General features: G+C 50.1%; 1 protein-coding gene across 1 annotated transcript; it reads right to left on the bottom strand.

Moving 5' to 3' along the window:
* Window positions 1–31,511: 31,511 nt before the first annotated feature.
* On the bottom strand, window positions 31,512–35,954 carry EN1 (engrailed homeobox 1). The gene is made up of 2 exons (XM_037848544.1): window positions 35,066–35,954; window positions 31,512–31,914 (listed from the first exon to the last, which is right to left on the bottom strand). Exons 1-2 carry the CDS (start codon window positions 35,952–35,954, stop codon window positions 31,598–31,600), a joined length of 1,206 nt encoding a protein of 401 aa, XP_037704472.1. The 3' UTR covers window positions 31,512–31,597.
* Window positions 35,955–71,320: the final 35,366 nt, after the last annotated feature.

The following is a 71,320-nucleotide window of genomic DNA, read 5'->3' as shown; positions in this document are numbered from 1 at the left end:
TTGATCATTGTCTATAAGGTGAAAAATATTATCTCATATTTTAAATGTGTATTTCTGTTATTATGAATTAACTTGAGCAACTTTGCAAGTATTTGAGTCATTTGAATATCCTATCCCATGAATGATACATATGCTTTGCCAATTTTTCTTTTGACTTGATGGTCTTTTTCTTATTAATTTCTAGTGACTTTTTATATATTAAAGAAATTAACTCCTTCCTGGTATGATGATTTGCAAATATTTTTCCCTGTGTGTCATTTCATTTTTTTAATGATGTTTTCATGTTTCTTATCCTCTGGGTGGCCTTTTTTATAGCCTGGATTCTAATTTAAAGCCTGTCCCCAAATGTCAGTTACTTAACAAACATGATGGAGCTTGGGAATGCTGAAACTATTCTAAAGAGCCAGAGGTGTTCAAAAGAAATGTTGAAATTCAAACTGCCAGTGACTCAGATAGCTCTGGATCTCGGTTTCTGGCCTGAGATGAGGGGGTTAGGCTAGATGCCATTGGAAGTCCAGGTAAGCTCTGCTGTCCTCTACTTCAGCTACTGGACACTGCTGCCAGCTACAGATAGGAGAGGCTCCCCTGAGCTCCAGATGCTTGTCCCCCAAACACACACACACACACACACACACACACACACACACACACTCACACACACACATACCGGGGCAAGCCATTGCCACTATCTCCATTGGGAGTTGTACTGAGTTCATACCCAACACTCCCTGCCATCAGATCCCAGAGCTTCACACAGGAAGCAATCAGGAATCTGGGTCACTGATTCAACCCCAGCCTTCCCAACCCCAATCTCCAAAATTTCCCTTCACACAGGGGTCATCACTGAAGCCCCCAACTCTGCCTTTGCAGCCGAGGTTTAGACCTCCACTGCATGTTTTGAAAGTCGAATCAGACAAAATACCGCAATCTTGCAAGAAGACACCCACTTTTGTTTTCAATGATCTGGATGGTACAAGCAAAATATTTATGGGGGTTTAGAGGTGTGGGGTCAGACGGTGGGTTCCACAGGCCTTGGACAGTGGCAACTGAGCTGGCCCTCGGGGCCACCATCCTGGTGCTCTGGACGAATGCTGATTTCCTTCAGCTGGTCTGGATCCTCCCCTGGGAAATTTATGTTTCTTCCTGGCATCCGTCCCACATCTTCTCAGGCTGCCACGGAGACAAAGAACTTGCTCTGTGGCTTTCAGAATGGCTTGCTTTGGTCAAAGAATTCCCCATTCCCCTCCAGCCTCCTAAAGCAGCCCCTGGCCGGGATTAGAGCAGCCCCTTCTCCCTCCTGCCACAACCCCATGGCCTCAAATGACGGTACTTGCTGCCCCAGCCCCTGTCTCCAACAAAACAGCAAAGCCCCTCCTCTGGCTTTACTGCAAAGGCCTGTCGCTTAGACATTTACATAATTTAAAGGGCAACGTGACCTTCTCCGCACCCCTTCTGAGCTGGCCTGGCATTTCTACCTTCAGAATCAGCTCTTCGGATTAGAGATAGGTAAGATTATGCTTTCCAAATGCTCCATTAGTACTGTGCCTGGGCTGGGGAGGGGTGCTGGGGACAGAGCTGTGCAGGCTTGCATGCCCACCACGGAGATGCCCACGGCTCGGGCAACAGTCTAGTGGTGGCCCTGCCTGAGAGGAGAGGCAGACTTGCTGACTGTCACCTGGGAAGACCCCAAGGTGTCTGACCTTGAGATGATGAGCGATGAGGCAGGGGACTTTGGTGGCAGTGGCAGTTCCATTTGCCTATGAACAAGCCAGGTTGGCTCCAGAAATGAAGCCTGGGCCCCTTCTTGAAGCAACGTGCACACCAGAGCCAGCCGATCCCAAACACAGGGCCCTACAGAGCCAGGCTGAAAACAACTGCAATTGCCACACGTATGCAGTGGGCTGGAAATCTAGCTCAGGTTCCTCCTGCAGGCAATGCTTTACTTAAACCCCCAGCACCCCTAAGAGGGAGAGGAAACAGGCGTAGATAAATGGAGCGATTTACCTGACTCAACCAGATAGGCAGTGAAGAGATGAGATTAAAAGCCAGTTCTGTCTACCCAAAGCCAACATGTTTGACCTCCTGAACTTGCTGCTTGGGACAAAGGACAAAGGGACTCACAAACCTTCTTCCTTCCACTTAGCCTCCAGCTTCCCCTATTACCCAAACCATATGGGGCCTGTAAGTCTCAGTGGGCCTGGACCCCGAGAGATTGTCTCATCATGTGTTGCAGCTTTTCTAAAATGCAAGTACTCCTCCAACGTGCTCCACATTGCACAGGATTGGGGCTGGAGAAGACCTCCTCCAAAAGCACTTTGTTTTATGGGGGCTTCAAACATGCTCCAAGGAACCCTCCGGCATGCGATCAGTCTATACCAGATCAGCACCCTGCTTACTGGGCTTTTGAGTAAAATGTGGACTAACCAAAGGGATCTGTGGCCTGAAAGGTTTAAAAGCCGCTGACGAAGTCTAAGCTCCTTGCAGGGCTGGTGAGAGGATGTTGGATGGTTGGGTCACTCCAGAGGCTGAGACCTGAGCAGTGCTGGCTGCAGACACCGGGTCACTCCCCTGCAGCATGGTTCTCACACGAATAAAAAGCTTTCATTTGTGTAGTGCACTTAGAACAGGGTCTTGCCCAAACTAAATGCTCACAAATCATCATCATCATCATCATCAATCACCATCATTATTATTATCATATTGCTTATTTTAAATGTGTGGCTGCACATTTGCATATGTTCTAGTTCTCTGGAGGTGAGGACCTTATCTTCTGTGTTCCTTGGCACCCCCATGGCACCTTGCTATAGATGGAACTGTGTCCCCCCAAAAACTGTATGTTCCAGCCCAAGCCCCCAATACCTGTGCATGTGACCTTATGTGGAAATAGGGCCTTTGCAAATGTAGTCAGATCAGGATGAGGTCATCCTGGAGTAGGCTGGGCCCTAAATCCAGTACGACTACTGTTCTTAGGAAAAGAGAGGAGACACGGACAGCAGATGCAAGGAGAAAACCGTGGGAAGACACACAAAGGGAAGACAGCCCCAGGGGAAAGGAGGAGGCCCAGATTGCCGTGCTGCAGCCACAAGCCAAGGAACACCAAGGATCGGCGGCAACCACCAGAAGCTGGGAAGAGGCAAGGAGGGGCCCTCACCCAGCGCCTTCAGGAAGCCCAGCCCCGCTGGGACCTGGGTTCAGACCTCTGGCCTCCAGAACTGTGAGGCAACAATTTCCTGTGGTTTTAAACTCCCCCAGCTTGTGCCCTTGGTGACGACAGCCTGAACAGACTAAGACACCCGGAATGTTGTTCCGCCTGCAGCAGATGTGCAGTGACTTCAGCCGCTCTTTCATTTCTCCAGTATTCATTTACTGAGCAACTACTATGTCAGCAAATGATTGGGACACACAGGTCCCCCCGCCACCTGGCAGGAAACCATCGCGGCTGTGAACAGACTGAGTGAAGACAGTGTGGCCACACAGCCCGGCTAATTCAGGCCAAATTTAGAAGCCTTCTGCCTTTCACAACAGGCCAAAAATGACACATTTTGGATAACTAGCCAGATTCTCCACCTGGATCGACTGACAAGGGAGAAGCAGGGGGTCTGTTTTCTTTTGTTTCTCCCCCCGGAATCGAGGAGGCCCTGTCAGAAGGCGCTGCCCAAGCCAGCTGGGCCTGCGGCCGCCATCCAGCCCGAGCAGGCCCAGAGGTGCAGAGGCTCCCGGCCGCAGGCCCCAGACCTGAGCTCGGAACCCTGCTCAGCTGCATGGATGTTGTTCCTTCTGGCCCTTGTTCTCCCAGCTTTCACCTCCTGCAGGTTTCCACAGCTCCCATAACGGGAGCCCACATGATGGCAACCCACCCCCAGCCCAGCACACATCCCCACCTGCCTCAGCCAGGTTCATTTTCATAGCCGTCCCCTGGGCCTGGGCTGCCTGGATGGCCTCGGCCTGGTCCCCCAGCCATGCCCTGGCCGCCTCTGCAGGCCCCAGCACCCTGCCACGGTGCCTGCCTCTGCACACAGGCCCTTTAGAAATCCCGTCAAAGGGGCTTCACAGCTGAGCACTCGTGGAGAATTCACCACTTCCTGAGCTTTATCTCACTCTCCTGCGGGGTGCTAGGGCAGGTAGCGCTGGGCCAGTGCCCACCCCACAATAACTGGTTTTGAGTTTTGAGCCACAGTTTTCCCCAAGGCCTTATAAGCCAGCCCCGGGCCTCTGGGCGGGGACCTTCCACCATCCCAGACGAGGCAGGGGAGGCCACTGCCATCCCACACCTGCCTCTGCCACCCTGCTGAGCAAACTGGGCACTCAGGAAGGCCAAAGGGAGAAGCCCCTTGCCTCTGGGTTAAGTCATCCCAAGACATCAGCTGTGGTTCCAGAAGCTGAGACTCCAAATCCATCCCAGAATTTCACAGTTGGGTGGTCAGCCTTCCCACTGTCAGAGCTAAGTCTCCCGGACTTGTTACATGCACAGAACACGGAGGGGAAAATTCTCACCAGCACCGCTCACCTCCGAGGTAGCCTCCACCAGCCTCTCCTCTTTAAGGAGGGGACACTGAGGCACAGAGACACTAAGGAATTTACCCAAGATCCCCCCCTCCCCTGCCGTCTGTAAGGAACAGGGATGCAACTCGTAGCTCCCAGGCTCTTAGCCACTGCACAGTTGAGCCTGGGAAGGCTTGACCCAAGTCCTAGCTCTGCCACTTACTGCTGACCTCTCCAAGTTGCTGAATGAAAAGGAGGGAAACACCTCCTTTGCAGCAGTTGGCAACAATGCACAGAACGGATCATTATTAACCCATTCATTCTTTGCGGGTCCTCAGTGAAATCTGAGAAAAGCCCAGCCCCACTCCAAACAGTTAAACCGGGTTGCCCCCATTGTTGACCTAAACCTGTAATTAACCAGAACTTGTTTTCAGCTAACACATCCCAGTTCTGGGCCAAGTTCTCATGAAAAAAGAGGTGGAGGGGAGGGGGGGACAGGAGGACTTCCTCAGCCTCATGGGTGGATTTGCACATGGCTGTGCACTTGTGGGTGGTCACTTTTAAGGGAGCACGTGCCCATTCATTTAAAGTCTCTGTGGCTTTGCACATGCTGCTCCCACTTCCCTCGGCGTTCAAATCTCAGTGCGGGCAGCATCTCCTCCAGGAAGCCTTCTCTGACTGCACCCCTGTCCACCTACTCCACTCCGGGTCTTTGGGAGCACCTGCTCTGGGTTTCCTTACTCTCCGTCCCAGCACTTATCATCCCACTTTCTTAGAGCACTTACCCACTCCATCCACTGTCTTCCTGCTCAGTGGTTCTCAGCTTTCCATGTTCAACAAAATCCCCGATGTTGCTTTTTAAGCATACACACGCCAGGACAGCGTCTTTGAAGATTTCACATCAGTAGGTCTAGCAAAGGACCATGGAATCTGGGTTTTGAAAGCTCTGGGGTGTTCTGCTGTGCACCAGGCCCCTCAGGGCTGGTCCTGCATCCTGGTCTCCATGGCAACCCCAGCATCTAACAGAGGACCTGCACCCAGTCTGTGCTCAGTGATTATTCACTCACTTAATGAGTTTCTGCCTCTCTGTTCCTCCTTTCCCCCAGTTTTTACCCACCCCTATCCACAATTTTGACAACAGTGTGGGCAAGGGTAGAGAAGTTGGGGGAAGGAGAGGGTAGTCCCAAAAAGGAAGTGCTGATTCAGCAGTTACCTGGTGAACTCAGGCCCCAAGAGCTCTTTAGAATCTGTTTGTTAACAACTGTAACCCCAATACACTTGCTTTGGGTGTTTCTAGGGGGTTCTGAGAGGAGTTTCTCCTGGGAAGGGCACAGGGTTAGTTTGATTACCCCCATTCCACGATGGCCTCAAAGAATTTTAGAACAGGCTGAGGACTGACAGATTATTCCAGTGACATCCGTCCATTTTTTGATAAGGAAATGAGGCTCACAGAGGGTGTGGGGAGCCCCTGGCTACACCAGCAATAAAACTCAGGTCTCCAGATGTCTGGGGTCTCTTGGCCACAGGAGGGGATTGTGTCAACGAGCAGTCGGGGAAAGGAGGATGGAGGGCAGAGGGCTGGGCTGCCAGTGTACCATGTAGTTCCACCCCCAAACACACTCCCAGCCTTGCCTTGTCCCTCTGCCTTTCTGGTTCTTGATGGTTTCAGAGACCCCTCAAGGACAGTTTATCCCCTCCCCCAGAGCCTGCAGGGTTTGGATTTGGGACTTCATTTCTCAGCTGCCTTCCACTGCCCACACCCCCCAGCCTCAGCTCAGTTCAGAAGCCACTTCCACTTACTTGCTTAAGGCAGCCACTGAGCTAGGTGGCTTGCATGTATGAACACAATCTTCATAACAATCTCATTATTATTCTCCTCCTGCTTTACAGTTGAAGACACTAAAGAACACAGAGAGGTTAAACCACTTGCCAAGATCACAGCATTAAGGAGTGAGGCTGGGATTCAAACCCAACCCCACAGTATACAGCCTCTAGCTTCTTCAGGAAAGCCAGCACGTTTGCAAATCGCTGGGAGGGTCAGGACCCTTTCTTCTCTCATCCTGACAATCTTTGGCCTTAGGGAGTGGAGACTCCATCCCCATTTCACAGATTAGGAAAGCAGCCAAATCGCTGTTCCCACCAGACTGTCATCCTCACGTCCAGGATCCCACCAACCACCATGCCCACCCCCCACCGCTGCGGCATGCTCATTGCCGTCCCTTCCCTTTCCTGAAGCCCCCTCCTCACTCCGAGCAGATTGTTTAACTCCTCCCCAGCCTTCAGCCTAACTGCAGACCCATCTCCTTGAAGACCCTCAGATCGGCCCACCAGTTCTCTGGTCTCGGAGGCTCCTGGGCGCTCTGAGTCGGCTCCGTGAAGTTCAGCCACCAGCTGTTCTCTAGTAGGTTCAATTCTGGTGTTTTTTCCTCCCCGGCTAGATCCCTGGCTCAGTGGCGTAAATGACACTGCAAGCCAAGCCTTGTCCTCACCCCACCCCCAGCTTCCAGGACGGTCTCCATGTGCACCACCTACTCTCCCCCTCTCTGCATCTCACTTCTCTGCCTCTGGCTGGACCTTGCATGCCCGTGGTTCTTGGGGCTCTCTCCTGGGGCTCTCCTCTCCTTTCCCCCCACTCCACACCTTCCCTGAGCCCTCCCTCACTCCCATCCCACACCTCTGGTGCAAACTCCCTCCTGAACTCTACCCAGGACCGCTGCTTACCCAGCCCTCAAACTCAATAGGGTACAACAATCTCAGTATCAGCCTACGCAAAGACCAGCCTGCTTTCCCAGCCTCGGTCACCCAGACCCAGACATGGAAAGAGCCTCAGCCTTGGGTGCAGCTACCCTCCACTCGGAGCTGCCAATTCGCATCTATAATCTCTTGACTCCTTCCTTGGCCAGCACTCCTTCTGATGACCAGAACCCTAGACAGGGCCCAGGCCCAGCCCTGCATCCCCACTCCTGCCAGGGCACCCCCAGGCCCATTACACGGCTCTGCTTCGGTCCAGTCTCCTCAGCAGGGGGGCGCTTCCCTGAGGGCAGGGAAAGTTCTCAATTACCGTTGTACGCCTCATCACAGGGCTCAATTAGTCAATCATCTTTTGCAGTTTTCCTATTTTTTTAAACCATGAGCCACGGTGAAAAAAATAATAACACAGTTTACAGTGCAATCCACTAAACATGCACATGCATATATTTGGGAAGAAGTGTTCTCCAAAACTACACTTACCGTGACTACCTGGGACACACTCAGATATTTGTTATCTTGCAATTTTATCTATGCAATTTTATTCTATTTCATTTTATTTTTTAAGTTGATTGAGATCCAGCAAATTGATTTCATGAGCCATTAGTGGGTAATCCTCTGCACTTTCAAAAACACGGGTCTACTGGATTGGAATGTAATTATGGAGTTTACGTTTTGAATCTGAGTCTCCATGTGCTGCATCCAGACCTGGGCCTCGGAAGGCTCCGCCAACGGAGCAGCTCCTGTGTGAATCCAGCAGAGGAACCTGTGGGTGTGTGTTTCCTGTGATGCTCCACAAATGTGTGCTGACGTCTGTGGAAAAGAAGGGCCACGGAGAGGCAGAGGGGAGAGGGGGCACCCCCAACCCCAGGTGGCCTCCAGCCCACTGCCGGCACCCCTCTTCCCACACCTCAGCCAATCCCTCCCACTTCTGCCCTTTCCATCAGGGTCACAAAAATGTCACGACTGGGATGTCCCTTCTTAACAGTAGCTCCAATTCTCTCACCAGCCGTAACGTGGTGGTCTATGTCTACCAGTTCAATGCCTCCTATTTCCCCAAGTAAAACTCAGCTCACAGAACACTCCCAGAGGGGGAAGGGGAAGTGTTTCTGTGCAAAAATAAAATAGTTAAAAATTTTAAAAAATTTTTAAAGAATATAAAATGAAATGAAAACATCTCCCGATAGGCCTGGCAGCTCATATTGATGACTTAATCTAAAATATCGTCCCCACCCCCATCCCATTTTAATACAACAGATCTCTTCCCATCGGTTCTAGTTACAATGTGCATGTTTTGAAACCAAACCACAAATCAGTTCTCGACACCCCACCCCTGACCAACGCGCTCCAGCGGCTGCACTGAAAATGAAATCCTGACGCCACTGTCTGACCTGCAGAACCCCTCCGCTCTGCTCCCAGCATCTCCTGCGCTGCACCCCAAACTACTTGGGGCTCCAGGTCCCACACTCAGGCCCTTGGCTAAAACCGTCTTCCCGCAGAACTTCATATGCCCGATGCCTTCTCATCTTGCAGAATTTGGCTCACAGGGGATGGGCTTTGGGGGAATGCATGTTAGCTTCTGCCCTCCATAAAATCCGAAATAGCTCACTTCCAAAGCTACCACCAAAGAAACTCAACTTTAGCAAAAATAGCTTTGAGACAAAGCCTCTGCCCACCCTCCACCCCATTTTCCATCCAAATGCCCCTCTAGACCCTTACATATAAAACTCAACTGCCACCACTGAGCTCCCAGCTGCTATCCCTTTATAGCACTCATCCGTAAGGGAAATTCTTCTCTCTGTCATTACCTGTTTATTGGTTGTCTCCCAGACTAGACTTGCCTGTCTCATCTACGCTGACATTTCAGAATATAGTAGGAGCTCCATAGAGATCTGTCGAGTGAATGTGTTGCCATCCTGTAGCCGGGCCCAGAGCCCAGGCCTCTGCACATAGAGATGATTCTATTTGGCATCAGCCTTTCCAAGGAGCTCAAGAGCATCTGTAAGGAGAAGGAGGGAGAGGAAGGAAGGGAGCTAAGGTTTATTGACACCAGGCACGTTGCAAACATTATCTCATTGAATCCTCATGATAGTTTCAAGAAATATATATCATTATCCCCATTTTACAGAAGAGGAATCCAATGCCTCAGAGAGGTCAAGTGACTCGGCTAGGGTGCACGTGGGATCTAAGTCGCACACCCCAGGCAGTCCCACTCCACCGGCCGGACATGTGCTCAGAGGCAACCTGTCCATCAGCTTATCAACTGCTCTGACCCCTACCCAGGCAGCCCAATCCCCTCTACATTCTGTCCCCACAGTTTCTCTGGCATCCTGGTGGACAGCAGCGCTTAGTGGTCACCTGCTGAGACCCCACCCACATCACCTGTCCTTTCATGACAATGTCAGCTCTAATGGAGCCCCTTAGAGAAGCAAGTAAAAAGGCAGCCCTGGGGGGAGGCTTCTATCCTTTAGGACACCCCCAGTCAGGTGCACGTGGGCAGCTCTTTATGGTTTTGTGATCACAAAGAAAACACAGGAAAAAAAATGTTCTGATTTCAAGGTCTGGTAAAACAAAAGACCTAAAACTGTATCTACCCCATGTTTACAACTTTGTGAACATGATGTGTGCAAACGCACAGGGGCTGGAAGGGGGCATGGAGAGGGAGAAATGATGGTTCAATCGCAGAGTGGTAGAACTACAAGATGAGTGAGTTTTAAGTTAAATTTAATTGTTATTGTTTAAATACTTCTTTTAAAAAGCAAATTTAGGAAGCAAGGAATGGAGGGAAGAAAAATGGAAGGGAGGAAGGGGGAGAAAAGGAAGGGGAGGGAGGGAGGGAGTGTACAGGCATGGGGGGAAGGAGGGAAATCCCTTTTCCAGTTTTTCCTGGGGTCTGATGACTATCTACGGAGCTGTGTGACAGGCACTTGGGTCAGCAGAAGTGCCATTCCAGAGCAGCCCCTGCCACCCGTGGGCCCCTGCCACCCATTGTCAAAGAGAGGGGCAGAGCCAAAACCCAGAGCCCAAGGAGTGGAAGAGACAGGTGCCCCACACCTGTCACCTGTCCCCTTTCCCCAGAGCAGCAGCCACGGTCACATCACTCTGGGCTTGATGGCCCCATGGGGGTCGGCTCTGCCAGCACCCAGAGTCACCACTCTAGCCTTCCTCTCTGGACTCTGCACACACCTGTCCAGCTCAGTCCCATCCTCTCCCTCCATTCCCTGCTCCCTGTCCCCTTTCTCCTTCAAAAGCCAGCTCAAAACACTTTTCCCAGAAAGCACTTCTGGATTACCTTTTAACTCTACGACTCTTTAGCAGTTTGCTAATGTTTGCCTTCTTCATACTGTAGGGCATTTCATCACACAGAAGCAATTTGTTAATATTTGGAAAAAGCTTTAAATTCTAGCTCCACCACTTTCTAGCTGTGTAATCTGGGCTAGTTACTTAACTCCTCTGAGCATCAGTGTCTGAAATTATAAAATGGAAATACTGATACATCATAAACAGCTATTTTCAGGAGTCATTGAGATAATACATACATGTAACTAACCCAGGAAAGTGCTGGGCAAGTAGGAAGCAGACAACCAAGGGTAATTCTTATCAGGATGTGTGGCATAAAACTCTAGGAAAGCAATTGTGTGGTTGTGTTCCAGACCACATCACCGCCACATAAAGTAGATGTGAAATCACCGAGGAAGAAAACCATCTCTTCTAACTCTTGTGTCTCTCCCTGACCCCATCTCTGTCCTCTCTGTGTCTCTCCCTGTCCCTTACAGAGACTGCAGCCCATTGGTGAAGAGCAGGCAACCACACACTAAAGCTCTCAGGTGCCACAGAGCAGGACAGCTGGGCCAGCGCGGGGCCAAGAAGAAGCCAGGGAGAGAGGCCAGCTCTTGGTGAGATTCAGGCTCACCAAGTCAGATTCAGATCCTTCTAGCAATTGCCCTTAAAGATTGAGACCAGCTCAGAAGCCCTTCTGCCCTTGACTCTGGTCAAGAACCCCAAGTAGGGAATTGCTGAGCTTATCCAATGACCTAATTGGGCAAATGATAGGGTCACACCCAGAGATTGCAAGAATCCTAACCGGGTCACGGAACCGGGGGCAGGACCCCTGGGCAATGCCTTGTGCTGGGAAGAGCAGCCTGGTCTGCCAGGGCACGGGGGGGGGGGGGGCAGGCTGCCAGGAGAGGGAGCCCCCATCCTACACTCCTGGCTGAGTGAGTCCTGCAGCCTCCCTCAGCTGTCCCAGTCCACCAACGCCCCTCGTCACCCGCCCTGCCCCACTCGGCTCTCTTCGACTCTGGGGTACTTCCCCCCACTCGCACTGAGCGTCCAGGCAGGCCCTTCCCCGCAGCCCTGCCTCCTCCGTCCACCAAAGCATCCACCGCCAGCAGGGCCTGGATTAGCACGAAAAAGATCATGATGCCCACAAATATGATTCAAGACAAAACAAGGCCAAATGGCACGTTATGTTCAAGGAAATACTAGCGTGCCCCGATTTCTCACTTGGATGCTATCTTCCAAATACCAAACCCTCTCCCACAAAATTGTCCAGGGAGCCCCTGCTTTACCGATGTCACATGTTCAGGCCTATCAGGTGTAGTCTACTCTTCCTCACACACACACATATGCACACACACAATAAGCAAACGGACACAGAGAGAAACATGCCGGGTGCTGATCAGGTCTTCTTTCTGTCCCCAGAAATGTATTCTCAGAGCTTGGTGCACGGCTGATGAATTTTTGTATATTATCATCGTCCACACATCTATATTATGGGGGAAACTCGTCACGATGCAAGTATTCCTTCCAAGAGTTCAGTGAAAGATGCACCATCCCTGAACAACGTTGTGGCTGGTTTTGAGGGGCCGGTGGGGTACCACAGGCCCCGGGCTGTCGCTTCACGGCCGGGATTTTCACCAGCCCAGAACTTCTCACATCCAAGTGTACTCTGTCCCCTTCAGAAGAGACACCCTCGGAACTTATATGTTTATTGCAATTACACTGCCGCTGTGTTTAAAACCCCCTAAGAATTCCCCTTCTGGAAGCGCCCTCAGAGCCTCCGACACATTCTTTTGAAAACCCTCTGAGGTTGGTGGAGAATTTTCCTCCTTAAGGGGGGCTCTGAGTTTGGGAAAGAGTTGAAAGTCGTTCTCCTCCAAGTCTGATGAATTAGGGGAGCGATCAAACCGGGGAATGCTATTCTGAGCAAGAACGAGGGCCGAGTGTAAAATAACCCGGCTCCTTTTATGTATCTCTTGACGGGACATGTGTGCCGAAGACGTGATTTGTAAACTGACTCTCAAAGGTAATTCTGAAAGAGAAGCTCTTAAAATATTTTGAGCTGTTGCAGTCTTACTGGAATACAGGCCATATCCATTCAAAGCCTTGCTTCAAAGAGGTCTGCTGCTATTTGGAAATGCTCACTGCACTGTGGGAGCCCCTGGTATGAAATCAGGACTTTGGGGTCCCAGTCGGGAAAGGAGAGCAGCGGGGCTCCCCCGGAGCATGGAGTTGATCGAGTCGGCGGCCAGGCCCTGGACTGTACACAGGTTTAAGGAGTTCCTTCTGGTGGGAAGCTGGGCGGGGGCCTGGGGGTGCTGGGCAGCCTCCCACCCCCCTTCCCCGCCCGCTGCATCTTCGACTCTGTTCTGGATGACACAGCTAATTAAGGTAAGTGCTAGTGCAGCCCTGGGCTGGAGCTGCTGAAACGGGGCTCGCTTTCCTTGCGTCACAGCTTCCAGATGAATCCATATTTCAAGGGTTAACAGCTCGTCTGTAAATAAAATAAAACGTCCACTGGGCTGCAGCCAGGTAGCCCGTCCCTGCCTTTTGCCTGAATGTGATTAGCACGTTGGGGTGGAGGCAGGGAGGGGGGAGAGGGGGAAACAGGACTGGGGAGTCAACTCCATCTTCTCAAGCCCCCTGAGAAGTGATTTTGGTGATTGATTTCCAAGAGGGTCTCCCCCACCCCACTCTACTTCCCTAGCCCCAACTCTTGAAATTAAGCCCATTTTGAAACAACACCTAACGTAGCGAATTAGCTACTCAAGGCTTCAGAACAGATATTACTAAGAAACTGGCACCGGACAGGCCTTGGACAGGAGCAAATCTGCCAGGGACTCGGAGAGGAATAGTAGGGGGAGGAGGCCGGGTTCCAGGTTTTGCCCAGTTTTTGTCAGAATTTCAAAGGTGGCACTAGGAAAGTTGCAGCAAGAAAACATTGGCTGTGTCCTGTGTAAGCTAACAGGCTGGGAGGAAGAAAAGGTGACAAAATCCAGGCACGGCTGGTCACTTGAATAAACCTGGTTATTTCTTTGCAAACAACCTGTTATTTTAATATGCTTAATTGCTGTTTTGTTTTTTATTTTCGCCCCGATAAAGTTACACAAACTGCATCTTTTGCACGCCTCCGAAGGTGTCTCTTGAGAATGAGTGAGGGGTAAATTTGTCAATTATCTCCCTCCCCCACCCTGCATTGGTAATAATAAAAGTAAGGTGAAAATTTTTGTCCCTTTTCTGTAAATCTAAAAGTATTCTACAATTAAAAGTTTATTTAAAGAAAGAAAAATAGCAAAGCAATATCATTTAGGTATAGCGTCTGCTTACAGAGCAAAGGTCCATCAGGAACACTGGATTAAGTTTTGTTTTACTTTCTAAAATAACTTAGGTGTGCATCCAAGTTGTATTTTATATGTCAGTCTTATATGTCCATCTGTTTCATCTCTTTAATAATCTTGGAATGATGAGGCACACGGGTGACGTGTGCGGCTTGAAAAATTTTCTTGCATCCAGCAAAACGAGAAATCCCTCCCAGTATATCTAACTTTTCTGCTGCATCTCTCACGTGTCTGGCAAGTCTTTCCTTTCTTCACCCCAATTTTCAGCATGTGGTGAAGGCATTAGCAGGGCCGCAACACGTTATTTCCTGGTTCCAGTAGGCGAGGAGGAGCTGTTGACTCGCACTTAAAAGCGCAGTCGCTTTGGAGAGTGTGGTCTTTTTTACAAACAGCCTGGCTGGAAGCAGCCTGTCATTTCTTAGCCTGTCGAAGGATTCCCGAAAGCCAAACCTCTTTACCAGTTGTTTTCTTAACGCGCTGGCCAAAAAGAAAACAACCCCAAAACAAAACTCAGCTTCGACATTGCTGATAACATCCTTCAAAATATTTTTAACAAATTATTGCATTGAAAGTGCCACAAGAAAAGTTGCCTAGAGCCAGGCGGCTTTCTAAAATCTACATCTGCACGGGGGTTTTCTATTTCCATGAAAAGGTTTCTAAGCAGTGCCCAGAATATGAACTTCCAATAATTGTCTCCACAGTATTAATGTGTATCTTCTGTTGGGAGAAAAATCTGTAACCTCATCAAGGAATAGCATTCAAATAAATTTTCATTGTCCCGCTGCACAAAGCTGAGCTTAGGCGAATCCTAATTTGTTATTCATTCTTCTTGTTTAATTCATAATTTGATGCTAACCACGGTGAAACAGCAGTGCTGCACAAATTCGATTGCATCTGTCCTCAGATGTATTTCCTGAAGCTACACAGATTTGTGTTTTATTCTAAAAATGTTTTTAAGCTTACAGGTGGGCAACATAAATGGCAAACGAGTGGTTAGTTTTTCTATGTATATCGAGCTAACATTAATCTCTCTCAAAAGCCAGGGACTCTCTTTTTTTTTTTTTTTTAACTATGTCCATTCTGGCTTACTGCACTTCTCAGTATTTTCTGAACCCTTTTTTGAAGCAAAAACTTTTCCTGAAAAAAAAACTGCTTTTGGTTTAAAACTAATGTTTGCCCCCAACTGGAAAAGTGCCATAGAATTTTGGGTTTTTTGTTGTTGTTGTTGTTTTTTAAAAAAAAAATGCTTTTGCAAAATATTCCACAACCTGATTTTTAATTTACTGCCTTATCAGCTACCTTTATGATAATGTTTAATCTACTGAAACAAAAAAAGTCTTAGGGAAAAAAAGAAATAAACACCAACAACAACAAAGAGAAAGATTATTTTTAGCAGCTCCATTTCATGTAAGGTAGCTAGTGAAAAATGAAAATGGCTTCTTTAGGGCACTGATCTCTGTCTTCCTTCTACTTACTCTCTCCTTCTCTCTCTCTCTCTCTCCTTCTTTCTTTCTTAACCTTCTTTTTTAAGTTAAGGGTTATATTTCACTAGATAGAGTTAACAAACTCAATAAGAAGGAGGCACAAGGAAAGAAACTATCCCCCTCAAAAAAAAAAATTTATAGCGTGATGATATGTGTGACTATTCAATCATGACCCGGATGTGCAGAGCCTTAAGTGAAAAGAACTTTAGTAAATGTGCCGCTTCATGAGGCCAAGTTTGGAAAATTTGGTTCAGATGACCCAAGTGCCAGGCCAGGTTGGCGAAAATGCCATTATTTATACGTTGTGGAAAAGAGACACCAGTGATAATAAACTGCCTCAAACTTCAGTGGACTCCTTCAACTCAGCAGCTTTGAACTTTTCGCTCCAAGAGTTCGTTATTTTTAGAGATGACACAGATGGTAGTAATGGCAAACCAAACTAAATATGGTGGTGGCTTTTTGGTCTCTGCATCCTAGGTCTATTGAAACAGGCACCAAGTGCTTTCTGAGAGGCAGGACAGCCTACCGCAGTGCAGAAGAAAACACTCCAGGAGAGCTATGTACTAAAGATGCAAACGGTAATGGAAGCTTAGCCAGGCCAAGGGACCCCTCCCTTAAACGGGCCCCTTCCAATCAAAAGGGGAGCCCCACCAGGTGCTTCCATGTTTTTAAACGCTGGCCTGAATTGGGCAGCCAATGCCATTAGCATGGACCCTTCCTGAGTCCTTCCCCAGGAGTGCTGCTGGTAGTTCCATGTTCAATAAAGTAGAAAATGTCACTCGAGCATGATCTGTGACAACAACAGGTACATGTCCACGCATACCCTCTCTTCTGCAGAGCAGCTGCTGCAGCTGCAAATCACAATGCAAGCTAGAGAATGACAGAGGCCAACAAATCCAAACCTCCAGTGGCTATGGCCATGGAAGGCTATGAAAGAAAGTTCAGGTTTAGCGTGTGCCTTATGTTAGGATGCTTCCCCTGGAAATGAAGAAGTTTCCTATAACCTCTGCAATTAGCTTGTTTGAAAGCTCTCTGATTCACCTCCCCATCCCGATTCCTACTTTCATGAATTTTGCATTATTCTATGCACACTAATGCACATAAAATTAAATAAATAATTTAATTAATTTAATTAAAATTAAATATTAAACATATTGTGTATAAGGAACCTGTGCCTTTGATTTAATTGGGCAGGAGTACCCAAAGCAGTTTGGGTAACAGCAGAAAATAATTAAAAACAACAAGTATGTTAGCCTCTGGGTACAAGAAATAGTTGGGAGCCTCCTCTTGAGAAAGGTTTATTTAATTAAAATTAAACTACTCTTTGGAAAACATTTGATAAGCATTTCATAATACAAATCATAATCCAAAAAATGATGCTCAGCCTGTCTTTCCACAATGCAGGAAAATCGTGCTAAATAATTTATCTCTGGCAGTAGCTACTTTCTCCTTTACACACATGCACACACACAGAATAATTCAATAGACAACATGTTTGCTAGGTTTGAAGTCTAGGTAACACTCGATTCATCTGGAATCTAGATAAATATTAGCGAAGTGCAATAACATAATATGTCGGTAGTGAGAATGTAGGAGATTTGGTGCTTGAGTTTGAATTGGTTGTGGATTTTCAGAGCCAGCAAGCCCCTATTAAAAGAACATTCCCGTGAATTTGTTTAATAGGAAAACACAAATGTTTTGGCAAGTCAATATTTTGCCCAAAATGCAGAAAAAGCTGGTCATCCCAGGTCATCCTCAGAGACACATTTAGTTCACAATGTATAAATTAACTATCATTAGTGTTTCATACCAATTCATACCCAAGTGTTTCCTCCAGTTTGTGTGGCTGGATCTATTATTCAATTGCAGAGTGTTGGAGAAGTTTAGACACAGACCACAAAGAAAGAGATGGTGACCTGGTCTGTACACACATTTTCCTCCTCAACTCTTCCCGGAGCTTGCCCTGCTAGAACCTGAGGATAGCCATGGTCTTTTGCCAAAATTGAGCCATTTTTGACTCCTACAGATGGAGCAAGAATATCAACAAAACCAGCTGCTTTGTGGTCCAGTTCCAAAGTTACTGAATGCATGCATTTTGACTGACAAGTGCCCACGGACATAACTCTGAGCTACAATCACGTAAATTCCAATTGCCCACCTTTTAGACATCCCATCCCCCTAAATAAGAATCAAAGTTAGACTGTGCATTAACTTGAATAATTCTCTTCACTTCTATTTTAGCACAGACACTTTAGAACTTAGTCCATCCTATGGTTAAAATATTTCATTGCATTCAAATGATTCATAATGGATAAAGTAACTATATTCAGCCCAAAGATTTGCTGGAAGCATATAATAAAGCATTTTGTTCTGTCTTCAAAACAAAAGACTTTCTACATATAGCCTGACATGAAAATTCTATTTTTTACAGTGGTAATAGGCAGCTTAAAAATCACTGTGGTGGGATATACATACCCATAGGTGTCACATGTATACGAAAAAAAAAACTGAATCCAAGCTTAGGCCTGCCTATTCAAAGCTTATTTTGTAGTCTTTCCTCTGTAAAGAAAGCCACAACAATATACAGCATGCTACCTGATAAGCAGTAATTCATAATGACAACTGATAATTATTCCTGCAATATCAAGCATTCCTCCAAAAATTCAGCTAAGCTTTTAACCATTTCTCTGGTTGGTTCAACTTTTCTTTGATCAGAAGAACAAAGTACCTTTGGAGACTTCCAGTTGTGCCAAGACATGGTGATCCAAAAGGTGGCCTGCCTATTGCCAGACTTAAATTTAAAAAACAAAACAAAGCAAAACAACCAACAAAAGAAACAAACAAACAAAAAAAAAACAAAAACAAACCTAGAGACTTGGCAGAGTTAAGAAGCACGCAAGTAAGAGATCCGAAAGCCATCTCCATTCCAATTAACTCTTTCACAGAGTCACTGGTTTAGTGTTTAGCCATCTCGAAAACACCCAACCAAGAGGCTGGTGTGGCCCAGGCTTTCTCCAGCCAGAACCACAGCTGCAGCAGGGTCTCCCTCACCATCCAGGGCTTGTCAGTGGTGCCCTTCATTTGCATGTCAATCCTTTTACATGATTAATATGTATTTATTGACCAGGAGGCCTTCCCAACCTAGGACAAAGAAGACAGGCAGTCCCCTTTTATAGGGCAGCCATATCTTTCCAGGCAAGACTGACAATCGTGCAGGGAAATAATTCTCTTCTAGATAAAAAGTTCCCACTGTTTTGATACACGAGGTGACGGAAGGAAAACAGTCTAAACTCAGCACCAGCTCTCAAGTGCCACTCTCTTCTCCTTTCCCCACAGAGTCATCAGTCTCCACTTCCTGCCACCTCAAAACCCAGCGGGATGGACAGGCCCTTCAAAAACCAGACAAAAACGCTGCCCAGGCTGGGTGTTTGCCTCTCTCCTCCTGCTGGGGAAGGCCGCTGGGGCTAAAGCTAGGCCAAGCACAAACCCTGAATCACCTGATGGGAGAGATCTGCCCTTTTCCAAATGTGAGTCTAGAAATAGTAGACATCTGTACCCAACACATCCCATGCTTTAACTTTTCATTAACCTTTAATCTACTCCAACCTATGTCACAGTTCTCAGATTGACATCTGGAGTTTTATTTATTAAAAAGCAAAATCCATTTTTAAAAAGAGATCAGTCCTATGTCTACCATTAAAATTTCCCAGAAATTCTCTCTTTTACATCCTTCACTCCTCCCACATGTGAAAAGAGATAAGTGGCAGCCTAGATGGTGCAACAAGGGCGTACACTTCCATTTTCACTCTGCCTTCTGCCTCTCGGAATGTCAGAGATGAGACACTAGATAAGTTTAGAAAAACGGTGTGCGGGATTAAGGTGACTCTTGTTCATCTCGCTGCCAGTGATACTGAGTCAGATAATCCAAGAAGGTTTACTTTCCTCTCTCTCTTTATCGTGGGTGGTTCTGGAACCTGCTCAGTTTGATCCTTGGTTCCTATTAAATTCTTGGCCCCACAGAGAGGCTGGCGGCTCACTGTCTAGGGTTCCCACAGAAAAGTACAAGGAGCTGTCTCTTTTATAAGGTCTTTAACTACAAAAAAAAAAAAAAAAAGAAAAAAAAAGAAAAGGGACTTTCCCTTAGGTGGTAGTAGTTCAAGATCAGCCTCCATTTAAGGACTATAACCTCTTAAAGGAAACATACACACACACAAACACACACACACACACACATTCATCAGGGGTCTAGGGTCTGAGTTCCTAAACTGAACACCGATGAGAAACGAGTCACTTTTCAGCTCAGAGGCCAGCTCTGAATTCCTCCCCAGTGTTCAGCCTCCTTGAATTTTACGAAAGGTGTCCGTTAGAGGTAGTTAGGCAAAGCCAATTTACTTTAAAAGGGAATCCTGCTGGTGTGAATCTCACCCACAGCTTATCAAAATCCAGAACATCAGGGTTACTTAGTACATGTTATGGGAGGACCAACAACCCACTGGCTAAACCCCCATGGTGAGGGACAAGAAAGGTGAAGGGAAACTGTTTAAAATCCCATTGCTGTATGTTTGACTTCAACCAATTGCTATTTCGCTGGGTCGTTTTTGCCAAACTGGTTTACAGGTATGGACTGTGCCTAAAAGAATCCCAGAAAGAATCCTAGAATTCCAGGAATGTAAACTTCAGGGACAAGGCCTGCAAAGGTAGATTTACCACAAGCAATTAAACATAAAGTGGCCCCTGTAGGATGTTTCAAATTTCTGCCCAAGTTTTGCCCACAAATGAAATGTGATGCAGATAATGAAGAGCTATTTTCCTTAGTAATAACTGGAGAATGGTACCCAAAAATAGAGCCCGGAGTCAATGCAGAATGCTCCTCTAGCGTCATCCAGGTATTAAATGCACACCCCTTCCCATTCCAAACCCCAAACCACACTTCTGCAGGCTATCTGGTACTGCTCCCTACAATCATATTTCTCTGGAAAAAAAATCCATTAAAATTCAGGCACATATTTCAATAGCACATGAGAACATACACAAGGATGAAGAGGAAAAGTATCAAGGAAAAGTGAATATAATCTCTACATACTGTGGTTTCACTCTTCAACCTAAACAGATTCTATGTGATGAAAAGAAGGATGGTTTTTTTTTGTTTCCTGAAGCTTCCAACATCATAAACTAAGGTAGATATGCCTAAAACTGACTTTGTTTTCTATTTCACAGACCATAAGCTCAACTAAGTTAACCACCCAAAAATGATCCCACAGGAATTGCCTCTGACATTCCCTAATTTAAGAGATGGTCTCCAAGTGTGTTTACAACATGCTGAACAGCCAGGCAAAGACTTCAGGAATCAATTCAGCAAATCTGAATATCAGGGCCACACCATACCACCACATACAGGCACCTGGGACAGCAGGTCTCCATCCCACTGGCCTTGAGCATAGCACAGGTACTCAGTATTAGCAGGTTGATTGACTGAATAATTGATCAGGACTCAACTGAAGGTATTTGTTCAGGTATCTGTCATCATCAGAAGTCAACCTCTGTTCACCAAGGAACCACTTTTGGTTCTTTTAAATTTTCAACTCACTGACTACTACTTCGGGCATTTGGACTTTTGGGGAGCAGGGCAGGGTGGAGGGAGGAACCAAAACAAAGACAAGGCAACAACAACAAAAATAAAACCCTCCAGATTTGAAAGAAGGGTTGACACTCCTGAATACATCACCCCTCTCTTTGGCCCCATCTCAACTAATTTTGCAGGCCATTAATCCAGAATGGGCATGGAGCATTTTGGTATTTGCATTCACATTAAAATGACCGAGTAATTAATGAAAGTTGACACCTGTTCATGCAAGGAGCAAGCCCTCTTTCCTCTCTTCCTGAATTAGTGTTGTGTGTTCCCATACACCGCAAGCTGTGTGCCCCTCACCTGGCTAGCCTTGCTTTCCCTTATAGCCCCAGGGGAAGTGCTCCAGGTTCTGTGGGGTAACCTTGCTCTCATTGAACCTTTTAGATTTTCCCTCCCGGCCTTTAGTAAGGGCAGAAGGGGCAACTAAATGGGCTCCCTGGCAAGCTGTAGATAAGTCACCAGCTATTTAATAAAGGAAATGGCATCCTTTTCAACTTGGTCTGGGAAGACCCCAAGGGCACGCTCCCACTCACTTCCTTAAGATGTCTTCTCAAGAAAAACAAGACCCTCCAAAACAAAAGCGACACTCCCACCCCACCCGCCCTTCCCCACCACCCAGTCTGTGAGCTAGGTAAGATGGGAGAAGGGGGGATTGTGGCTCCCCTGGCCAAATCTCCCCCCCCCCCAACAATAGCTTTTGTGCCATGAGGGGCTCCCAGGGTGGGATGGCTGGAATGCCGACAAGCCACTGTGCTGGAGGTAATAACACAGTGTCACAAAGGAATTTAAGCCTGAACTCTGGAAATTCTTCTCAGTTGCTTATACTTTCCCTCTTCAAACTCCTCTGCTTGGTCTTGAAAAATAAAAAGCCTCTGTCATTTTTCTCCTGGAGGCATTTCACTTCCTTCCTTGTGAAATGACCACCTGCACCTTAGGAAATGACCAAAGCATCCCTGATTAGGAAAGAGACACATAGGATCACTAGGTGAGTTGGTAGAACAGAGGTTATCCATTTCCGGAATCCATTTCCATGATCCATTTCCAAGATGGCTCACCCTTTCCAGAGAGAACTGCCTGCCCTTGGAGCGGTGAACGTGTTGCCCAGTTTTATTTTGGAAAGATCCAAAATAGAACAGCCACACCAGCCATCCATGGCTACAAGAAGCTACTTAGTTGGGTACAGAGGAAATCTGGACTGGTGGAGGGTTGGAATGGAAAGGTCAATGAGGTCAGGAGGTGGTATGTGGGTCTCCACTGCAAGCCCCCCCAAGTTCCTCTGGACTCCAGTAAAAAGCAGGAGCAAAGGGCAGGTGCCCAGCGAGATGCCCAGGATCCCACCACCCACGGATCCTCAGGGCTAACACCGGACCCCCCCACTTTCCCCGGTCGCAGCCAGAACGAATGAGGACCCCTTCTCCACGGAAGCCCATGGCAGGGGCTTTCCCCGACGGCGTCTCATAGCCAAGTGAGCTTGTGAACATGGAGACGGCTGAGAATCCGAGACAAGGAGTTTGCTCGCTCAGTTTTTCCCAGGGCCGTGTTTGCTATTTGCGGGAATAAATGAAGCACCCGTAATCTCCATAAAAGAGCTTTCACGCTTCATTCTCTGAAACTAAGTTGGGGGCTTAGACGGAATGGGAAAAAAAGCGGGAATTTATAATTTAAAGTAATGACTGTCAACACTGGCGCTGGAGGGTCTCAAGGGGTGAGGGGGTCTCCACCTTATCCGCGGAAGCGGGAGGGACGGCCGCCGCGCCTCGCCAGGCGGGTCTAGACTCGCTTGGATTGGGGGGCCAAATTCAGCAGTCCCGCAGGGGAGGGCAGTGATACAAACATCTCCACTTGGACCGCCATTTGGAATGGAGGAAGGGGGGACAACGGAAAGCCGTAGTCTCCACGAAAGGAAAGTGCGCAGACCCAATTGTGGCCCGGCCACGCCAAGGCCTCGACTGGGGACAGGAGTCGCCCACTTCGAGAGGAATGTCAGGCATGAGGGCGCCTCCCCCGGCCTCTGCGCATCTCTGATCATTTTCACCTGGGGACCGACTCTGTTTGGGGTCAAAGTTTCCGGGCAGGGCGCAGCAAAGACTTCAGTCTCCTCTGCCCAGTCGTGGGACCCGAGAACAATTTCAGCCCCTCAAGGGCACTTGGTCCACTTCTGTGTGAGCAGGGCGCAAGGGCGGCTATTTCTTTCCACCCACTGACTCCCCTGCCAAATACGCAGCTGACACCCGGGTTCCCTCACTTCCAGGCCGGTCCCCAGACCAACAAACACACGACTTCTCATTTTGCACCACGCCACTGAGGTCAGCCCTGTAAGAACATTTTGGAAAACAGAAAAGAAACCCCGGGCCCGAAGCCAGTGGGACTGGGTTTGGCCTGGGAGCTCTCAGCCTCCGGCTGCCAAGGGGTGGGCACTTCGACGGACCCCGAAATCGGGAGGCCGGGGTGAAGGGCAGATCTCAACCCGCAGCAGGAAAGCGCGCCAAGTTAGGAAGCAGGCGCCCCAGCCTGGCCCCGGCCTTACTCTCGCTGCCGCCCGCCCGCCCGCCCGTCGCGTCCTTCTGGAAGCTCGGCCCCGGCGGCGGAGGCCGCCCAGAAAAGGCGCAGAGCGAGGGCACCTTGGCGCCGCTACTTTTAAAGAAATTCCGAGTAAACACAGAGCCGGAGAGGGAAGTCTGAGCTGTGCCTGAGAAGCGAACTGGCCAAATATCTCCAGAAAAGAATGAGAGGAGGAGGTGGGCGCATTTCTGAGCCCGGAAGGTGGTCGCTTTACCGGCACATTACCGGCACAAAGAGGCAGCCGGAGTCTGGACTGCTACTGCAACTTTTTCTCTCGCCCCAAAAGGGATCCCGCAGCGAGGATTTCGGAAGTCGCTCACCTAGTCCGGGAAAGTTCAGTTGGCGGCCCTTCGAGGGCCGGCTCCGCCCCAGCCATTCATCAAGGAGGGAGGCGCCTGAACCCTCTGACCAGGGGCTCCCGGGCGGCCAAGGCCGCAGGAGTGTGCGGCCAAGCCAGCTACAGTTTGGGCGCCCTGTGGTGTGTGTGCCAGAGAGCGCGCCTCGGCGAGCCATTCAGGACAAGTTGAAGCAACACAAATAAAGCCGGGTGTCCGCAGTCCTGAGGTGTACCCCTCCCCCTACCTCTTCCCAGGGAGGTTTGACCCCGCGCGGAGCCACAGTTTGTGCAGCCAAGGTTGCAAACCGATGCGCGTTACCGCCAGGAGAAGGGCGCTCCCACACCGTGCCCCAGTGGTCCCGATTTGGGAGCCCCCGAGTCAAGCGGGGGGTTACTGGGGAGTGCCCGGACAGTGTACAGCGGCTTGGCCACTCCCAAGGTCACCGCTGGTCCCCACGAGCCTGCCGGGGCAGAGGAGCCGACGCTCGAAGCAGCGGGGACAAGGCAGCTGGGAGAGTAAACTTGGGAGCTGAGCCGGGAAGCGAAAGGAGAGGGCGGGCGGGCAGGGGAGTCGAAAGGACGCCAGTGCGGTGCACATCCCGCGGCAGAGGGCGAGTCGGAGCGACCGGAGGGGGCTGCCGCAGGGCGGAGGCCTCCGGAGCGAAAACGGAAACCTCGGATGAGAAGAGGAGATGGAGTGCAGAGGCCAGGGAGCCTACAGGAAGAAAATGGATTGGAAAAGAGAGGAAAGCGAACCCGGCCTTGACACAAATCGAAACATATACAAAGGACAGCCACGGAGGGGTGGGGGGGTGGCTGGAGCCTGTGGCCCGGAGCGCAGGGACGGACCCTAAGAGGTGGCGGGGGCGGCCTTTCCCGGCGCGTCCCCAGCGAGCGGATGGGCAGGGCCCGCGCCCGGCGCCGGGCAAGCAGAAAAGGGTTTTTTTTAGCGGTTCCTGAGAGAGATCGAGGAGCGCTCAGAGGCCTCGGCAGAGCCCCAGCTGAGCGCTCCATCTCCAGCCCCGACTCGAGGGAGGGGGCACGGGGGGCTCCGGCCTGCGGTCTCTGCTGCGGGCACCGAGCGGCCGGGCGCGCTGACCGGAAGTGAGCTGCGAAGCGCCCTCCGCGGACGCGCGCTGGGCGCAGGCAGCTCCGGGCCTGCTGGAACGAGGCCAAAGTAGAAGATGCCCGGATGGGGCGGGCTGCTGCTGCGGTCCCGCCTGCGCTCCGGGGGGAGGGCGCGGCGGGGAGGACACTGCCGACTGCGGTGGTGGGGGAAGAGGGTCGTCTTAATTTGGCAAAAGATCTCCTGGGAACCTAATCTAAGACCGGGGTGGGAAGCGTGGAACGAGCTGCCCGAGTAGGGACTCGAGACCTGGGTTACTAATTTGAGGTAAGAGAGGGACGGGGAGACTGAGGACTATTACTCCTTCAGATTCAAACCTAGTCAGCGCTGCTCTAAACCATGCGCCGAAGGTTAGAACATAAGGCGGAGACTGCGCTGTACCTTATGATACAAAATTGCAGGGTAAACTTTAATGGGGCTCGGTGTGGACTTGGGAAGATGACTTCGGACCTCACTTTCCTTATCTGTAAAATGGGAATGATAGCATCCAACTCCAAAGATTTTTGAGAGGTTGAATGTAGCAAGTTGTATAAAATGGCTTGCGATGTGCCTGGCACATGGTTGGCCCTCAATAAATAATAATGATATTAATATTAAGCTTCTGCAAGTGTCAACTTTTGAATTGCCTCCACTCTGTCAGGCGGACAAATCCTGTACTTGGGAAGGTAAAGGCGGAAGGGCAGGGAGAAATCTGTGGTAGTGCTGGGGTTTACTTTTGTTTTCTTCCGCATCTACACTGTCTTCAGCGCCAGTGAAATTCGGATCATTAACGACTGCTGCTTCCCTACTGGACCAGCTTCCGAGAGCTTTATCGGTCAACTTCTGCGTTGTCTTCGCTTTATCAGGTGACAGGACTGCGGGTCTTTCTGCCGGAATTCGTGGCTCTTCTGTCAGGGCCCTAGCCCACTCTTGGAAATTCTGGTCGAATCTGGAATACTCCTGGGTCCCTCCAGTCCTGAGAGTCCCTCAGTCTCGCCCACAGGGGGGCAGCCGCGGGAGGGCGAGGGAACCCCAGACCCGGCGTCCCAGCGCCAGAGCCCTGTTCAACTGGGGAGAAGGGGCGGGGGCGGAATCTGCGGGTGACTGTTAGTTCCTAAATGCGTGCGGGCACGTTTAGGCCCAATTCTCCTGCCGAGTTGGGGAAGCGAGAGGCTTGTGCCCGTGGCCTTCCATGCACTACCGTCCAAACCCTGCCGCCAAAAGCCGAGTCAGGAGCGTGGATCCCAATCGTCTCTTTAGGATAAGATGTGTGGGCCCGGGGGCCCACAGTAAATCTCTGAGTTTTGCAGACCCACTCATGCTCAGAGTCTTCCATTACTACGACCTGAAATCTTCCCAAATGACCTCAAAGCCACCCACCTTCATATGTATGGGGAGAATTCCAGAGTGGAGGAGTCCACTCCACCTCCAAAGTGATAACCTTGGATTTATAGGCGAACTTGAGGAACAGGTTGTAATGACCCACAACTTACCAAGCCGTCTGAGCAATCTGGGTGGGAAAAATTGGCCTCTCCTGCCCCGGGGCACTCCCAGGAGGCGCTTCTGGATAGGCGCGGGGCGCACGTGCTGGACTCGCGCCTGCGCTTCGATGACGGGTGTAGCTGCGGGTCTGTGTCTGAGCCCACCGCCCGGGAGAGGAGAGAGAAGGGATGGCCTCTCCCCCCACCCTGGCGGCCCCGATTCCAGTTTTCCTGGTCCCCACACAACCAGCCCACCTGCGCAGGCCCAGTGTCCTTGGCGCATAGGTCTGTCCAGGGTCATGGAAACAATGTCTTGCATCCTACACTGGCTAGGAATAAAGCCCTGCAGCTGTAACTATGTTTCTGGTGTATTTTACAAATGTGTGCCAGAAACTTCCACACAATGTCCATGTGCTTGCTGTGAACACATCTATGTGTATCAATCTGTATGTCTGTTTATGTGCACGTGTTTTCCAAGTGTGTGCATGATTGTGCATTTGTCTGTGTGTAAGCGTGTGCACTGACCCTGGGAATAGCACTGGGACGGACAGGAAATCCTGTGTTTTTGCCTCTCACTTGCTGCGTGCCCTTGAGTGAGGCGCTTCCTCCTCTCAGGATCAGTACCCCCTCCCCCCACAAGGAAAACCTTTTGTTCAAAAATCCCTAGGGCCCCCTCCAACAGCACTGCATTCAAAGAGTGGCCTAAAGTAATAGGGGCTGGCAGAGATCCTCCCCACCCTGGCCCTTCCACTTTCCCCCTTTCCACAAGTTGTCAGGGAAGACGACCCACCCCTGGCACCTGAGCTCAAAGTGGGAGAGGAAAGCTGAGATCTGGGGTTGGGGTTGGGGTTGGGGTGGGGAAGGATGGAGCAATACTCTGCCACCCACATACCCCCATACAAGGGTGAACACATCTCCAGTTTGAACCCATTGTGATGTCCAGATTAAAGTGGCTCCAGCTGTGAGGGAAAGCTAGGGGAGGAGTGCTGGGTGGCCTCCGTGTCTCTCTCTGCCTCCTCCCATGTATGTGCTGGAGGAGGCCTATGAATGGCTTTTCGTGGACTGGCAAAGGAAAAATTAGACTGGGCCACTGGAGGAAGTGATGGCACGCCGAGCAGCACAGCAGACACCTTCTTCCAGGGCCGCTCTTTCTTGGCCCTAGCCTTGGCCTTGGCCTCCACCTAGGAGTCAGCCAAGGCTCACCTCTGTCCCTGAAGCCTTTTCTACTGAGGGCAGGAGGGAGGCGGAGGCTGGGGCTGGACAGCCTCGCTGGTGACATCATCCACAGGGCTACTGAGACCAGGTAGGGGGCAGGCCTGAGGCCACCCTCCTCAACCCTGGGCAGCCCGGCCTAGGGGGCTTGAGTGGAGAACTGGACACACACACACACACACACACACACACACACACACACACACACACCCCGATCAATCTCTATGGCGCCCGTTAACCCAAAGCATGCACCTCCACCTCCCAAGTCTAAAACCTATACACTCAAGACCACCCCTTTCAAATACCCACACCCACATGTGCATACATTTACATATATGTGCAATCCACAAACATGTATGTACAAAGAAAGATAACACAGACTTCCCCACACACCCAAATACCAAAATACCCCTCTTCCCCTTTACTTCCTCCTTCCTCCGACACCATGTCCAGACCCCTCCCCATGACACTACTGAAGGAAAAGGAGTTTCCAGTAAGAAAGCAGAGCCCTTTGCCTTCAGAAAGGGCCAGAGATCAATACTGTTTAGACTCAGCTAGCATGTATTTCCTCCTGGGCTGAGCAAGATTTAAGTTTACGGTTCAAGCCAATCTTTAAGAAAAAAAAAAAAAAAAAAAAAAAAAAGCAAACCGGGGGGGGGCAGAAAATGAGGAACTCGGGATGATGCTCTTCAGTATTTATTTCGATGCAGCCCCAGACTTCAGTACAGGCAGCTCCCTAAGCTAGCCCCATAAATCAGAGAAATCAATGCCCATTTATGATTATTATTACTTTCTTTTTTTAAAGGGAGTGCCAGAAAGAGGTCTGAACAGAGTCCTCCTCTGCCCCAATCAGGAAGAAGGAAAATGGGGCAGGGGGACTTAGGAGAGTCACTCTGGACGCTGCCCCAGAGCCTTGGCCAAATTCCTGCAGTGAAGGTAGCTGTAAAGATCAGACGTAGAAAAGGACTCACAGTTATGCTGGAGCTGGGGACTAAATGAGTAAGTTCTCAGAGGCTCGGTTTCCTCTACTGAACAATGGGGAGAGTTCTATTTGCCCAGAGTGATTGGAAGATAAAGAGCAAAAAATCAAATTGCGTTCTAATGACATCCGGATCTATACACTTTATTAATCCAATCGTAGGGAAGGGTTACCACTCCCTCCCTCTTGGGGGAGGTGAGCAGGGGCCCTCCTGGGGTTGCTGCGTGTAGACTCATTCCCCAGCCACTTATGAAGATCCCTCCCTCCGCCTCTGGACCTGGGGTTCTTGAGTGGCTTGGGGGCTCTGAGAGGCCACAGTGGGGAAGGAGGAAGGGAGGGCGCCCACATCCCAGACACTCAAAATGGAAGTTTCTCTGTAGAGCTGAGCACCCCCCAATACTGCATTTGGGTGTGCTTGGAGGAGAAGGGGCTGGGGCACTTTAAGTGCTGAGCAGTTTGGATTAGGGGAGAGGTATCCCAGGCACGGGGTCTCAGACCCCCTCACCTGGAGGCCATGAGAGCTTGAAGATTCCAGGACCCAATCCTCCAGGGAAGCAAAGTGTGTGCTTCCAGCCACCACCAAACAACTCACCTGGAAAGGATCATCCCACTGAGTCCAACTCTGCACACCCATGACTGGTTGAACACCTAATTATGTGCAGGGACATGCCATACACCCCAAGAAAGGATGGGGGTGGAAAGAAGGGGGTTACTGCAATGAAGTTGGGGGTCCATGGCGATGTGAAATGGGCCTTCCAACTCCACTCTAGGCCACGGAACCCCAAGCCTCCAAACCTTGAGCAGGGGTATGGAGGGCCTTGGTTTCCTGGGCCTCCCTGGCTAGGAGGGAACGGGACATCGCCTCAGATCAGGGGGAATTTTTCAAGAAAAAAGGCTGAATCTCACTCCTGTGACAAGAAAGAGACCCAAGGAGAACAGGGTTCCCAGACATGCACAAATCCCACAAACACACTTTCAAACGTTCAGGGGTGCAAACACTAATAAGCACATGTACACACACTATGGGCTCACAGACACTAAAATCCAAGTGTGCATCTAATTCACAGTATCCAAGTGCGCATCTAATTACCCAGGCGCACAAAACTCACGCATGCATGAATTCACAAAAACGGGAACTTAAGTGCACTAAAATCAGAATGTGAACACAAATGCACACAAGCAAGTGTGGACACCTACAAATCTAGCCACACACATACAATACACACTTACATAGGGTAGAAGAAAGAAAAGGGGAGGAATAGGAATTTTCATTCCCCTCCCTCCAGAAAAAAATCCGCGACAAAAGGAAAACGGTTCCTCCCGGTGAGGGGAAGTCCCCTTGCTCGCCCTGGTCCTTGAGTGTCCAGCCGGGAAGGGCAGGCCCCAGGGACTGAGACAAGAGGGAGACATTTCCTCTGGGAAGTCCAGGAACCGGGAGTGCCCTGAGGACTTCTGTCTGAGCCACCCTCCTCGATCCTTTGTTGGATTCCTGGAGGGACCCCACTTGGAGCTGGACCGAGTAGCAGTCGCTCCGCACAACTTCCCAGCATCCGGGCCTCCTCTCCTCCATCGGATCCGTGCCCCGCGAGGCTCTGGGTGCTGCCGGGACACACCGCTAGCCAACGGAATCATATCCCCCGGCTGAGCTGCGAGGCCCAGGGCCCCTCGCGCCAGCAGGGAGCTCTTGGAAGGGAGTCCCCCCACCCCCACCTCGCCTCTGCCGCACCCTGGGAAGGCCTTCTGCCTCTGGAGGAGAAAACTGCAAGCAAAACCTGCACCAGGAAAAAGAAGAAAATGCAAGTGTGCAGGGCGGAGCGAGGAGCAGGTTGAGGAGGAGGAGGCCGCAGCCGGGCTGGGCCTGGCGCAACGCGGGGAGCGGCGGGCTGTGTTTGCTAAGCCAGGACTGGGGTTTCCGGCCTGTGGTGTCCTTTGAAGGCGAGGGGAAACCAGGCGGGTCCCACCAGACCCTCAAGACCCCTGCCAAACCCGAGTCTGGGCCGCCTCTGCCGCGGAGCTCTCCCCGTCCTCCGCATTCGTTGTGCGGGAACCCTAAGGCCCGGCCCGGCGTCCCGGCTCGCGGGCTCCCCGCCCGGTCTGTGATCTGTGCGCGCTGGGCGCGGGGGTGCCCCGGCGCGCGCCCTCCCCGAGCCCGCAAAGAGGAGGGCCGTCAGGGGCTCGTGAGCACAGTGTACACTTTATTTCAGACTACAGGTTTCTGAACATAATAAAATCTTTGGCTTGTAGCGGCGGTTCAGTCTCGCAGTCCGTGGGGGTGGTATTTCTCAACAAGTCTCCGGAAAACGAAAGGGGAAGCAGGACAGACAGACAGACAGAAGGGGCTGGGGGGGGGGGGTGGTGAGGAAGAGGCGACGGGCAGACACGCGAGGCAACACTCTCACGCACACAAAGAAAAGTCCCAGAGAAACGAGGGGCAGCGATGCGGGGCGGGAGGCACCGAAAAAGCGGTAACATTCAAAGAAAGAGGCAACGAAAACGAAACTGGGCTGGGGGCAGCGGGGTGGAGGTGGGGGATAAAATAATTATAATAATTATAACAATAATAATAAAGGAGATTAATAAAAATGTCCAGCAAATAGAGATCGCTACACATATTTCTTTTCCTTACCTGAAATTAAATATATACAAGGTCGTAAGCGGTTTGGCTAGATAGAGCTTTAAGGAGTTCGCAGTTTCTTCCCTTATTCTGTGAATGGAGAAGCGATCTTATTTTTCGATAGCACCTGTCCGAGTCTCTCCCTTTTTAGAAATGTTTTCGTTGAAACGTGGCTCTCCATTCCGAAGATTTCTCTCTCTCCATCTGTCTTCCTTTCCTGGTGCCCCCTCCCTCCTTCGCGCCGATTCTCTCTCCCCAGGAGCGGGGCCGGCAAGGCGACAGCGGCGATGCCGGAAGGGGGCGCGGGCGCGGCGGCCGGAGCGCGCAGCACCGGCCGGCGGCGGCTACTCGCTCTCGTCTTTGTCCTGCACCGTGGTGGTGGAGTGGTTGTACAGTCCCTGCGCCATGAGGTGCAGCGCCAGGCCGTTTTTGATGCCCGTGGCTTTCTTGATCTTGGCGCGCTTGTTCTGGAACCAGATCTTGATCTGGGACTCGTTGAGGCTGAGCTCCTGGGCCAGGGTCTGCCGCCGCTGCTCGGTGATGTAGCGGTTCGCCTGGAACTCCGCCTTGAGTCTCTGCAGCTGCTCGGCCGTGAACGCCGTTCGCGGCCGCTTGTCCTCCTTCTCGTTCTTCTTCTTCTTCAGCTTCCTGGTGCGCGGACCTGCAGCGACGGCGGAGAGGGCCGGGTGGGGGAGTGGGGACCGAGGGCAGAGGGAGAGAGGAGAGGGCAGAGGAAGCCGTGAGAACAGCAGAGCCGAGCGGGGGATCGTGCCCTGTGCCCCGCGCTTCTGGGGAGTTCGCACAGGCCCTGCTGCGCCCCTAACTACCCCCCGCCGGCCGGCCAGCCCCTCGGATCCAAGCGCCCCTCTCCTGGCCTCTGGGGTCGCCGGGCTCCCTTCTGGAGAACCAGAAGAGCGGCGGAGAAAAACCAGTGGAGGTGGTAGGTGCATCCCACACCCCAGTTCAGAACAGGGCAGCCGGGGACAGGACTTAAGCCACAGCCCTTCCTGGCCAAGAAGGCAGGGATCCAAGATGGTGAGATACTTGGAGCCCCATCCGGCCCAGCCCCGATCTGGGGGTCACGGGGCCTGCTCTCCTCACAGGCCTGAAATAAAAAGAGGCTCAGGAGTGGAGCAGTGAGGGCAGGACCTTAGGGAGTGCCCTACCGTCCAGCCTGCAAACTAATCCTCCCCTCCCGGAAGAAGACTCCCCCACACCTACAACCAGGCCCCAGTGGCTTGTAGCTACTGACCCAGGAAAACAAGGGGATAGTGAAGGAGCTGTGAGAGGTGGCCTGGCTCCAATGGAGTGGGTGTCTGTTCACTCTACCTTCTCTTCTTTCTCCTTGCCGTGAACCCAGCCCTTTCTAAGGTCCCAAGGAGATACTGACCAACCGCCCAGTTCTCTGTAAGGAGAACAAGGCCCTTGCCCAGCTGCACGCCTTACTCCCAGGACCCTGGCCTCGCTGGATTTCTGCTTTGTCTCTTGCAAGGCACTAGTGGAAACAGAAGACCCTGCCTTTCCTCTAGCCACCTGCCCAGGCAGGGTCTCCCTTATGTCAACGTTGAATATTGTGTATGCCGCGATTTCAGGATTGAAAACTCCTGAACAACGAAAACAAGGCAGACAGCCTTTCCCCGGCATTAACAAACTACATCCCCACCCCTCCCCACCCGTGAACAAAACAGGGACAGAAGGTCTGAGACAGAGGGACAATCCCAACAAAATATCTGTGCTTCATGGGAAGAGGCCACGGGAAACCTCCCCAGCGAGATGAAGTCTCTCTCAAATACCAGCCTGGGAGGAGGGCTGCTATGGGGAGGGACCGAGGGAGACAGAGAAGGTAGACCCGGAGGATGCGATTAATCCTCTGTGCCTGAAAAGCCTGCATCTCTGCCCATCGGCCTCTACACCCAAGTCTTCCGGCATTTACTTGCTGGGCCCTGCCATGGTTAGGAAGCTTCCTGGGTCCAGCTAAGCCCTTGCCAGGTCTATTAAACCCTACAACTGTCTGCAAAGAACGGTCTTCACCCACATTGCAAACCTAGCCACAGAGGACAAGCTAGGCAACTTCTGGCTCATGGGACAGGCTGGGGTCTGGGGTCACCAATTGTCCTGTGACAAAGAGCCCAGGCCTAGCAGACCACAGCAGCTCAGGCCTGGGATGAGACTCAGTCCCTGAACTGCCCATGCAAGGAGAAAGTCCCCTTGTATCCCAGACCCATAGGAAGGAAAGCCGCCAAGAACAAAGAAGGGGCCCACTCCTGAGCAGGGCGCAGAGAGGACTGGGAGGCAGCGTGGCAGGGGACAAGGCCTTGATTTTGACTAGTAATTCGGGCAGCTGGTAGAGATGACCCGGGAGATGAACACATCCCCAGGAAGGCCCCGCTGCCCATTGTGCGCTCGGGACATGTCGTGGTGGTGGTGTGTGTGCGCGCAGAAGGCACGGACACTTGTAATAAAATCGTAGCCCCCTGGCCAGCCCGAGCCGCGCGGCCTGACAGCTCAATCACTCTATCCATCAGGCGAGTCAATCAAAGCAGCTTTTCGGAGGTTCAGGGAGCCGGACGTGTCAATAACGGGGCTCGAGATGGCGGGGGCTGATAGCGCGCATCGATCCGCGCTCCGCCGGCAGCGGCGGGGAGGCGAGAGACCTGCGGCAGAAGAGCGACGCGTGGCTACGCTGTGCCCGGCCTCCTCCCGATCCTGGGCGCCCGGAGCCCGGATCTTGGACCAGAACCTCTGCCACCCTCCTGGCAGCCCCCCAACGGCCTCCGGGCGCCGCCAGCCGGGGCGGCGGGCAGGCCTCGGCCTCCTCTCTCGCGGCCCAGCGGCTGTCTCACGGCAGGCCTCGGCCTTGGGTCTGCCGAGCGCGAGAGACAGACGGCAAGACGGCCGAAGGAAAGCCGAGAAAAATGGGCCTGCGGCTGGCGGAAATCTGCTAAATGGCAGATGTGCGTAAGGAAAGAATGCCAGGAGGAAGGACCCGGGCAGGGCCGGGAGAATGTGGGTGCCGCGTCGCGGAGAAGCTGCGGAAGAGGCTGACCCTCCATGCCCTCGGCTCTGCTTTCTGGCCCGAGCCTGACCTGCCTTCTCTCTTCTCCGACTGTCAGCCCCAGAGAACCAGGAGCCAAGGGCTCCCGGCACCCACCGCTTCAGGATCGCCTGTCCCTGGGATTCTACCCACCAGGGTCAGAATCGCTCTGTTACCCGGCCAGGGGGGCGCGAGAGAGGGACGTTCAGGACGTATTTCTCTCCCTGTATGTCTCCAGATCTAACTCGATGTAAATAAATTCTCTGCAGAAAATAACGAGATGATGTTTGGATCTGTAAGAACACGCTGCGAAGATCATTTCTCTGGTCAAAGGCCTGCTGGATTTCAGCCTCCACAGGAAGCTAGATTTCAGACTCAAATCACTAGGCCTACCTTCCTGCTGGCTCTAAACCCCCTTCCCTGGAAGAAAAATCAGTGATCCTAATGTTTGTAGCTTTCCAAAGAATAATAAAGGTAAAAAAAAAAAAGGCGGCCCCAGGGTTTCAGACTTCCAAACCGAAGGCTGGATTCTTGAGCCTTCCGCGCCCTGAACCGCAGCCCTCTGGGTAGTGGCCGCAGAGCCCAGGAGCGCAGAGCTGGGCGCACAATCGGATGGAGCTGGGGCCAGGGGTGAGAAGAAGGAAGCAGGCGTGAGAACCGAGAGCGCCGGAGACTGGGTTTGTTCTGCCCAGCGCAGTGGCTGGGAGTTCTGGGAGGGTGGGAGTGGGGGCATCCGCGGAGACAGCAGGCATGACGCAGCTCAAGGCTAGGTACTCACCGGAGGACGGACGATCCGAGTAGCGCGTGCAGTAGACCCAGGCGGGCCATACGAGAGGCTGCTGCGAGTCACTTTTGACCACGGGCCCGCCGTTGGCTGAGCCCATAAGCAGGATGGCGGGGTTGCCGTGTTCCGGGTACTTGGCGCCCTGCGCTCCGGGGCTCCCGGCGCCGCCTCCACTGCCGCCGCCGCTGTCCGGAGGCTTGGCCGCTGCTGCGGCCGCCGCCGCCGCCGCCGCCGCCACGGCCGCTGCAGCCGCTGCCGCCGCCGCCGCTGCCGCGGTGTTGCCGGCTTTGGAAGCGCCGGCGCTGGCAGCGGCGGCTGGCGGGGAGCCGTCGGGCGGACCACAGTTCGCGTCCGGGGCGCATAAGAGCGAAGCGGCGCCCGGCGCCCTCGTGCCCAGCGAGTGAACAGGGTCTCTACCTGCTCCAGTCTGGCCTCTGTCACGCTCGACCCGGCCTCCTCCTCCCGCGCCCCCTCCGGCCGCCGCCGCCACTAGGAGCTGCGGCGGCGGCTGCTCCTTTTTGCAGCCGAAGTCCGGCCTCAGGATGTTGTCGATGAAAAAGTTGGTGGTGCGGTGCAGCTGGGCCGCGGGCTGAGGCTGACGAGCAGGCGCCGCGAGATGCTGCTGCGGCGGCGGCGGCGGCGGCGGGGGAGGGGGGTGCGGGGGGAGGTGCGGGTGGTGGGCCAGGGGCGGCAAGCAGGGCGCCGCGGGCGGCGAGGGGGGCGCGGGCTGCGGGGACACAGGTCCGCTGTCTCCATCGCTGCCGCTGCTGCCGCTGGCGCCCGGGCTGAGGCTCAGGCTGAGGCCGCCCGGGGCCGCCGCCGCCGCCGCCGCCCCGAGGCCCGAGTCGCGCTGACTTTTAGGTTCCGGCTGCTGCTCTTCCATGCTCGGCCGCCCCGCCGCCCCGGCCGCCGCGCCGGCCCCCGCCCCCCGCGCCTCGCTCTCCACCCCACTTTGCCAGCGGCCCGTGGGGGTGCGCGGAGGAAGGAGGCAGGCGAAGCCCCAGCGAAGGCACGGGGCGGCGCAGGAAAAAAAGCCCAGGCGTCTGGCCTGGATCGCTCGCTCTTATCGAGCAGATAGATCTTGCTGTCTCTGCCTCTCTCTAATTTGTAGACATCCAGATATGGAGGCACTTGGCTATGTCTTTTTTTTTTTTCTTTCTGCAACCAGATTCAATGATTTCTTTTAAATGGGGAGTAAGCCACGGCCAAAAAAGATAAAATGAGCGAGAAAGAAAAGAAAAAAAAAAAAAAAAGGAAAGGAAAAAGAAAGACAGAAAAAAGCTCCGGGATTTTTTTTTTTTTTTTTTCTTAAAGGGAAAAAATAGTCTTTAAAGTCTAGCCATCTTCCTAGGCAAGTAGTGAGGGGTTTGACTTCCCCGAGTGTCACGCTCAGCTGTGCCCAGAGCGCGAGGCTGGCAGCGCCTTTAATCGCCTTTGCTTTTTTTGCAGGGAGAGCGCGTCTCCGCCAGCGCCGGGGCTGCCTTTTTTTTTTTTCAAATCTCTGACAGCTCCGATCTTTGCACAAACTCCCTCGCTTAAAAAAAAAAAAAAAAAAAAAAAAATCACCCAGGCACACTTTTTGCCTTCTAACCGGAAGCACGTGAGTCCGGGCCGCACGTGTGCGGGACCAATGGCGAGCCGGGACTCGCGCTGACACCCGGGCCGCGGCCCAATGGGTGCGCGCGGGACTTTGCGGATAAATAATCCGGGGGCGGCGGCCGCTGGCGGAGAGGGGCGCCGCCGTGCCGGCCCAGTGCGTCTGGCTCGCCCTCCCCCTCCCTAGCCTCAGTCCCTCCCCCTCCTTTACGCCGGGACCAAGGAGGGGCAGAGGAGACGGGGGAGGGGTGGCTTTGGGGTGTAGGCAAATAGAGAAGCAACTCCCAAAACAACTTGCTGGAGAAATGCAGGATTATGGGTGCGTGCGCGCCGGACGCAGGGTCAGGAGGCAGGGGCCTCGGCTCTTTGCACCCTCACGCCGAAGAAACTCAGCCTTTTATTTTCTCGTGTGTCACCCCCCCCCATTGCTTTTAGGAAGGATGAGAGGTTGTTGTCATTGTGTGTGTGTGTGTTGGAAGGGGAGAATTGAGACGAAGAGGTCGCTGCTGTGAAATAGACTTAGATAGACTTGGTTACTTTCAGAGGCACAGTTTATTTTTCAGTAACAGCAAATGCAGGAGGCACGCGGTGCCTGGCCAGCAGCGCCTGTTTGTCGGTTGCACGCCGACCGGTTGCGCTGCCTGTCGTTTTGGGGGGTCCACACTCAACCCTTCCCGGTCGGGACCTTCGACAACACCCGGGAGCTGTCCTGGAACCACTGAGTCAGGCCCAGAGGGCACGGGAGACCCCGAGCGCCCCGCTCGCCAGGCGCGCCGGGAGCCTGTTCCCTTCGCTAGCTGCGGGAGTTGGGGCCGCCCCGGCATCGTGCTTGGGTTAGACGAGGGCGCTTGGGTTAGATGAGTCAGGGCAAGGATGCGGGCAAGGCCCAAGCTTTGGAGTATCAGGGCAACCTTCGTGTTAGATTTCCATGCACTGTAAAATCACATAATAGCATTACACCTCCAGGTGTTTGGCAAGCTGGACAGCGAGTGTTCCCCATTGCGGGACAACTGATTTTTCTGTAATTCCTTCCGACTTCTTCGGGGCCTCTGGCTCTAGCCCTATGCGTTCATCCCAAGCTTTGAGGTATTGCGGAGCTCCAGCCGCTCTCACATTCGCGGAGATCCATCTCCCGTCCGCTGGCCATCTCTTCGCTTGTTTTCTGGTGAAGGCACCCCAAAAGTTCTCCCGCAGCCAGGGATAGCGGAGTGAGGCCTGGGTACCGGCGGGCTCGTCTGCTGAGCGGTTTCCGAGGGCCAGGGTCCGATTGGTTCCTGCAGCGGGCGATGTACCAAAGAGGCGGGCAAGTTTGGGGCAACGGAGGCCTTTGCACGGATGTCATCTTTACAGCTCCGGAGGACCTGCTCGCCCTGACCGCCAACCCCAAATGAGACTGCAGAGAGGATCTCTTTAGGGATATTGTCTAGCTGGGACACGCAAAATACTTCCCCTCCCCAGCTTCCCAGAAATATCACAGGAAGTTAGGAAGAAAATAAAACGAAAATCACAAGGCGAACCATCGCAGTAGCTGAAGTTCCCAAGAGGGGCTGGTGGAGAGCGGGAATTCGTACTGCTCGGGCATCTTCAGGTCAGCAGTCAACCTCTCCACCCCCACCCCCCACCCCGGATTTCCAAGTTCCTGGCTAGACCTGAGCGATGCCCGGGGGACAGCGAGAACCTCTCGCTGCAGTCTCCTCGACCCCTCCCCGGCCGCCCCCAACCCCACCTTGGAGTCTCTCAGGTCGTCTTCAGTCCCACGCCCAAGGGCTCCCCGAAATCTCCCGGCATCCCGTCCCTTAATCCCCGAAACGGGGGTGGGATTTTTATTTATATTTAAGTTCTGGAAAATTGAAATCTTTATCCCGCAAGCGAGCGTGGGTACTTAATTAAATTCTAATTAGGACACTATCAATATCCTATTTAGCCGCGTAGCTTTTGTGCGCCGCGGTCCCTTTCAGCGCCGTAAATAGGGTCTCGACGCCTTATCTCGCCTGCAGGAGACGCTTCGAGAAGGGCTGCGGAAGATAATTTATAGGTTTTAATTACTCTTCATTCCGCCTGATCAGCTTGGCGTTCATCACAGGCCTGTGAATAAAACCCTGGTCAAAAGCTCTGTCACATCGCGCTGGCAAGACGCTTAATCAAAGTGAGCGGCCCCGCGCGCCGCGCGGCCCGGCTCCTCCACGTAATTTCCAGCCAGCTGATAAAGCCAGCTGAATAATGCGGCGGCCCTTTGGAGACACCATTTACAGAAATGACTTTATTGACGGCTTAACGTCGGTAATTCATTTTACCTTTCATGTAGTGGAGCCCGGATTTGTTACAGTAATGGGATGATAAATGCACCCGCGGCCCAGGAGCTGGGGCTGGATTAGGTGGCATTCCGCGCGCTGGCTCGCGCCCCCCATCCCTCCCCAGGCCCAGCCTGCGCCGGATGCGGTGCACACCGCGCCACCCGCGCTCCACGACCCCCACCCGGGCCGGCGCCCTTCTCTCCCTCCTGAAAATGAGCATACTGTTGGGAACTCGGTGTAAGCGGCTTGGCGTTCTGGCAAGCCTAGGAGTGAGGTGTGCGAGGGCTGAGAGGAAACAAATGTTGGCAGAAACGGGTTGTGCGGGGTCCGGAGGATTCCGAGTGAGCCCCGGGCTGGGTGTGTGGATGAGAAAGTATGGGCAGGGTGAGTTGCGAGTGCAAGTATGTGGGTAAAGAGGTTGGCTGTGTGTGGAGGGGTGCGTGGGCACGAGTGAATGTATATGTATGGCCGTTCTTCTGGGGACTTTTTTTTCAGTCTTTGAGAATTAGGGAATGTCCCCCCAACTTATTAGATGCCCAGGCCGGGATGGCAGGGACGTGGGTGGGCAGGAAGCAGGTGGGGGTATTGGGGAACCTGCCGGGAGTAGACTGGAGCCCCTTTCTCCAAAAGCCCTTTGGCTCTGGGGCCGAGGGCGCGCGGGCACAGGGCGGTCCATTTCCACTGCCTTAAAGTTCTGAGCCATGCACTTCTTCCAGCGAGCCCCAAAGAGGGGCACGAACTGGGCCATGTCTCAGAAATATATGTTGATTGCCACAAGTTCCTCTTCAATACCCAGCTCGGAAACGGAGAACGACAAAAAAAATGTTTTCTTTTGTTTTGTTTTAAATGCCCAAGTGTGTGTATTTGGGGGTGGGGGTTAGGGATCGATTTCTCTCCCCTTTAAAAGGCAGAACGGGATCCAAGGAAGCCTTTGGAGTTAAGGGGGACCTCGAGAGAACCCCAGCTTCCTTGTCCCCATTCCTACCAACAAACTCTGCATTCTGTGCTGCAAAGTAGGGGCTTCCACTGAGCAAAAGGCGCCTGACCACAACAATGGGAATAGCATACTATGCGTGTTTGGGGGACTGCTAGAGAAGTTTGGGGATCACATAGTAGGAAGACCGATAAGTGTTTGGGGGCAGTCTCAGGGAGCGGGCTGAGAAATTGTTCCTTTGTTTCTCCCCTTTCTCAATTTTGCAAAAAACACTAAAGGATGCCGGAGTGGAGCATGGCCGTGGGGGCCCGAGCTTACATTTGCGTCTATTTTGTGTATTATGAGAGCCACAGGGAAAGAAAACTGGTCCGTAAGTGTGTGTTTGTGTGTCTGTGTGCACTTGTGCGCTGGCAGGAAGCCTGTGCCTGTGCACAGTAGGGTGTATACGCGAGTGAACTCACCAGCAGGGTATGCAGAAATGTGTTTGTGTGAAGGTTTGGATGTATGCTGTTCAGAAAACGAAAACTCTCTCCCCAGACCGGTCTGAGTTTCCGCAGAAATTTTGGATTTCGTTTCGGCAGAGACAAATGTTGGGGGTCCTCGGTGCTTCCACCTCCCTTTTCAGGATGGGGTTCAGGAGAAGAACTGTGAAAGAAAACCTCGCAGGGGCTTGCGCGAGATGGGCCGGGAGTGCGGGTGTGTTGCATGCAGCCAGTGGTAATCGCATTTCGAGTGTAGATCAGATGGCGGTGGGGCCTCGTGGCGCGGGACATGAATGAGTTGTCGCAACACAATAGCGCGCAGCTTTCCTACGGGGACTGGGTGACCAGCGGTTTTGTTGAGAGTGAATGCGTAGAGATTTCTGCTACAAGTGCCGTGGTATTATTATGAGCCGGAAGGTCAGACTATACATCGCAGGTCCCCAAAGCCTATAGACCTTGGGAAATGTGGAGCCTCAAACCACGTCATTGTACCTGACAGTCCTTTCAATAGACTAATTCAATTAGCGCTCCGGGTTTCGGTCTTCATTTGGAGGCCACAATAATGTGGGGGGTGGGTGCGGGGGGGATTCGTTGGTATTGGTTGAGGAACCTGAGCAATTCTGCCCGAAGCTGGGAGTGGGACTGGGGGGGGAGGGGGGGAGGCGGGCGGAGAGAAAAAACCGAGGTGGGTGGGGGTGCGTGGAAGACAATCCATGGAAAATAAAACGCTCTGTTGACTCCCGAAATTGGGACGGCAGCTTTGTTTGAAGATGGCCCAGAGGACTCCTTTGAGGGGGTGGGGGGGATCGGATTTCTTTTTTCTGTTTATAATGAAATACGCCCATAAATGTCCGGGTTCCTAGAGACCCCAAGAAAAAGCCTGCAGTTGAGGTTGGCACTTTGGGGGCTTTCAGTATTTTGATTTATGCCCCCACACCTGTCTCCCCCTAAGATCATCTTCCTTTTATCAGAACAAGGACGTTTTTGTAATATGTGTCTGTTTTCATCTAAAATCCGGACAGGCAGAGAAAATTAAGCTCTTTCCTCTCTTGTCTTGGAGGCTGCGGGAAATGGGGAAAACATTTTAGCGATTTCCGTAAATCAATGGTCAGGGTTCGGAAAAGGCTCCCCCGGCGGTGGTGTCGTATGGAGCCCCCGCGGACAGCCCGCCCCCGCGCGCGATGTGCCAAGGGACCGGTCGCTGCTCCCGGATTTCCGCGCGGTGTTTCGGCTGCGTAGAGCCCCTTCGCTCGAATTACGGAAATGCGAGACTTCACTAACCCCCTGTATCCCGAAACCGCTACCGGGCTGTAACCACACAGCCAGCCAGGCCCCTGGAGCCAAGGATTTTAGAGCTCGCGGCTCCCGAAGGCAACGCAGCAGCACAAATTTCTTTCTATATTTTTCTCCACTTTATTGGGAATCCCGTTTGTCTCTTTACACCGAATCTCACCCAAACCCGCAAACTGAAATCCTGATGTTCAAACACCTCACCCCCCCCCCAAGGAAAAAAAAAAGCTAGAGTTAATGCGGTGTCTACGCTCGAATTTTCTTCTTTTATTTTGCGTCTCTCTCTCTCCCTCGTTCCCACCCCCTTCGAGAAGTTTCCCCGAGGCCAATGCCCCCAGGCTCAGGGGATCCCTCTGGGCGCCATCCTAGTCCCCACCTGTCCGGTTGGCGACTCCCGCCTGGATCCGGCTCGGCGCGGTTCCGGGTCCACACCGACTGGCCTTGAGCGTGTGAGAGCCGGTAGGTGCGAACGTGGGAGCAAGTGAGATAGGGCCAGGGCTCTTCTCCGGGAGGCCTGGACTGGACCCAACCCCAAAGTTGGGGACAAAAAAAAAAAAGCACAAGGAAAGAAGAAATGCGATATCCAAGTCCTTTTACCGGAACGCTCCCGCGGCTGCAAAATCGTGTTCTCCTCCTCCTTCCCTTAACTCCTATAGGGTTGGAGTTTGTCCTCGGGCTTGTCCCCCACTGACCGAAGAAAAGTCCGCGCGCCCGACTGTCGGCGGCCCTGGTCCCCTCCAGCCCCAAGGCGCGATCCAGGCCGCGTCCCCTTTCCTCCCTTGGGGGCTGCAGCCTCGGGACCCGCTTCTTGGGGAGGGTGCGGGAAAGGCTTGGGGTTTCGGCAGAGCTCGGCGCTGCAAGGGGCTGGCGGGGAGAAGGGGAAGAGAAAAATTTAGCCCGAAGGGAAAGCGGGCGGGAAGGCAAGTCTCCCCGCCTGGGGGTGGATAGGGAAGGAAGGTCGGAAACCAGTCTGTCTCCCCCCACCACGTCCCCACCTTCTATTTCCAGATTGGATCGGGTGGGGGTGGAGGGGGGTGGTCACTGCAATCCCGAGGCCTTCCGGGTCCACCTTCCCGGTCCGCCTGCTACTGCAGAAAGTGAGGTGGGGGCACCGGCGTGCGCCCGCGCGCGTGCGTGGGTTACGTGGCTCTGTGCGTGAGAAGTTCCGTGTGCGTGCGAAGTGAGTACGTGTGTGCCCGGGTGTGCACGGAAGAATTGTGTGCGTTTGTGTGTCCGTCTGATCCTCGTGTTGTTAAGCTGTGTGCAAGGGCTCTGCGCCCGTGTATCCCTGTGCGTGTCCATTTGTATGGCGTCTCCGTGTGTGCGTTTGTGCGCAAGCTGGGAAGGGGGCAGCAGCTCCCTCTGGCCAAGGTTTTGGAAATGAGGTGTATGAAGTCGCAACGACCTAAGGGCTCTGACCCCAAATCAACTGCTCCCTTCCAACCCCCATCACCCCCCCTCCCCCCGCATTGAACTATGCAAAGACAGAGGAAGCAGTCGTTTAAGGCAGCATTAAAACGACCCCTGGTTTAAAGGGTTGCTGTTTCTTTGCCCCCTCAGCATCCCCAAAACCCAGAGCCTTCACTGGGGGGAGGGTGGGCAGCGCGTGGCAATGTCAAAATCAAAGGGACTCTAGGATGCGCATAAACCAAACACCGGCTCTGCGCATGAGGAAACTGAGATCTGGAGAGGAGAAGGGACCGCCACTGGTCTCCCGGCTTGACCAGCCTGCTCGGGAGCCGTGGGCATCCCGGGACCGTCCTGCGGCCCAAGTCCCACGTGAGAGCGCAGGGGATGGTGGTCTCCTCCCCTCAGTCGCCAGCCCACTTCATTCAACCCCAAAGGAAGAGCCACCCCGTTCCCCAGGTGGGGTGGAGAGTGGAGCCGGGGCCTCTTGGGGTCAGGAACGCAGTGGGGGGGAGATCCAAACCCTCCTGTTGTTGGGCTCCCTTGGGCATCTTAGGTTTCCTGCCCACCTTGGAAACAGTCGCCTTGGGAACTTTCCAGACATGAATGGTACAGTTAGGGGTGAGGGTCGGGAGGGGAAAGCTGGCCTAGCTTCCTGCAAGCGTACTGGGGGTGGGGGAAGGAGGGGAGATGGAGTACCAGCCCCAAAGCCATTCCAGGCACGTCTCTCCCCTCACGCGGCCGGGATGCCCGCCCCAAAATTGTTATGCAAAGGAGTCAAGTACGCGGTCTTCTGGCGATCAGAGCGGCAAAGCCAAATGTTAGAGGAGAAGTCAATAATGAATGAGCAAAATTAAGAAACCTGCCTCACGGACGATTATCGCCGCAAGTGAAAAGCGCCCTCTTTTCCTTCATCTCTCCCTCCCCAGCAATATATAAAAGAAAACAACGTGAACGGATGGGGGCTGGGGATGGCGGCCGAAGAAGGCAGCAGAGCAGAGTGGATGAGCGAGGCGAGGCGTGAAGTGTTTGTCGAGGTGTTGAGGGGAGATAACGCCCCCCAGAGGTGACCCCGGTGGGTCCTGGTGTTTCCTTTGGGCAAGCCAAGCGCAGGACGCTCGTTGGCACCTTAAAAATGGAGCATGAGACCTCTCCGAGACTCGATCCCAGGGCTGGAATCGAAGTTTGTTGGGTCTTTCTTTTCAAATCATTGGACACCCAGCCCAGAGCCCCGTGCCGACCCCTTTCTGTCTCCTTTCCTTGGTGGGAGGGACCCTAGGATGGCAGAGAGGGCAGGGAACAGGGTCCGAACGGCGCAGGCTGATTCCCCGCCGGGTTTCCTGTGGGGAACACGCCACCTGTCGGCGCGTTGAGGGAACTGCTCCTGAGTGTTGCTTTCAGCCGCCACCAGGCTGTGGGGAGAGGCTTCTGTCTCAGTCCCTAACCCGTGCGGCCTCTTTCCTGACAGTTGACGCCTGAAGGTAGTCTGCTCTAAACTCTGAGCTGGAAAACAGAAGAGACATGGGGATTCCAGGAAGGGGATCTTTCTCGGGATCCCCTTACTTCATGAAAGCCAAAGCTGGAGAGAAAGGCCCCCAGGGGCTTGGTTGTCCTGTGGCTCCACAGACAGAAAGTAGCTGAGACGCAGTGGAACAGGGAGTCCGGGGACTAAGTCCTCTCGCCCTGACTGCTGAGTGCTGTGTGAGCTTGGGCTGATCCCTGGCCCTCTCTGGGCCTCAGTTCTGTATTGGTAGAAGGAGGGAATTGGATTATATTGACCACCTCCCAACTCTGACAATAAATCTGAGCAGTATACGCAGACACCTGTTTCTCCTCTTGTTTTATTTCTAGCCCTTTAATAGATCCTAGGCCTTTAGATGCCATTCATATCCTATATCTCTTAGGTGTACTTAGTGGTTTGATTTTATTAGTTTTCTGGATTTGTATGAGGATTTCATTTGAGTGAGGTCAAGATGTTTCTTGGCCAGAAATATCCTGAGAAGTGCCCATAATACTTTAAACTTTGTATTAGAATCTGACAAATAAGAAAACCCTGTTTGCTTTGTAGTGTGGCTTGTCCGGGGAGGGGCCCGTGTCGTGACGCCAGTGAGAACACAATGGGTCCTCATGTGAGAGGCGTAGGACCCGGAGGAAGGGCCGAGGCCGGAGGGGACCACAAGGGAGGTTGAGGCGACTGATGGTAAGTCTGAGTCCCGGAGATGAGGAGGGGAGGTGCGACCGGTGGCTCCCTGACGACAGCGTCCCGTGGCGCAGAAAAACAGGCGCCGAGGCCCGTGTGGGATAGCTCAGACCTCGCTACGTGAAATTTTAGAAGCACAGAGACCGAGGGCGAGCGGCGGGTAATATTTTGTTTGATTTGTCTAGAGGACCGCCTGTAACTTCCGCTTTGAGTTTCGAGTTTGCAGAGCTCCCGGGAGGCGCCGGCTCCGTGCGGTAGGGACCTTCCCCGCAAGGCCCGGGGCTCAAGCTGGGGGCCACCCGGGCGCGAGTTGGGCGCGCCCCTCGGGGAGCCCCGGCACGGTCGGAGCGGCCCGGCAGGGCCAAGGACAGGGCCCGCGTCGGGAGCCCGGCCCGCGATCCCCAGGCCTGTCCGCCCGGCTGCGTTCGTCCTCTGCCCGGGGTGGCGGTGCAGGGCCCGACGGCGACTCTTCCAGCAGCTCCGCGAGGGCCTCGCGTTCCTCTCCTGAGGATCAAAACTCCACCTGGGGTATTCAGAGGGACTGCCGCGTTGAACCAGGAACCCTTTCCTTTCTGGACAGAGGACAAGTTTCTGGGAATCGTTTCGCGGCCGCATGCTCCTCGGAGGCGGTGAATTTCAGCGCCTGGAGAATCGGTGACTACAGGGGATTCAAGGCAGGGTTTAGGGTTCCTATTTACAGATGAGAAAATCGAGGGTCGGGTCACTAGTCTCCTGAGCTGCCTCCTGAAAGCGAGTCAAGGCCTCGGAGCCAGTTGGGCCTCGCCCTGACGCGGGGACCGGGTGGACCGCTGCAGACTTTTAGCCCGCAAGCCCGGTCTCCACCGCGGTCCGCAGGGGCTTGGCGCTCCCCTCTCTTTATCGTCCGGACGCAGCGGGACTTACCCAGCTGTGGCACCCTGACTTTCCCGACCCCTGAGACTCGACCCTTGGAATTCAGGGCTTTGCATACCAGGCCTCAGACTCCCCACGAGCCCTCTGACCCCGGGGCCGGACCCGTGGGCATGGGAAATCGGGAGATTCAGGCCTCGGCCTAGCACGGCCAGCGGATTGGGGCGGGCGGCCAGCCCGGGTGGGAGGCCGGGGCTTAGCGAGGTGGCCGCGTGGACGCCTCCGCCGAGTCGGACCAAGGGACAGCCGGCACTCTGTCCACCCCTCTGCCCCCTGGAATCTCTGAGGTGGACCACCAAAACCAGGTTTCGGAAATCCAGATTAAAACGCCAGAGGAGAGTGCGCTGCGGAGAGCAGACCGAAACCCGGAAGCCTGGGGCGCGCAGCCTCCGACCAAATTCCGCGGTGGAATTGATGTGTGAAAACAGAAGCATTTATCCTAAACAACATTTTTCACATTTCACCCAGACATTGACATCTTAGAAAGGGGTCAGTCAGTCTGCAGGGGGCTGGGGAGGGGAAGCGGAGGGAGAGGATTTAGCGGTCCACTCCCTTCCCAAAACAAGTTAACGATGTACATAGCGGTCACTGGCCCTGGGCCAGGCACAGCTCTGAGCCCTTCATTTGGGTTAGCTAATTTCTCTGTCACAGTAACCCCCTGGGTATATCTCATTCTCTCCATGTTACAAAGGGGGAAATTGAGGCACGGAGAGAAAGAGGCTGGCCCTAGTAAATGGGAAATGAAGAACCAAATCTGTCCCCAGTTCCAGGAGAGCTAGATGGGGCCAAGCCCGTTAACGGGACACTTGAAGTCGCCCCCAGGTCCCAGGGAGGACGGGGTTATCATTTCGCCCATCCGGCACGAGGCCTGGGCACTTTCAGGCCCTTAAGGCAGGCCGAGTTCCCTCTCCCCGGGGCCGCCAGGGGATCCCTCTGCCTGCACCTTCCGGGCGAGCTCCGGGTGGGGCGAGCGCCGCCAGGGCGAGGTCTCCAGCCCCCAGCAGGGACAGGAATCCTAAAGCGCAGCCGGTTTCCCAGGCCCAGACGGGACCCGGAGCGAGGGCAGCGCCGAGGCCGCAGCCTCTCCTTGCTGGTATTGTTGGATTTCTTTCTTCTCGCTCGCAAGCTCAGTGACCCGGAAGGGGCCGAGCGTCGGACTTGGGCTTGGTGGGCTGTACCGGCGGCGGGGGACAGAAACGCTCGGCCAGGCAGGCCCCAGGCCCCAGCTCCCGGGGTGGGCAATGGCCGAGGCCCGGGCACCTCCGTGCCCTCGGGGCCTCCAAGCTTGGCGCTTGTCGACTGCGGAGCGATCTCCAAGGCCGGAATGAGACTTCTGCAGATTGTTTCTGGGCTGCCCGCGGGGCCCCGGCTCGCGCGCGCGGGGAGCCCGGGTCCCACCGAGACTTCAAGGCCCCGGGCTTTCCCCAAGCCGCGCGCCGCAGCTGCCGGGGACGGGCGAGGGTCGTGATAAAAACCCGAGGACCCGGCGTTTGCCAAACGGACTGGGGCGGCAGCCCTCCAGGATGGGCCACCGCCAGGTCCCAGCAGCCTGTCTGCGTGTGGGTCACCACCGCGCGTGGCGCAACCGCTGCAACAAAACCTCCAAGTTGGGCCCCGGCTCGCCGCGACGAGGATGGGGGTGGAAGGACGCGAAGCGTACTAGAAGGAAGGAGGGGACCCAGGGCCACTCTCCCCACTCGAGGAGGCACAGTTCCACCCATGCCCCGCTGACCCCAGTTACTCGCAAGGCCTTAGGGAAACCGCGCCGCCACCTCCCAGAACCTGCAGCCGGTGGATCCGCCTCGCCCTGGTGAGAGGACTTCCCAGGCAGAGAGAAAGGAGGGGGTCTCGGCTTGCTTTGGGATGGGATGGGATGGGATGGGGTGGGGGAAGCAGATGTGCAGAGAGCAGGAGCCCGGCGTTGCCCGGGCCTTTGGGTCCCACAGCGAATCGTCCTTCCTCGCTCCTCTCGGTCATTCCGGCCCTTTTCTCCCCCCTTCCACTTCTGTGCGATTTCTCCTTTAGCTAGAGAAGGAGCTGAAGGGGGCTTGCAGCGAGAACGTCTTTCTGTCCCCCAGGTAAGCCCCATGGCTTCTCAAGGACCCTCGGGGCTCTCAGGGTGCAGGGAGAAGTCACCCCTTTAGAACCCAACCCCCGGCGCACCCCCGAGCACCCCCCCTCCGCCCCCCAGCAAGAGACTACGGCTTCATGCACCACTCCTTTATTTTAACGGACCTAATTAGGGTTTGTCAGATGCTAAAACCTTCCTATCAGAAGCTGCCTTAGGTTTGGGAATCACAATCCAGGGATTTTATAGGTACCTTTAATGGAAAGGTTTGGAAAGAGACTGAGGTTGTCAGCAGTTCTGAATGAGTGTGAACTTGACACAGCCTTTTTTCTTTTCCTTTCCTTTCTTTCTTTTTATTCGTTTCTTTCTTTCTTCCTTTTGAAAGGTATTTTGGCCCTTGAGCCAAAAGAAGTCGAGGAAGAGATCCTTCTCCCACGTGCTCCTGGAGGTCACAGGTACAGTGGCTCTGGGAGGAGTTGGGGAATTTGTGAGGAATAGGGGAGGTGGTTTACCTTGGCTGGATCACCGGAGAGATTAGGAACCCAGAGACGGTGCTGCCATCCCCCTTTCCCCCTTGACCTTTAGCATTTATCTCTTGCCCCTGTCATTCTTCCCAGCCATCACGTGTGGACTCGACAGGAATGTTGCAAGGAAAAACCAATTAAATGGCAGTACAATGCTTTGAAAATATTGTCATGTAAATGCATAATGCTCATAACAATCTTGATGGTGGTAATTATGCACCAGGAGGCATATCCCCAGACACCCAGCACTGAGCCCAAGTGTGCTCTGTGTCCAGGGGGATCCCGGTGTACATCCACCCTATTTGCTGTAGAGCCCCATCTCTGAATGGCCACGTGTTAAGAGGGCACTCCAGGGCACACCCCCATTACCTGGCAGGCAGGCCTGATTTAACCTTGGCTGGGGAATCCCGTGCCCTCTGAGATGCGAGGGCATCACCTGTAAAGTGGGAATAATGATATCTGCACCATGGGATGGTGGCAAGGATTAAATGGGATTGTATGTGTTAACCTCAAAGGGAAAGAAGCAGAGAGTGAGTGCTGGGTAAACAGTAGCTGTGGGGCCAGCTGAGCTGACCTGACCCTGGCTGCTTGATGGAGCCAGGGGTTGCCAAGTCCCCTGGCTGTCATGGTGTGCAGCTCTGATCTGTTTTTTGGGATCTTAGCCCCCTTTCTTCTGCACATTTGGCTGGGAGTGGGGCAGTGCGGAGATTTCCCACTTTGGTATCTGTTCTTTGGAACTGCCAAAGGGTTAATGAACAGGGGACGTCAGGTTCAGGACTTGCTTAATTCCAGGGCATAGGGTCTCGCTCCCTGAGAGCCCCTTCCCCCAGGCCTTCTTCCCAATCTCCCCCAGCCCACCAAGATGATATGATTAGGTCAGGGGATTGGGGGGTTGGTGCTCAGAAGAACCTGGGACCTGAAGAGGCTGTGGGGACTCCTTCCCTATGGAGCTTTATGGTCATGAACTCTAGAATATTGATCCTGAGTGGAGGTGAAGAAGTAGACTGTAAATAGTGAGTTCCCCATCACCAGAGGTGTTCAAGCAGAGAGGGTTGAGTTCAGAGTGGGGAGTCAAGGACTGGAAGATGGGTGGGACATGACAGTCTGTTTCTGCCAAGTCCAGCCTCCCAGCACTGGGCAATTCTTAGGGTGCGGCTGCCCCTCAGGTTGGAGGCAGCTTGGGTTTTAGAGCTCTGTGAGTCCCCAGAAGCTGTGACAGGCTCCACAGCGTGTCCAGTGGCTTTGGCCATGTCCACATCATCATCTGACCTTTGTCAGCTGGGTGCCTTCCCTTTTCTATGGCTTGGTTAAGATATCACCGCTTTGCTTTTATGTGGGTCACCCCTTCACAATCGAAGGACAACAAATCTGTTTTAGGGGAAAATATGTCCTTCACTCTTCTCTTTCTCTGAACTCTTGACTGGGAGGAGCAAAGGATTCATGGATCTGCCTTTAACATTTCTTCTAGTGTGGTGAAACCTCCAGGCCTTCCCAAGACTTACAGTTTCCTTATAAGGCAATTTCGCCACCACCCATTCCCCCATTCCCTCCAACAAGAAGCATCGCTGCTACTGCTGGAATCAAGATGGGGCACTCATTTCTGCCAAAACCAGGGGAAGCTTTGAGGCCAGCAATTATAGTGACTCACAATTGAGGCTTTTGGAAGTTTCCACCACAGAAATCTCTGGGCCTTTGAGGGCTTTTATAGAGTCACCTAGATACTTCTATGATATCCCCAGCCTTGAATTTGCCCTCGCTTCACCTCTCAGTGACTTGGAAAATAATGACAAATTTGGGCTCCTCCAGCTGCCTCTTATTTTTTTTTTTTTTTGACTTCTCCAGTCTAGTTCTAGCTTCTGCTTTTACTGCTGTGTGACGATATGCCCTTTCCCCTTTGAGAAGACTTTAGCAGACTATTTTTTTTTCATTCAAAAGAAGCAAATTCTTGTCTCCTGTAAGTTTTAAAAACACAATGCTTTGTTTTGTCTAAGGTAGGCATCGAGATCTCAAAAATAGCTTACTTTTAAAAAGTAAAATTTTCAATATGTTGTACAGAAACAGGTGGTTTCCCAGGTAATTCTTTAAAAAAAATATCACTCACATAGAAATGCTATCAACAGTGACAGTGATAGGTTTTGAGGTTTAGACCATCTGAGATTTCATGGTCAGAATTTACCAGAGATTTATAAAGTCAGAAGCTGACACCACACACATACACACATGCACAAACATACACGCACACACAATTGAAAGGAACTTAGGAGTTTGCCATTTCACTCTTACCTGTCCAAAATATGCTTTGCTGTTTATTTCCCCTTTATTAGGAGAAGCATGGATAACGTCATGTCCAGTGTTGTCCTCTCTTTCCTAGTTGGGAAACCAAGGCAATGTGTGTCACCTGGGTTACTGGCAGGAAGGGACCGATGTCTAGGTTGGTGCCCTCACTGCCATGCCACCCGATCTGCTGCTGATTTTGATAAGGCGGAAAATCCACACCCCCTAGAGTTCCCAAGCGGGGTCTTTGGAGTTGACAGATTGTATGATTCATAAATCCGATCCTTCCTCTGAGAAACCCTCAACCTTGCAGGCAGCCTGGCAGGTGTGTAGGCAGTTTCTCACAGCAGGAAAATGAACAATTGTGGCCCCCTCCCCATCCCTAGCTCATTTTCTGGATTGAGGCTGTAGCCCAGGAATTTCCTTGCGTGAATGGGAACCACTGTTTGGGAGAAAGTTGGAGATTAAAACTTTTAACAAGTTTTTTTTGGTATGTGTGGTTGTTTTACTCAGCACAGCCCTGTATTCTTACAGCCTTATGAAGAATTTGTTTCCAAATCAGGTAAGTCACCCCGTGAGACAGGCTCAATATTGCAGGTAAGTTTTTAGCAACAGCTGCAGTTAGCCTTTTTGTTTCTCATGAAGATATTGTTAATCAGAAAACATTCTCTCATACAGGAACTTCATAGAAAACATTGTTTAAATTGAATTTTTGGCATTTGGGTTTCCACTGCTGGTGGTGGGGGATTGAGGGGTGTAGTCGAGGAGATGGGGAGGGGGTGAAATGAGGAGAAGAGGCTGATGGGAGGAGTGGACTGCTTTGCCGCTGGAGCGATCCAGTGCAGCCCTGAAGACCGTGCCTGGGGCTGGCCTTATTTGCATTATTTTCATCACCCGGGTGCCCGCGGTCTTTATTTGGCATCTGTAGTTCTGCTCTGGCTCTTGTGTGTGCCATGGGCTGTGACCCAAACTCCTTGTTTAATAATTTTGATTAATTACGTCTTTTCCAAACACATCTGCGCAGGCTATTCAGGAACTGGAGCTTATATTCCAGTGTGGTAAGTCCTGCTTCTCCTCCAGAGGTTGTCAGTGCAATGCCAAGCACTAAAAAACAATCTCTCCACAAGGTCAGAGGTTTCCACACTGTCGCCGTTGGCGCTGGAGTCTGGGAAGTGAAAGGCTGGCGATTCCCCTGGATAAAAGCATGTTATCCTGTCCTGCCATAACCTGGGACAACGATTGCACTTCCATGGCGTAGAATGGGTCAGAGGCCTAGAGGAACCCCAACCCCCAATTACCCCCAAGCTTGTAGGGGATGAGTGGAGGCAATTCTGGTTTCTGTCCAGGGACCCTGCTGAAGCGTGTCGAGATGAGACACCCCAGCCCAGTGTGGATGGGCCAAGCTGGGGGTCTAGGGTGCTGGAGCAGAGAGCAGCCCAGAGCTTGGCAAGCCAGACAGGCTGCACATCTCCAGGGGAGGCCAGTTTGATGGGAGGGCTGGCAAATGCAGCTGTCCTGAGCATCCCAGGGTAAAGTCAGGGAAGCAGATTCTGGGATTGGGGGGGGGGCAGGGGTGGCAGTGAAGGGGCCTTCGACTCTCTGACGTGGCAAGGATCAGTTGGACCGAAGAACCAGTCAGTTCCTCTGTCCTCATTGGCTTGTGCCCTTTCCTATGGCGAGAGGACCTCTCATAAGCTCAGATCCCTGATCTCTGGCATGTGACAATGAAAGAGCCAGACATGTGTGTCCCAATTAGGGTTTAAACTGTATGACCCTAAAGAGGGCAGATGGTGGCGTTTCAGACATTGTCCAGCAGGTAGCAGAGAACTGGGGACAGTGTCCAGGCTGTCCCAGGGCTGTCTGAGAATCCATCCTTGGCCTCCAAATAAGTGCTGGTTGGTCCCAAGATCCCTGCACTGTATATAAACGGCGTCTCTCACAATTGGCAGATGTGACTTTGTCTCTGCTCTGTCCAGTCCGGTAGCCACTTGCTTCATGTGACTTTTGAGCACTTGAAATGTGGCTGGTCCTAATCGAGATGTGCTGTAAGTGTCAAAGATACACTAGATTGCGAAGATTAAGTGCAAAAAAAGAATGTAAAATGGCTCATTAATATTTTTATGATGGCATGTTGATGTAATATTTTGGGTATGTTGGCTTATATACAATTTATTATTAAAATTAATTTCACCAGTTTTTTATTTGTTTTACTTTAAAAATGTGACTGCTAGAAATTTTTAAATTACATATGTGAGTCTCATTTGGGTTCACATTGTGTCTCTGTTGGACAGCTCTGGTCATCTCTTCCCTTTTGAAAATATTTTGAGGACCTCCTCATTAGTTCCCTTCTCTTGTTAGTCATGTGTGGGGTGGGATGGCAACTCAGAGCTTCAGTGAAATTTCCTCTCTGCCTGGTGGGCAGAGCGAGCCTGGCTAATTTTCAAATACTGGCTTCTGGCGACATCGTGTGGCCACTCGTGGTACTACACCAGCCACAGGCTGTGGGCAGGTCCCTCTTCACCTACCTGGGCCTGGTGTTGCCCACCTCCAGCCGTTGTCAGTCCATCAGAAATCCTAAACTCGCAGAACGGTGTCTGCAGAGCACCTGTACTGCCTTCCTGCTCCCCCCTCCTTCCCCTTCACCCCTTTTCAGTTCTGCCGCGTCGGAAATTTTAGGTCTGACATCCCATACCGCTTAGCCTGCTTCTCACCCAAGGAAACAGCTCTGGGCTTGGAGTATGGAAACAGGGGTCCAAGCCCAGCAACTTGCAGAAGAGCAGAGTGGTCTTGGGAAAGACATCCACCCTCTCCAGGCCCCAGGTCCCTCACAAGTCAAACAAGGGGTTAGGGCTGATAACCTTCGAGCTCCCTTCTGCGTCTTCCAGTCTGAGTCTACATGGTGGCATTTGAGGCATCGGTGGAGAGGATGCCCAAATCGAGCCTCATTGGTGGAGATCTACAAGAAGGGCCATCCTGGGTCTAACCCAAAGTCCAGGGAGGCAACTCAAACACGGAGCAAGGTGGCCAACCCTGATTCTGAGCAGGTGGTAGTGCCCACGAGCACAAGTGCTATTTGTTGAAACTAATTACTATACAGATACTATCTCATTTAATCTCACAACAATACCACGGGCATTATTTTGCCCACTTAAAATATTTTCATATAATACTTGATGCATCCAAGGTATCTATATGTGTATATATGTATACAGATGTATATGTTTAAAACCATAATAATGTGATGAATACCTATAAATGTTTTCCCAGGGGCTAGAACATTAGCTTTGCCTTACTTTTACCTGTTTTCTCCTTGTCTCATTCACATGCCTCTGCCAGGAATAACCACAACCCTCAATTTTGTGTTTATCATTTCTTTGCCTTTTACAAAATGATTTTATTAAGTAATACACTGTTTATTTCTGCTTGTGTTTGAGCTTTGTAAAAATGATATTATAGAACCTCTGGGACTTTTTCACTTATTACCTTTTCTAGGATTCATCCATGTTGCATATAACTGGGGTTGAGTCATGTTCACAGCTGGATAAGATTTCTTTGTTTTAATGTATCTCAATTGATATATCTATTCTCCCATCAATGGACATTTGGGTTGATTTTAGTTCTTTGCCTGTGTGAGCATTCTTGTTTGTGTCTTTTGGTACATACTTGTAAACATGTCCCTAGAAGAAAATAAACAGGTATCAGTGGTTACCAGGGGCTTTGGGGGAAGTGTTGCCTGGAGGGTTTTGGGGGTAGTGAAACTGTGATGGTGGATACATGTCATGATGCATTTGCCAAAGCTCACAGAACCTTACAGCACAGTGAATCTCGATGTATGCAGATGAAAAAAAAATCATTTAGGAGGCCCAAGAAATCCCAGGAAGGAATGCACATGGTGATGAGACAATCTAACTATGTTACAGATGTCTGAAACAACCTCAGTGTGGTATCATCAGTGCCGACCTAAGTAACTTTGGAAATGAGTAAGACTAAAGTCAAACAGGACTGCACAAAAGCACTGGACTCTAGTTGATAAAGTTGTTTCTCATGGGGGCATGGGTTAACACTTCTGATACTGCTATACAATGAAATGGCATAAAGGATTATATTTGGTGCCTTGTCATTTTTTGCCCAGTCATAAGTTCCCTTTTTGAGTGACCACCCCAGATAGCCCTGCCCTGGGTGTAACTGCAGCTAGCAAGGCCTGCACCTCCATAAGGTTTAGATGATAAGAGCTGCCCTTAGCTTCTCTGAATGGCCCCTGCCACTTCTTTTTTCAACGACCCCTTGCCCTTTTGCACTGCATAATTTACTAGCAAAGCATGTATCTCCATATGGCTTGGGTGATAAGTACCCCCAGCTTCTCCAAAAGGCCTTTGCCCCTTCTGCTTTCCACAGTGTATAGTTGAAATTGCCAGTCCCCAATATCTATGGGAAGACCCTACCCCTCCACTCTGGGTCACAATAAAGGCAAGAACACAGGACCCATGAATGCTCTCTTCCCCACACCTCCACAGCCTCTTGCAGGAACATAAGTTAGGTAAGCCCCAGGCCCCTCCACTGCCCTCATTCTCCCCTCTTCTCCTCCAGGTGTTTGATCTAACAAACCTGTCCTTTCATTCATTCTCGGCTCATTGGCTATCTGTGGTTGCTCCTCATCACCAGAACTTCCGCAGAACATCCAAAACTTACATGCATACCAGAATTAAGCAGTTAATTAAATGGATTGCAGATGATGGGAGCCAGTCTTCTCACTGTTGGAGTGGGAATTTACATATAAGCAAGGGGAAGAGGCTAGAATGAACCATATGGTGATGGACTAGAGTTGGAGACACTGGTATAAACTGATGTTTAGCTTAATACAGATATAGATAGTTACATGTAGAGAAATTTATAGATGTGTGTATATACAGGTGTTAGTATACATGCTGAGAGAGCCTAGAAGCACTGACACCCCATTAGCAATGAGTACACCTTCTGTCCAGATTTTGGTTTCTAACACCATTCTTCAGTAAGAGGAACCAGGCTCCGTGGAGAAATGGCTGATTCTAGGACTAGGGAAAGAAAGATATAAGATAAGCTTGGAATATATTCTAGTGCCAGAAAGTAAGGAAGTGCTCAACAATTTAAAAAATCTATGTTGATGGAATTGCATCAAAGGGACAGAGGAACCAGCTGAAAGAGCTCCCAGTGGCCAAAACTGGAACAATTTGAGCAAGAAAATGCAGTAGTATTGGGTCATGACCCAAAGTATAAAATAAATATCCACCAGTTTGTACTGATATAAATATATGGTTGAATAAGTAAAGAAATGGGGGAGAAGAAACAAATCTTCCTGGCAGAAGAATTCTGAATAACTTAGCAGATACTTTGCCCTCAAGGAGGGGGAGCATAAATCCCTACTTCTTTCACAACCCCAGTGAAATCACGAAAAAAAATCAGACAAATTCCAGCAGAGGGGCGTCCTATTGAACACCTGACCAGTAACTCCTCAAAACTGTCAAGATCATCAAAAGCAAGGAAAGCCTGAGAAATGAACACAGCCAAGAGGAGCCCAAGGAGCCATGACAGGTGAATGCAAGTGCTCCCCAGCTGGGATCCTGGAACAGAAAAGCACATGAGGTAGAAACTAAGGAAATTTGAATAAGCTACAGACTTAAGTTAATAATAATGTGTCAGTATTGATTCATTAATTGGAACAAATGCACCATACTAATGTCAGATGTTAATACTACCTCTCTGTGCCAGCTTCTAAATTTTTCTTTAAATCTAAAGCTGTTCTAAAAATAAAGTGTGTGTTGTAGGTTAAAAGAAGTTATAGGTAAAAAGAAAATGATGTTAAAAAGAAGTCTTAAAGCAGAATGGGCAAACTTTGCAAAGGGACAGGTAGTAAATATTTTTGGCTTTGTGGGCTTTATAGTCTCTATTGCAACTGCTCAACTCTGCTGTTGCAATACAAAAGCAGCCACAGACAATATGTGTCTGTGGCTGAGTTCCAATAAAACTTTATTTACAAAGAAAGAGTGTCCCATGAGTTGTCATTTGCCAACCTGTACTCCAGTATATATACTTAGAAGCGGAATTGCTGGATCACAAGTATCCAAATGTTCAATTTTGCAAAACATCAACTTATTTTCCTAAAAAAGAGAGACTCATCAGAAAAGTATTAATGTAGAAGTTACTGTTAATTCATATTTTGTCTGAAACTTAGCATTCTTGCTAGGTGGGTGTAAGATGGTAGCTCACTGAATCCTTATTCTGCATTTCCTTGATTGTAATGGGATTATTTTTTGTGTTCTGGCTCATGAAAGACGCCTAGTCATGGCTTTTGCTCATTTTCTGTTGGATTGTTTGTCTTTTTTCTTATGCATTAATAGATATTCTTTATATATTGTGTATACTACTCTTTTACCAGTTATAGATGCCTCAAATACCTCCTCCCAGTTTATGGCTTGTTTGTTCACTTACTTTTTTGGTGTCTTTGATGAACGGAGTTCCTAATTTTAATGTAGCCAAGTTTATTACTCTTTCCTTTTATAGTTAGTGCTTTTTCTCTTCTCCTCCACCCAAAGTCATAAAGATACTGTCTTATATTTTTTTTTTAAAACTTTTTAAGTCTTTTCACCTGAAAATCCTGAGTACATCTGGCACCGATTACAAAATGTGCAATAGAGAGAGGAGGAAAGGATCCAGTTAATTTTTTTTCCATTTGGCTAATTAGTAGTCCCCTCCACCACTGATCAGAAGTACCACCTCGTTGCATGGCATGGTTCCTATCGATAGGTCTGGAGTTGGTCTCTATTTTGTTTCATCTGTCATATAATTTCACGATAAGTGTTGTTATCAAATTACCTCCAGCCTATTCTAATCCAGGAGTATCTTGACTATTTTTGGCTCTTTAACTGCTATATATATATTTTTATTATTATTTTAAATATATATTTTAAATTAGGGAAGTTGTAGGTTTACGGAAAAATCATGCATAAAAATATACCACCCTATTATTAGCACCTTGTGGCACATTTGTTACAATTCATGAAATAACATTTTTATTATTGTACTGTTGACTGTAGTCCATCGTTTACAACAGGGTTCACTGTGTTGCACAGTCGTATGTTTTATTTTTTAATTTTTAATTTTAGTAACATATGTACAACCTAAAATTTCCCCTTTCAACCACATTCATAAATATAAGTATGTGCTGTTAATTACATTCACAATGTTGTGCTACCATCACCACCATCCATTATGAACAATTTATAATCAGCACAAATAGAAACTCTGTATGTGTGAAGCATGAACTCTCCATTCCCTACCCTTGGTAGCCTATATTCTAGATTCTGCCCATACATATTTTTTAATCATCTTATTAAGTTGTATGAAAAAAATTATTGGGAGTTCATTGAATCCATAGATCAGTCTGGAGGCAATTGACATGTTCAAAATGCTGCATCTTGCTATCTATGAACATATTATATTTCTCCTAATATCCTTACTTTACAGATGCAGAAACTGATGATCAGGGAGGTTAAGTGATTTTCCCAAGGTCACACAGCAGTTATGGCAGAGTCACCACTTTTACCCAGGCTGTTTGACTCACAAGCCCTGGCTCCAAACTGCACCCGTAGTACGTTGTAGTGAGGTCTCTCACCCGGACAGTCATCCCTTGTGGGCTGGAGTCAGATTGCTCTTGGTTCTGGGGCCTCAGGAGTGGTCCCCAAGTAGTGACTGCTGTGATTCACTGGCCAGTCAACTAAACAAATGCTTTGCTGCTTCCAAGGAGAGGAGAGGGAGAGCCCAGCTCCCCCACAATTTGGGTGTGTTAAAGAGAGGGTGCCCATGCCCATGTCTATTCTGTGGTGTGCCTGTGAAGAGCTCCAGATTTTATTCCAGAGTGAGGTCTATTTGGGGAGGAACTGGGCTTGTGCACAGAGGGAGCAAGGTTGAGAAAAGAGATTGCCTTAGGATTTGGATGAGTCAAACCCTTGGTTGTGGGTTCGAGTCTCAGTACTGCCACGGTCTAGCTGTGTGACCTTGGGCAAGTCACTTAACTTCTCTGAGTCACAGTTGTCTCATCTCTAAAAGAGGGATGCTTATTACTTCTCCCAGAGAAGGTCATTAAATTAGATAAAACTTGTAACTTACTTGGCCCAGCATCTGACAGTTATCTAGTGAAGCCTTTGTGAACTGGTAGGTGACTGGCCCCTGCCCAGGTTGATAAATCTTTCCCTAGATGGAAACACTGTAAAGAAGGTTCCCAACCACACTGAGCTGGCACATCCACCAGTGAGCCTAGAGTGACACGACAGCAGCAGAAAGGGACCTAACCATGCTCTGCACACTGCAAACTGACAGCTCACTCCTCCTGTAGCACAAGTGTTTGCTTAAAGCACTTTGAAATAGGGCCTCCATCTGGGAGATAGCAATTAGGTCTTCTCAGGACACGAGGGTCCCTGGAGGCAGCAGTGGGGAAATCTGATCTGATGAACAGATGAGAATGATTATAATGCACACATTCAGTGTGAAACACACGTGTTTGCATATATAGTGATCTTCCAAACCATCAAGAAAATTCTCGAACAAGTCTTCACTCGTAAGGGGGCTTAGCATGTCCATTGTATATTCTATGAATTTCCTTGTTTTCATAGAGAACAGGCTAAAAACCCCAGCCTACCTTGTCTGTATATCTGCCAAGTCTAAATTCAAGGAATTGGAGTGATTTTTTTATTTTTCTAGGTATGCATCTTTCAAAAGCAAATTAATGAAGAACAGTTTTCATCCAGTGAAGTTTACAAATCTGAAACATCCAGCTAAACACATGCACCTGTGTAACCACTTCCCAGACCTGGGTATTCACCATTTCCAGAAGCCCCTGTGGCCCCCCTCCTGGTCAATTACCCCACAGGAAGCCTCTGTTCTGACTTCAATCACCACGGATCAGTTTTGCCTGATTTTAAAGTTTATATAAATGGAATCATATCACATGTACTTCTTTCCCTCAACACTGTGTGTGTGAGATTTATCTGTGATGTTGTGTGTAGCCATACTTTGCTTCTTCCCAATGCTGTGTAATGACACATTGGATGATATGCCACAATTCATCATTTTACTGTTAATGGACACTTTGATTGTTTCAAGTTTGGGCTGTTAGGGAGAAGACTGCCACAAACATCATTGAACTTGCCTTTTGGTGCACACGTGCATGCCTTTAGGTTGGGTATAAACCCAGGAGGGGACTTTCAAGATTATGATAGGCCTTGAATTTTCTTACTTAAAAATATCACCTTTATTGAGATATAATTTACATGCAATAAGATCCACCACTTTTGACTTTGCAATAGAATGAGATTTTTAAGGCATTTTTAAATTGTGAACTTTAACATATATAACTAACAGTTAAAACTTTCAAAGTATGATTTAACAAGTAAGTAGTTGGAGAGCAAGTTTCAGAGAATGCCACGGATCACAGTTCCACAACTTCACTCATTTCCATGGTTGTAAAATATAACATGCATACAGAAAGGTGTTAATTTTCAACGTACAGCTCAACAAGCAGTTATATAGGTAATTTCAAAAAGTGTTATGGGTTATAGTTCCACAGTTTCAGTTCTTTCCTTATTATGCAACATAGGGTATATACAGAAAGGTGAAGACTTGCAAAGCACAATTCAACAAGTAGCTATAAAGCAAATTTCAAAGAATGTTACAGGTTACAGTTCTGTCATGACAGTTACCTCCTTCCAGCTATTCCAACACCACAGCATCGAATATATATATTCAATGTGTGTGGGTGTGTGTATATATATATAATATATATATGTAAAGTTTCAGTGTTCATAGACCTTTGTTAAGTCTTATCTTGTTTGTTGCTACCCTTCCTTCTCACTTAATCTCTTTTCCATCTTCAGGGGTGTCTAGGCAGTGAACACCCTAACTTGTTCATATTGAAAGGGGGTGTCGACATTATGGGAAGGGGGCTGCATCTGATTGTTTTTCTTAAAGAAGTGGTTCCCTCTGTGTTATAGGACTTGTCTGGCATAGGAACATTGGTGGATTTAAATTTCTGAGGGATAAATGAATCTTTTATCGAATCTCAGGTAAGAACCTAGGTATTTGGACACCACTTTTGGTAAGGGCATGGTACACTGTGGCCATTTGGGATGTCTAGCTGGAGCTGGCATAAGAGAAACCTCCAGGATAGCCTCTCGACTCTATTTGGGATCTCTCAGCCACCATGACCTCAGCTTGTTTCCTTTCTTTTCTCCCTCTTTTGGTCAAGTAGGCATTCTCAATCCCTCACCGCCAGGGTCAGGCTCATTCCTGGGAGTCATGTCCCACGTCACCAGGGAAATTCATAGAATGAGTTCTGACAAATGTATAGAGTTGTCAAACTACCACTGTCATCAAGATATAGAACTTTTCCATCACCTGAAAAAGTTCCCTCATGTCCGTTTGCAGTCACCTTTCCTGGCAACCACTGACCTGATTTCTCTCACTGTAGTTTTGACTTTTATAGAGTTTCATATAAATGGAATCATACATATGTAGTCTTTCCTGTTTTATTTCTTTCACATTACACATAACTATTTTGAGATTCATCTTTGTTATTGCATGTATCAGTAGTTTATATCTTTTTATTGCAAGTGATATTTCATTGTGATATGTCACATTTTGTTTATCCATTTACCTGCTTATAGACTTTTTTAAAAAATTGAAGTCTAATTTATAATCTTTTTCTTTTATGGTTCATGTATTTCTGTGTTTTATCTAAAAAATCTTTGCCTAATTCAAGACTACCAAGTTTTATCCATGTATTTTCTTCCATAATTTTTATGATTTTAATCATTACGTTTAGGTCCATGATCCATTCATTACAAGTGAAAGTTTGTATATGGTGATGGATAAGGGTTGAGGTTTACATTTTTGCATATGGAATTTTTGCAAATGATCCAGCACATTTATTTAAAAGACTGTCCTCTTCCCGTTGAATTGCTTTGGCACCTTTGTCAAAAATACACACACACACACACACACACACACACACACACACACATACACACATGATAGGGTTGGCGTGAGAATTAACTGGGACTTTTAAAGCACTCATCACAATAACTGGCATATAGTGATTGCACAATAAATGCTTGCTATTATTTTTAATTAATATTTCTGTAAAATAGATGTAATACTGCACACTCTGCAGGGGAGTTGTGAGGATTTGGTGAGGAGTTAGTTTAAATAGACCTTCTAACAGTGTCTACACGTGGTAACTTCTCAACAAGCAGTGTCCTTTTTTGTCACTCTATAACAGTGCCTACAAGTAAACCGTCTAAAAACAGTGTCTATTATCTGGTGTAGCCCCTTCTACAATGAGTAATGCATGAAAATATTTTATGAAATTGTTTATGCTAATATCCCATATGAAATGACAGAGAATTATTCTTTTCTACCTTTCAAATTTGGCAAGATTAAAAAAACCATAAAATTCAGTGTTGCTGAGGATGAGGGAAAATGAACACATTTGTATTTTATTGGTAATACTACAGATAGCCTTGACTTCCTGCAGGGGCAATCTGGCAATATAAAACATGCATACCTTTAGACCTCAACAATTCCCAATTTTAGGAACTTCAGCCCAAGAAAATGATTAAAATTGTGTGTTGAGAACTGTGTGTAAGCTCACTTCAATAATACATATAATCACAAAAAAAATACTGGTAACTACCAAAATGCATGACAATAGTTAAATAAATTATGGCACATTCATGTAATGATCTACAGGACCTCCTTTAAAATGATGCAGTGGAAGAATGTTTAGTGATGTATTGAATGAAAAGGATAGGTTACATACCAGTATTCATTTATCCATTAAGCCAACATTTGTTGCTGACTGTGATGGTGAGCTGGGTCTCGGTCATTCTGTAGCTCACAGTGGAAGAGGACAGAGAAAGAATACAATTACGGCACAGGGCGGGGAGACAAAGGACTAATAAAGGGGTGCCTGGGTCAGACTTGACCTGACTTTGCAGGTTAGGTTAAGGAAGAGCTTCCATAGCAAGTGTCATCTTAGTTCAGACAGGAAGGATGAGCAGGAGCTAAGTGGGGACAGGCATGGGGCTGGGTGTGGGGGTGAAAGTGGAACTGCGTTACCATGTGCACCAGAAGGCCATTGAAGGTTTTAAGTCAAAGAGCGAACCCATCAGATTGGCATTTTAGAACTCCTTCAGCCTCTGGGTGGAGAATGGATTGGAAAGAGACTCTAGAAAGATGTGTCGTAAACTGTTGGGGACCTTCAGATAACAGCACCCTCATCTAGAGGACAGGGCGTGGAGCTTGAAAGAAGTGGGTGGGCTCAAGAGATATTTAGGAACAGTAGTAGATAGGGTGCACTGGACATGGCAGTGGGGAGAAGGAGGAGGAGGATGCCATCCAGATTTCTGGCTTGGTCACCTAGATCAAGAGTGATCCACTCAGAAGAACACAAGGGAGGGAAGCTTTGGTGGGACAGGAGGGAGAAAGTGATGAGTGCTGCTTGGGTTACATTGAATTTGAGCTCCCATAGCGGGGACACCCAGGAGGCAGCAGTTGGAAGTTAGAGTCTGCAGCTCAGGAGAGAGATCAGACCTGCAGATGAGAGATTTGAGAGTGACTCCTTGTCATATAGATGGCACTGGGAGGCAAGAAAGGACTGAGATGTCCTAGAACTGGATTTTTCGAATTGTAGATCTTAACCCATTACTGCATTATGAGATCACTTTCATGGGTCATGTCCAGCATTAAAAGCAAAGAAAAAGGGTACAGTAAATACAGTCAGAGTAAATCCATGAGTCAGGGTCAGATTTGTTTCATGGACTTTTTGTTTTGGATACATGTGAATAAAACTCTGCCATAGTGTGCTAAAGGGGAATGACATAAAAGGAAAAAAAAAACAGTCGCTATCACGTGGGGTCATGTTATCAGGAGGTTAATGAAATAGACGGGATGAGACTGCACAGCTGGGTGGAGGGTGTCCTGGGCCTCCAGTTACATGGTCCAAAGGCACCCTGTCCTCACATGAGGTGGAGCTTCATCTGATGCCAGATGTCCTCTCCGGCGTGAATATCTCTAGGGATGATTCTGTGTCTGCAGCTGTTTGAGACGTACAAGACAGAGGCAACAGTTCCAGGAATTTCCCAGTTAGAGGGTGGCCCTTTTTTTCCTGCCTGATCCCAGGAGACTGGGTTGGGAGAGTACCTGGGACATAGGCATCTGGGCTCCACTGCCCAGGCTTTACCTTCCCTCCACCCACCCCTCTCTGCAATCAGAGACAAGAATTTTATCTGCCCCCATTTGAGATTTCCATTTGGGCCATTTGAGTCTATGAGGTCTAAATGTGGGATTTCACTGTATATCTATTGTATATATACTATTTGTACTGGTTGCAATGTAAAATGCTTTTACTACTGTGGGCAAAGTTCAAAGCGGTATCCAAGGAGACTTGTGTAGGAAGGAAAGAAACAGATCCCAGAGAATAGATCCTGGGACATACCAACATTTAAGACATTATCTATCGTCTAGCTAGCTAGCTATCATCTATCTATCTCTTCTTCCTTTTATCCATCCATCCATCCATCCATCCATCCATCCAGTTTATCTAGTCTTCTCTAGCCATCGATCCATCGTCTAATCTATCATCTTTTTATCTGTTAACTATTTACCATCTACTTATCTATCCATCCATCCACCCACACATTCATCTACTTGCCTCCTTTTCTTTCCCCTTCCTTCCTTCCACCTCCCTCCTTCCCTCCCTCCCTCCCTTCCTTTCTTCCTCCTATCCTTCTTTTCTTTCTTCCTTCCTTCCATCCATCCATCCATCCATCCAATTTATTATCTAGTCTGTCTGTCTATATATCTATCTATCTATCTATCTATCTATCTATCTATCTATCTATTTATCTGTCTATCCAGCCATCCAGCCATTCATCCATCTATCTAATTATTTGTCTGTTTTTTTTCTTTTTTCCCTTCATTCCTTCCATCCATCTAATCTATCTAATCATCTATCTATCTATCTATCATCTAATTTATCTACCCATGTATAATTTGAAAGATATGGACAAAAATGAGGACAGTGGTTATCTCTGATGAATGGGGTTATCTATCTACCTATATATATGTATGTATATATAACAGGTAATGTACAAATGTATATATATAACATGTAAAACATGAAATATATATATATAATATGTAATTTTTACTTATGTAAAAAGAAAAGGCAACAATAAAAAATACATATTTTAAATCTGCAATATATTAGTGTTCACAGCCAGGTTAAGAACCCAATTTGCAGCCATTCAGTGAGTAAGAGCATACACCAAAGCTATTCCATTGCGTGTATTTAAATCAATACTTTGCCTGTCAGTAATTTGCTGCAAGGAGGTTTTGAATGAAAAAAAAAAAATTTGACAATTGTGCCCCCAAATGAATCCATCAACTAGTAAATAGTTGATAATAGTTGATAAATAGTATGATGGATCCCATACATGGGATGGCATCTGAATTCTGACTTTCATATGACCTAATTTTTTCCCCATTTTTTTTTATTGATGGTATGAAGTGAGGTTAACTTGGTGGAGGTGTAATTTTCCAACTGATGTTTCCTTGTTCCTGGAGTCAGGAAACATTACTCTTATACTCAGTGTCCCTTTGGTGTCAATTTTCTGAAATCATCTCTTACAGCGAGGTCAGTATGGACTGGTTCTTTAGGTTCTAGGAACCCAGAAGTAAACAGCACCTGTACCGGGTCAAGGCTGACCACGTCAGGACACCTGGGAAGAAAGTTCGAGGAAGGATGAGGGGGCAGATTGGGCACCACCCATATAAAGACAGAACTGGCACCCTAGCCCTTGTCATCAGCCTGCCAGCTGTGGGAGGCATGTCCCAAATTCATAAAATAGAGATATACTGATCTCACCAGGCTACTGAGACGATCAGAATGAGGTAGGGTGGGGATGGGATTCATAAACTGTGAATTTATGTACAACTGCTTGCTGGTGTTACTGTTTAATAAGTCCTTGGATTGGCTTCTTAAAAACAGGAGATAAAGCTAAGGTTCCTAGGGTTCTTTGGTTTGTATCATAAAATCCCTTTTTCTCTTGGATATAGGATAAGCACAGCTGCAAGCCCACACTATCCTGTGGCTACAGTCCCACAGCATCAGCCCAACACCACAGGGGAGCACAGGCTTTGGACCCAGCAGATCCGGGTTCGAATCCCAGCTCCATCTGTGAAATAAGTAGGATGAGAGAAAATAATTGTGTGAACATAAACACAACCCTTTTCAGGTTGGCGATGGAGGGAGAATCTCCATGTGGGATTGGGGAGGTTGAACTGGGGGACTTGCAGTTTTCCCAGCCAGCCGGCTGCCCCACAGATTCCCTGGAGCCAAGATCTCCCCCAGAATCTCACCTACCCCCACCTTCACCCCCAAACCACCTCCTGCCTCACGTTTCATCTCCCCACCACCACCATTACCACCTGGGACAGCCTAAAAATCAAGGAGTGTCATCCCTGACACCCCTGTGGGAAGAAGGGAGATAACTTTGTTCTCAATTGTCCTGGCCTGTGCGTGTGGTCAGGGGCTTCACCAAGGTTTTGATGAAGCAGGAGGCCTCGGTCAGTGGCAGGGGCCACTCCAGAATTTCTGTATCAGGGTTTGGGAATGGGGAGGTCATGGTTGACCATGCAAATACATTACTGATCAATAAAAAATGACAGCTTTCTAAAGGGGTCTTTTATTCCCACTTGGATAAGATGGATAAAACATTAATTATAGCAATAAATGGTATCGTTATAACTATTATTGCCATTACTGCATTTCCCATTAGGAAATGAACCCAAAATGTTCAAAAACCATGTTTTTCATAACTTCTTTGGCAATAAAACCCTTCCTAAATGGATGTGAGATCATTTATAGTCTTCATTTCTCTGGCTTGGTTTGAGTGTTCATCCACTTTGCTGCAGAAGAAATATTAATGTGATTATGGGGTGCAGCCCCAGACTGTCTCAGGGTGTTGGGTACCATGTGGTGTTTATACCATATTGCTTTCTTCAATTCCCCACCCCAGGCCTAAGCGTCAAAATGCTTCCAGCTCTCTTTGGGATAAGGGTTTGTGGACATTATTAGAACTGATTATTGCTGAGATTTGGATTGGTGGAGGTGGTGGTGGGACTAAAGACCCTTTCTCCCAGGCCGTCGTTAGCCCCACCTTTCTGTGATCCTTTGGTCCTCAGAGCCTTTTTCTTCCCGGCTCCTGCACGGGCTGGGCCCAGCTTCCCAGCTCCATCTCAGGGCGGATCACTGCCAGTGCTCAAAGCTGCGACAGGACGAATCCCCCTACTGGAGCCCCTAAAACTGCACCTGCTTCCCCAGCCCACAGGCGGGTGTGGGCCTCTCCCATGGGGCTGCTTGGAGCCCCCAGGCAGAGCCGGGGAGGATGCCAGGGGGCTGTCAACACCCAGCCATCATGAGTCACAATACTCAGGTAATAGGGCAATCATCCCTGGCATCTCCATCAAACAGGCTCTCAGCTGGGACACCCCCACCCCACTCCACCCGCATCTGTCAATCAGGGGAAGGGCAAGAGGCTCTGTCCAAGGAGTCCTTGGCACAGATGGACCGACGGACACAGAGTCTGCTGTGACTGGGGCAGAATACTTTGATGGCCCCAGAAGGACAGGCTGTGTCCACTCTCTTTTCCTCTCTGCCCCAGGGCTGAGTGCAGCACCTGGCACTTAGTAGAGGCTTGGAGCTCTCTAGCTGAAGGAACTGATCAACCCAAGTGGTGAGCACTGAACTCATCAGATGACGGCAAGAAAAAAGTCCAGGAGTTCAGAGAGATTGGTAGTAGCTGGGGGGGCTTTAATGTGCTGCCTACCTGCTGTGCATCAGCCCACAAGTGCCAAGCACTGCTAGCATACCAGTGAAAAGGGAGAGCTGCACCCTCATTTTATAGACAGAAGCCAAGAGCCAATGAATGGTGGAGCTGGACTTCCAACCCCAACCTGCTGACTCTGAAGTCTGAGTTGCTCCATCCTGCTCTGTTGCCCGAGGGTTGTTCCTTCACCTCGCAGTGGGGCTGGGCCAGTCTCCACTGTCCACCTCCATTGTTTGAGTAGAAACAACTGCCAGGGCCTTAAAGAGAGAGTCCAAGAGGCCCAGAGGTGAGGATGGAGGAGATGATGGAGGAGGACCAAGAGTTTTCCTGCTTTCTGGGGCTTGGTTTCCCAGTCCCTCACTCCTCCTGCCTTTGGCGTCCTCTTCACCGCTTCCTGTACTTCTGAATCAAAGCTTCTCACAGCTCAAAGGATGCTCTTCATCTCTCATGACTTAGCCTAGCTCATCCTGGAGAACTGGAGCAATGATTTTAGCATCTGATCAAAGCTTTGAACCCCTTCCCATCTCAAATGCACATTGGCTTTTACACAGTGAATTTTCAACTGTGTTCAAGAGGTTCGTGACCCCATTCCTAAAGCCCCATGCCGGAGAGGCTCAATTTGTGGTCTCCAAGTAAAGGTTCACTCTTCTAAATGGTTAATGTTTATTTTAAATAGCAGTGAGGGCTTGCCGTCGGCTAGATATTGTGCTGTGTACTTCACTCATATTAATTTTCTTAATCCCCACCCCAATTCCAGGTGGAGGTACTTCTATTGCCTTGGTGTAAGGACAGGAATTGGGACGGAGGGCTTAAATCACTTGTCTGAAGTCACACAACTGGCGAGAGCTGGGGATAGGGTTTGAATCCAACCCACTGGCTCTAGGTTGCCTCTGTCCTAACATCTTAGACAAACTGCTTCTGTGCTTGTTTTGTTTTCAAGCAATCTATAGAGGTCTTTGTTGTTACCAAATTTGTTTTGTTTTAGATCTATTTTACAAATACTGAAAGGCGTGACTTTTAAGTGTGTAGTTCAGTGAGTTCTGAAATGTGTACATCTGTGAAACCCACACCCAAATCAAGAGAGAGAACACTTCCACCATCTCGGAAATTTCTCTCATGCCCTCTTCTCCCAGTCTCCCTCCTGGCCATGCCCTCAGGCTGTGCCAAGGCAACACTATTCTGACTTCTGTTACTGTAGACTACTCTTACTGCTTCATGACTTTCACATCAGTGGAACCAGGAGTGTGTATGCTTTAGGGTCTGGCTTCTTTCACTGCCATTTCTGTGATGTTCATTTGTTTGTTCGTGTCATTGTTCGTATCAGATCTTTATTCCCTTTCATTACTGAACATTTATTGTAAGAATATACCATAGCTTGTTGACTCATTCTGCATCAATAGACACCTGGATGCTTCCATTTCTTTCTATTATGAATAAAACTGCTATCAACACTCTTGTCAAGGCTTCTGTGGGCATATATAGACCCATTTTTTCTTGAGTAAATACCTAGGAATGAATTTGGCAAGTCAGAGAGTAGGTTCACGCCTATATTTATTAGAAACTTTCAGTTTTCTGAAATGGCTGTGCTATGTTCTCTTTCTTTTAACTTTCAGTATTTGATGTGCTTTAAGTGCCTTGGGTGTTTTTTGGAACTAGGTGTGCTTTAAGTGCCTCAAGTCCTTTTTGGAATGAATGAACAAATGAATGAATGAATGACAATGAACCACTCACCCTCCAACTCAGCCTGAGACCATCATGGAGACTTCCAGCTCCTTGGCCCTGTCTTGATGCCCATTTCATTGCTCCTTGGTGACCAGCTATATCCTTGCACTTCAGCATTCTCTGACAGCTCAGCTGGTTGTGGGGTTTTGTGACTTTGTGACCGACGTTGGAAGAGGTGCCTCTCTCAACACCAGGTTCTTCCCATCCTTATTCTGAAACCTTGATTCCTTAAGAACTTTGTCTCCCACAATCTCGTTGTCCAAGGAGAAGTGGGATCCAGGAGACTGGCAGAGAAGGAAATGAATGAACTAATTGGGCAGAGAGAGGCTTTTGGACCTTCAGGGTGTTTTAATGTCCACCTCCTGGTCTGGGGTGCCTCCAAAGGTTTGTGTGTTTGTTTGTTTATTTTTATGCATGTTTTTATTTTATTACTCATCTACCTATACACTGGATGAAGGGAGTGTCATTTACAAGGTTTTTCCAATCACATGGTCACATGGCAAAAGCTATATAGTTATACAATCACTATCAAAGATCAAAGTGACTGGGTTATAGCTCAGGTATTTCCTTGTGGTGTCCTAAGACACATGAAACTAAAAAGAAATATCTATATAATGAGCCAGTAATCATAATCATTTGTTAAAACCTAATTTCTATGTTACAACTCCTCCCTTTCATTCGATCATTCTCTCAATCTTCAGGGAAACCTGGGCAGTGACCATTCTAACTTCTTTGTGTTGAAAAAGGGTGTTGACATTATGAGGCAGAGGAATGAAACAGGTTGATTTTCTTGGAGAGACTGGTACCCCTGGGTTTCAGGGCTTAGCTGGCATAGAAACAATCTGGAGGCTTTATGTTTCTGAAAAACTAAACTTAATAGGTAAAGCTGCAGAGAGTCTTAGATAAAGCCTAGGCTATTCTTTAAGGTTTTCGGGAATGCCTGAAATACCTGATGGTTGGGGCTTGGCATGCCGTGGCAATTTGCAATATCTGGCTGAAGCTTGTGTAAGAGTAACCTTCAGGATGACCTCTTGACTCTATTTGAAATCTCTTAGCCACTGAAACTTTATTTTGTTTCATTTCTTTTCCCCCTTTTAGTCAAGAATGCATTCTCAATCCCTTGATGCCAGGGCCAGGTTCATCCCTTCTGAAGTTTTCAATGTACTTTGTGTTTTGTGTGGTAAGAGATAGAGGCATCAAGTTTCGCGGTTGGGGGCCTGAGAACTCCGAAGCCAGTGGGGTCAGGCTACTGTTAGCCCATTAGGCGCCGTGGGGCAAATCAGAAAATCCACTCCTTTGGCTGGAGTAGAGTGCAAGCTGGCCTCGGGCCCTGCTCATGGCCTTGGCAGGTGCCCCCGTGAGGGACACAACTTGCCAACTCCAAGTAGTGGCTGCAGGTGGGATGCCTGGTCCAAACGGACATGCAAACCTAGTTCCGGTGGTGTTCCAGAAGAGCTATTGCTGACAGGGTGATCCGTGCAGACAGCCCCAGGGGAGTGATGCCTTGGCTGGACCCTGCCTCCTCACAGCCAATGTGTAAAACCCGCAGATCCCTTATGGTTGACCCCAAACTGCAATGGAATTGAGCAGACTCCTGGCAGGGCTTTAGGAATGGAAGTTGTGAACAGGG

This window comes from Choloepus didactylus, chromosome 9, assembly GCF_015220235.1.
Source record: "Choloepus didactylus isolate mChoDid1 chromosome 9, mChoDid1.pri, whole genome shotgun sequence".
Lineage (NCBI taxonomy): Eukaryota > Metazoa > Chordata > Mammalia > Pilosa > Megalonychidae > Choloepus > Choloepus didactylus.
Note: the sequence above shows the minus strand (reverse complement) of the source record. Positions and strands in the feature narration are given on the sequence as shown.

What these genes read in the sequence shown, in the direction of transcription:
- EN1 (XM_037848544.1), bottom strand. Translation starts at nt 35,954, where the DNA reads ATGGAAGAGCAGCAGCCGGAACCTAAAAGTCAGCGCGACTCGGGCCTC. An exon ending in CTCGGATCGTCCGTCCTCCG is followed by an intron (nt 31,915 to 35,065) that starts GTGAGTACCTAG and finishes CCGTCGCTGCAG; the next exon opens with GTCCGCGCACCAGGAAGCTG.